Source organism: Phyllostomus discolor, chromosome 1 (assembly GCF_004126475.2).
Source record: "Phyllostomus discolor isolate MPI-MPIP mPhyDis1 chromosome 1, mPhyDis1.pri.v3, whole genome shotgun sequence".
Classification (NCBI taxonomy): Eukaryota; Metazoa; Chordata; class Mammalia; order Chiroptera; family Phyllostomidae; genus Phyllostomus; species Phyllostomus discolor.
Window position 1 is genome coordinate 143,436,115 of NC_040903.2, and position 60,542 is coordinate 143,496,656.

Consider the following 60,542-nt stretch of genomic DNA (forward strand, 5'->3'; position numbering starts at 1 on the left):
TTCCAAATGTATAAAAGAAAACTGCAAAACTGTCACTCCCATGAGCATTTGAGATCTTGCTTCCCCACGTTGTCTTCAGTGTGGCTCAAATAAACATCTAAAAATTCTCCACAGGCCTGGATGTTTCTTACATCAACAATTTGAAGTGTTAATTTTTAAAACATAAATATTAAAAATAGACAACTTTTCAATCCCGTTTGGCATATCACTTTTTAAATGTGAGATACCTCAAAAACAGAAGACAGAAGGCTTCCCTCTAGCCTCTGCAAGGCCTTGATGTGCGTGGTGTCCCAAAAGGAAAAAAAGGGAGGAGGAATGGGGGAGGGTAGCTAGAAAGAGACAGTGCACACACATCAAAGAGTAGTAAGACGGCACGAGAGGCGTGGAGGCCCAAGCGCCCTGTCCTTTCAGCTGAAACTCCTGGAAGGCCAGATCACAGCTCCTCTGAAACAGTTCTGCCCTTTTGTGCCCGTGGTCCCCTGTCTTGCTCTTCATGGCCGCAGAAGTGTGCCAGGGAGAGGGCCGCGGACAGGCTCAGACTGGCAGAGGAGCGTAAGAAGCAGCTCAACTCGCCGGGCTGACGCTCTGGGACGAGACACTCAAGCTTTACGTTCTGTCGCCAGGGCCAGGATGCCTGTCCAGACCCAGACCCTCACTTGTCCCTCGCAGGAGAGGCCGTTAACCCTGTCACCCCTGCAAAGGCAACGCCAAGGGAGAAGAGAGGCTCTACGGAGGACACCAGAAGGGCGGAAGGAGTGCGCTCCCTCCCACGGGAAAGACAGATGTAGGGCTAATGAAAGGGAGGCAGAGAGAGGCGCGGGACTGGCGGGGGGGAGATCGGGGGGGCGGGGCAGGGAGAGGCGAGCCCCCGGGAGTGAGAGGACTGGACCACCGGAGGGCCCCCGCGACGTCTGGAAGAAAGAAAAACGCCGGGGAGAGGGCCGGGAGGGGGCGTGCCGTTTGGCCCGAAGGTCCCGAGCTTGAAACTCTACACCCGCCTTTGGGAGCGTCCTCCTCACTCCTCCTCCCCTCCCCTTCCCTTCCCCTCCCTTTTTCCCCTCCCTCCTTTCTCTCAATCCCCGGACCGAGCCCCGCGCCGCCGGAGCGGAGGGGCCCGAGGGGAGGAGAAAGGAACTGCGCTGAGAGGGAGCCTGGAGCCCGGGAAGGGGAGGGAAGGGGAGCGGAGAGCCGGGGTGAGCCTAAAGGCCACGCGCGCGATCCCCAGAGCCTTTCCAGCCCTCTTAGTGTCACCCCACCTCTAAACCCCTGGCCCCTGCCCCTCCTTCGCCTTCTCTGCTCCTTTGCTTTGTGGCCTTTCACTGCGCTCCCAGAGACACCAGGGAGCTCCTCCGAGCTCTGGGGAGCCGAGAGACCTGTCCAGGTTGCGCGTGAGCGGACGGCGAGGCGGCGCCGAGGGCAGGGAGCCGCGGGTGGGAGCTGGCGCAGGTGGCCCTGCACTCTGCTGCCGAGTGGCAGAGGAGGGCGAGTGGGCCCGGGTGAGCCCCTCTTTGGTGGCTTTGGAAAGGCCCTCCCGTCCATTCGAGCCGTGCCGCGTGCCATCGAGGCTCCCCGAGACCCCGGGCGTGCTGAGAGCGAGTGTGCGTGAGTGCGAACCGCCTTGCCGCCGGGGGTGAGCGTGCCTGGGCCAAAAACAGCCACTCAGGCAACGCATCCTCCCGGCCACGCTCCTGCAGGCCTTTGCCGTCAGCCTGGCCTCCTTTCGCCAAGTTGGGCGAGTTTGAAGAGGACGTAGGGCTCGGTTCTAGCTTCCCCGCTCTCACCCGCAGCGTGGCCGCCGCATTGCCCCTGGAGCCTGACCGCAGCCCTGGGAGCCCTGCTCTCAGACCTCGGGTGGGGTTGAGTTGGTTCCTAAACTTGCTCGTCCAGCCCAACCACCCCGGCGGCTTCTCCCGCCCTCGGGGCTGTCGTGAGTGGCCTGGACAGGCGTCGAGCGCCTCAGCTCCCTCCTCGCCTGCCTCGGCCGTGGAAGGGAGCCGGACCTTGCGGACCTGGGGTGCCTCCACGACGTAGGGCAGGCAGCTCCGGGGCCTGGCCAACACGGTGGCCCCCGGGAGGCCGCGGGGACAGTATAGAGAGCGCACCTTGGATGAGGTCCCGCAGCGACGCCCCAGCCCGCCCCGCTGCTCCTCCTCCTGCCAGGCCAAGTTGCCTCCCATTTGGGGATTTTTTTGTGGGTTTTCTTTCTCCTCCTCCAACCTCTGCGGAGGCCACGACTCAGGCGCCAAAGCCGGGAGCCGCCTCCAGGTGGGGCAGCCGCTTGCTGAAGTCAGCGAAACCGAGCCTGTCCTGGAGCAGGCTGCGCGGGAGGCCAAGGCCATGGCCATAGCCACGTCGGTGAGTCCACCCAGGAGAAGAGGTGCTGGGCAGAAACCTCCACAGCTGCCCTGCACTCCTGTCACTTTTATTTCTGCCTTTTCTTTGTCTCTCTCCTGGACCCCTTTCCAGCTGGCTGTGTCCCGCTCCTCTCACTTTTGTTTTCCAATTTCTCTCCTCTTCCCTAGCTCCTTTGGGCCTGGGCTCCCCCTTTTCCCTTCCCGGGTCCCCCTTTCTCCAATTTCTTCCTAAAGGCTGTCCTAGATAGAGGGAGGGGGCAAGTGTAGCCCTATCTGCTCATTTATTGGCGGGGACAGATGGCCAACTGGTGGCTGCAGGGGCTTGTGATTGGGAGGCAAGTAAAAGGTTGGGGGGGGCTGAAAGAATGGAGGTGGCTGCAGGAAAAACAGGAGAGGCGGGAGGGCCCAAGAAGGCCCTTCTCTAGAGGAGGGATGAAGGAGAGGAGATCAGGCAGGGAGAAAGAGAAAATTGGAGGGGGAGGTGATGTCAGCTAGCCTCTGGCCACTTTGGGGACAAAGGGAGGAGACCGCTTGCATGATGGGACAGTGGGGGAGGAGTCCCAGAGAGCATGTGGCCCACTGCCATCCCCCGTTAAGGCAGCCCCTCCTCCACAAGTCAGTCTGGTCCCTGAGGAGGCAGTAGAGCAGGGGTGACCACACCCATCATCAATCAGTCTATCAGCAACTCTGGCCTGGGTTCCTGCCATTGCAAGGCCCGGAAGTTTGGCCCCATTGGACAGAATTCAAACCTAACACTGGGAGGAGCTCCTCCAGAGCCCCACTCTGCTTTCTGTCTTGCACTCCTTGTTTGAATTCCAAACACTCGGCTCCCTTTCCACCCTTCCCTAGGCCCTAGGATTTCCCAGTGAAAGCAAGGCTGCACCTGTTTTCTTGCCCCCTTGATGGTTACTCTGAAAGGAGGCTGGAAAGACAAGTATAGCCCCTGACATCCTCCCATATCCCTGTAGGAAGAGTTCGATTTTCACTCCTCAGACCACACCACTCTTAGTTCCTCCATCTGCATGATGGTGAGAAACACATCACAATGCTCAGAGTTGGGAGGGAGGTCCTGAAAATAGGAGATGTCCTCTGACACAAAGATGCTGGCTCCAGCGGCTGGCTGGTCAGCGATGTAGTCCCAGGAGGTAGATTTTTCTTTTTACCCAGAAGTGGGGTATTTATGCTAATCAAACTCACAGGATTCTAAAAACAGCTAATATGTATTGAGCATTTACTAGCCCTAAGCTGGTATCCTGGCTGCCTCAACGCATTATCTCGTCCAGTCTTCACAACGTATCTGTGAGGACAGTATCACTATCCAAAAATGGATAGTTGGACATGGGCTTCTACAGAGGAAACCGAGGCTCAAAAGGATTGTTGTATGTATTGTATTTATTTATTTATTTCATTCCAGAGAGGAGAGAAACTGATTGGTGCCTCTTGCACCCCCAGCCAGGGACCGGCCCCGAAACCCAGGCACGTGCCCGACCAGGAATCCAAACCAGCAGGTCGTTTGCTTTGTGAATGATGCCCGACCAGCTGAGCCACACCAGTCAGGGTGAAGCTAAAAGAAGTTTAACAGCCTGCCCAAAGTCACTTGTTTAGAAAAGGAGAGAGCCAGGACTCAAACTCAGTCTGTCTGCCCCCAAACTGTACTCTTAAAGCCTGGTTAGATCTAAAAATACCGGTTTATAATTTATAATTAGAAAAGTGCCATGTTAACCAGAATTTGTCATCCGGTTAGTGTGTTTTCTCTCTGTGGGACATAACAGTTAGAAGGCAATATAATCATAAAACAGTTTGATGAGTTTGGAATTGGGCAAGAGAAGTCAGCTAAAATTGTTGAAATCACCCTGCCATGAGGGGATGGACAGCCTCTCCAGCTGAGGGAACCGCCAGCCAAGAGAAACATGCACTCGTGTCGGCTAAGCAGGGCATGCTTTTCCCCATGGCTGGTGACCAGATACCGCCTGCCGGAGATCTTTAGTTTGAGACTTTTTACTGAATTGGCCCAAATGGATTACTTGCTCAGTAATGCCTTACTACTGCTCTCCACCATCACTGTGTAAGCCACCACTGCCTGGCTATAGTCACCTAGCAAACAACTGAAGCGGAATATACTTCAGTATTATGAGTGGTTAGAGCTAGATTCTACCAAGGAATCAGAGCCCTGTGGAGGGTGACTAGCAAAGGGAAACTGTATATAATGAAGATTGCATATGTGTTTGAGTCACGGACTTTCTTGACTTAACCACTGTTACTAATGTTAGAAGAAAAGTCGGTCCTTAAGGTTTGTGATTGTGGAGAGGCAGTAGAAGAGTGTCCGAGAGTATGGGCTCTGGAATCAAAGAGCCTAAGGTTTAAATCATGCTCCCCAGCTGTCCCAGCTGTATGCCACAGGAAATAGTACTAACCTCTCCGTTCCGGTTCCTTTCCAAGTGGGGATAAGGATGGCTCTTCCCTCCTAAGGTTGCTGGGAAGATTAAATGAGAAGATGAGTGCAAAGACTTGCACAGTGTCTGGGTACATAATTTGCCCTTGGTATCTGTGACTTACTCCCTAAGCCTGTTGTTCTCCAAGGAAAAGCTTAGATATCCTTACGAGACAGGACTGCAAACAGGCTGATGCACACACAAGTCTGTAACTTTTCTCCATGGTAACCTCCGTCTCTTCTAAGAACCTTGTGTTGCTCAGACTGAGAACAAAACAATTTCTTGGGTTTCTGTTTTCTTATTATGCTGAGGTACTGCCTGGGCTGGGTCTCTCCCAGTCCCCCTCAGAGGAGGTCTCTGCAGCTGCTTTGTCTAACCTTTTGCATGTGGGGGATGCTGACCCCAGCAACAAGGAAGGTAAAGGAGATTCTGTGGGAGAACTTAGCAGGACTTCCTTGTATACACGCGGCTTTGGAAGAAATTCATTTAACATATGTTTATTGAGGACTGATTCCAGGTTGGGCTTTGTTTCAGAGGCTAGGAACATAGTATAGCAGTCCTTGTTCTCACAGAAAAAGGGCCAGTCGGGGGGAGAGCCCTCTGGGTAAAGGAGACAGCAAGTGCAAAGGTCCTGAGGTGGGAAAGAGCTTGTCTAGTTCAAGGAGTAGAAAGGAAGAGGGAGAATGCAGGGCATGAAGTGGGAGACAAGGCCCGATCAGGAAGAGCTGAGACAGGAGGTCAGGTTTTTAGCTCGAGGGAAATGGGGGCTCTAAAGTGTTTTGAGCAGGAGGTGCCATGACCAAAATAGTGTGTGAAGACCCCTCTTCCCACTCCTGCCTCACCCACCAGGCCCTGCTGGCCCGGGCACTCTACGACAACGCTGCTGAGTCCCCCAGGAGCTGTCCTTCCGCCGAGGGGACGTCCTACGGGTACTGCAGAGGGAGGGTGCTGGTGGGCTGGACGGCTGGTGCCTCTGCTCCCTGCATGGCCAGCAGGGCATTGTGCCCGCCAACAGAGTGAAGCTCCTTCCTGATGGCCCGGCACCCAAGCCCAGCCTCTCCCAGGTGCCTGGCTCACCATATCCAGCCCAGAGCAAGCAATGACCAGGAGGTGAGAGCTGGAGCCCTCCCAACCCCCAACCAGGAGAGCCCCTTCCCTTTCTGCTGGTGCCTGCAGTGAGGCTGAGCAGGGAGAGCCCTGAGACAGAAGCTCTTCAGGGCTCTGCTGTAGAAAACCTGTCTGCCAACCCTTTCTGGCTTCTACTTCCCCTTGGGACAGGGGGGGTTGGAAGGTGTCTGTTTGCCAGAGGTAACATTGTCTGATTCCCTGGTCCCCTCTCCTGACCCCCACATCTTGATCCCTCAGGTTTATGTGGTGCCACCCCCAGCCCGGCCCTGTCTGACCTCAGGATCTCCAGCTGGACCCTGCCTGCCCTCCCCTGACCCCATCTACAAGATCCCCAGAGGCAGTGGGACCCAACTGGCTGCCCCTGGAGATGGCTTGGAGGTGAGGGCTAGAGGTCTCGGCATATGTTGCACAGGGAACAGACAGCCCTGGATGGAACCAGTGCTGAACCTGATGGTAACTAGCCACTCCCTCTCCAGGTCTACGATGTGCCCCCCTCTGCCCTCCGAGTTCCCTCCAGTGGCCCGTATGACTCCCCTGCCTCCTTTTCCCACCCTCTGGCCCGAGTCACTTCGAAACCCCTGGAGAGGATGAAGCTCCCTATGATGTGCCTCTGGCCCCGAAGCCACCGTCAGAGCTGGAGCCAGATCTGGAGTGGGAGGAGGGCCGAGAGCCAGGGCCCCTCTCTATGCTGCCCCCTCCAACCTGAAACGGGCATCAGCCTGCTCAACCTGTACGAAGCACCAGAGGAACTGCTAACAAATGGGAAGGTGGGGGCACTGACGAGGGCATCTACGACGTGCCTCTCTGGGGCCAGAGACACCTCTTTCCAGAGCCCCTGAGAGCCTCAGCTCCCAGTGACACAGACACTTGGCACTGCTTCTGGCCAGAAGCCCTGCACCCTCTCACAGGCCCAGGTTGCCCTCTGCTGAAAGCCTGTCTCGCCGCCCTCTGCCTGCCCTGCCTGTCCTTGAGGCCCCAGTCCTTCCGCAGCTCCCTCTCCTGCTCCAGGCAGAAAGGGCAGCATCCAGGACAGGCCTCTGCCTCACCCCCACCTCGCCTGTCTGGCTATGGGGCTCTAAGGTTGAGGGGGATCAGGGCCAGGAGGTGGAGGATGACTCGGCAGAACACCACAATGAGTATGAGGGCATCCGGATGGCTGAGGAGTACGACTACGTCACCTGAAGGTGAGCTCACCTCCAGCCAGTCCCACCCAAGTGGGGACCTCCCGGAGAACCCAGGGAGGAACAAGGAGGCCTGGGGCCCAGGTGCAGAGCTCCCTTCCTCCCTTCCCTCCTTCCCCACCACTGGCCCTGCACCCTCTGGCCTGGGACCCCAGTACCTGGCCATATCACTTGTACCAGTGCCACGTTCCTCCCTTTAAACCCAGGCTGGGGTCCCTGAGCCCTCTGACTTGCCACCAGAGCTCTTCCAGATCTAGAGTCCAGGGACTGCAATCTCTAATGACAGGAGGGACCTCCAGAAGGAATGGGAAGTGGAGAGGGCCAGGGAGACTAAGGAAGCCACCTGGCCCTGTTCCCCCACCCCTGCACTGAGACCCTGACCCCTTTCTACAGGGTATAGATAAAGCTCAAGGATCTAGGCCCCTGGATAAGACCTTCCCTGGGGAGCCTGAATTGTTGGAGAAGGGCCCACCAGAGCAGCAGGTAATCCTGTGGGGATGATGCTACAAAAGGGGGACTGGGGAAGGAGGAGCAGGAACACAGAAGGAATATTCTTAGCTGAACTATCAAGGGAACTAGATTAGGACTGGGTAAAAGTTCGGTGAAACAGCAGTTGGAGTAGACAGGAGTTAAAATTCAATAGGAAAGAGCTGGAACTTAGAAAATGATATCAGCCTGGGCTCGTGTGGGTCAGTGGACTGAGTGCCAGCCTGTTAACCAAAGGGTCACCAGTTCAATTCCCAGTCAGGGCACATGCCTGGCTTACAAGCCAAGCCCCCAAGTAGGGGCCATGCAAGAGGCAACCACACATTGATGTTTCTCTCCCTCTCTCCCTCCCTTCTCTCTCTTGAAATAAATAAATAAAATCTTTATAAAAAATGAAAAGGATATCAGGAATTCAGAAAGAGGGGGAAGAATGTGTTGGAGAGGAATCAGAAAACCAAGCAGTCAGGAGCAGAAAGTTTCTGGGCTGTGGGTCAGAGCTGGGCCAGGTGACTTCTGAGGTTCCTTCCAACTAAATTCCTGGGCTCCTACAAGACCTCGCTCCTAATCCTAACTCTACCATTAAGAAGCCAGGGGCTCTGAAGTGGCCAGTAAGTCTCTCTGGGCCTCAGGAAAGTGAAATGGTCTCCTTGATTCTGTCTAAAATGGTCTTAATCACAATAGCTCCCATTTATCAGGTATTTACCAAGTGCCAGACCCTGTACTAAGCATCTCGCACGTCAACGCTAATATAGCCATAGTAAGTATTCATACAGGACATACAGTGTGCAATGCTCTGTTTTGAGCCTTTTCTGTATATTGTATCAATTCGTCTTCTTTGCAGCCTTAGGAGGCAGATACTCAGGCTGGTGCTATCGAATATGGTAGCCACTAGCCACATATGGCTACCAATTACTTGAAATGTGGCTAGTCTAAATTGAAATGTGCTGTGATATAAAACGTACACCAGATTTTGCAGACTAGCATTTTTCATATTTGGAGTTTAACAACATACCAGTTTCTTTTCCTAATGCGATAGTTACTATAAAATTTAAAATCACATTTATTTTGGAAAGTGCAGCACTAGACTCCCCAGTTTAGAGATAAGGGGGGGAAAAAGTTCAGAGACTTGTTGGAGGTTGTGTGAACCCAGATTTACCTGGCATCAGCTGAAAGCACTTTCCTCCTGCTCACTATGAGCACCTAAATGTTCTGATGGCAGAGGTCAGAGCTAAAGGGATTGCAATAGAAAGGAAGGACTGAGGAACAAAGGGAGGGGAGGAGAAAGGACAAGAGAGCAGAAGTGACACTCAGGAGAGCCCTCCCACTAACCACTCCTCTTACCCTTAGGAGGTCCTGTCGGCAGGGGAGCCGCTGGTTCTGCCGGCCGGAGATCTACAGCTTCTACACTTCTACGCAGGCCAGTGCCAGAGCCACTACTCTGCGCTGCAGGCGGCTGTGGCGGCCCTGATGTCCAGCACCAGGGCCAATCAGCCCCCACGCCTCTTTGTGCCCCATGGCAAGCGGTTGGTGGTGGCTGCTCACCGCCTGGTGTTTGTTGGGGACACCCTGGGCCGGCTGGCAGCCTCTGCCGCTCTCCGAGCACAGGTTGGGGCTGCAGGTACAGCGCTGGGCCAGGAATTGCGGGCTACTGTGCTCGCTGTCAAGGGGGCCGCTCTGGGCTACCCATCTGGTTCCGCAGCACAAAAGATGGCGCAGTGTGTGACACAGCTGGCTGGAAAGGCCCTGCAGTTCACCACCCTGCTCACCAGCCTGGCCCCCTGAGGCTCCCCTGGCCCTGCTCCGACTCTGCCCTGTCTGCCAGAGCCCCGCCCCAGCCTTTGAGCTGCTGGAGGGCTCTGTTCAGGCACTTGGAGGGGTGGGGATATACTTCCCGGTTCCTGCCCCTTCCGGTTATGTCAGTCTCTCACAGAGGCATCTCTTCCCCCACCCCACAGCTTTTTGTATGAGCCATTTTGTATAAATTATTTTTATTTAATATTATTCCCTGCTTTGTCAGGAGCAGGTGCTAGGCCCTCTGGGGCAAAGAGGAGCTGGACTTTTCCTCCTCTCAGCCTGGGGCAGAGGCACTCAGTCACTGTGCTGCCGCCCACCTCTGGGAGCCTGGCCCTGCAGAGGGCCAGGTGGATGAAAGCTGGGCCACGCTTTCTGGGCTGTAGAACATCAGTGCCTCTCTGTTCGGTGAGAGTGAGGGCAGGATGTGGATTGCCCAGAATGTGAACCTTGGGAGAAGGCAGAGGGCTCTTTCCCACAGGAAACTGGTGAGCGCTGGGCCTCAGGTGCTGGGCAGGCACCTCAATAAACCGTACTGTCTGGTTACCTGACTGCTTCTTGGGAGGTGGGGGAGGGCAGGTCTGTGTCCCTGAGCCAACCCTAGGGAGCACACACTATGCACAGGAAGCCTTTAGGGGTTTATGGGACACTAACAACATTCCGCAGGTTCTCAGCTCCTATGATGTGCCATGGTTCTGACGGTACATGGTGGGTGTGGAGTGGACATAAGCTAATCAGTTAAAATGAGTAAATTGAGCTTGACCTCAGATCAGCTGCAGTGATCCACTGAATTTAAGCATATTAGTCAGTGGAGGAAAAGAAACTAACCAGATTCCCTCAGTAACAGGAAAGAGCCCAAAGCGGACTCCCTGCCCTGTGGTGAGGCGCAGAAAATGTGGTGAACAAAAGGCCCACCTGCCGGTGTCCCTTGTGGGAGGCCAAAGTCCTGATCGAGCTTTCCTGCCAAAAATAAGTAAATTTAGAAAGAGAAATCCCCCACAGATTTGACAGTTGCTGGTAATGGAAATAACGGGGGGATGTGAAGGACTGGCAAGATGAGGGAGAGGCCACTGAGGGAGACTTTAGACGGGTTGGTTGGGAGGTGGCATCTGAGCTGAGACCCCCAAGGACAAGAGAATCCAGAGGAGTGACAACTAGCATTCCAGAAAGACACTGATGGCTGATCAGGGGCTTCTCCAGACCTCGTCACATGGTGCTGTTAGAGAGCTGCACCCATGGAGCGGCTGACCACACGAGCCTTTTAAAGGGCTGTGCTGACTTGGTCACCCTAACTATCAGCTTTGTGCCACTGGATAGCTCTGGTCAGCTGGAGAGTACTGCTGACCAGCCTGGGTGTCCTCTCCCTTAGGTTAACCCAAGAGGGTCTAGCCCCTTGACCTCACCTCCCCAGGCCTTCTGCTGACCACCATTCTGGACAAACCATCTTTTAGAGAAGCTGAGGGGCTGATGAATGCAGTATGTTGGAAGTCCATAGGGCTTGAGGCTTTGGTGAAACAGGTGAGCCATAGCACAGATGAGGGGTCTCTCCAGCCATTTGCCACAAGTGAAGTCCAAGCCACAGCTTCACTGCTTCAGTCTTGCTTGCCTGGGATGATGCCCTGGCACAGCGACTGGATTGGAAGCACCCCAGACAAACCAGTCACATCCTGGTGTCTTGGTGTCCCCTCTGCATTTGCCTCCTTCATTATGGGTTCCTCTCTCATTTCACTCTTAAAACTCATTTCCAGATTCTGGGGTCATCAAAATTTACACCTATGGGTTGAAGACATAATAGAGGCCATCCCCCATCATGCAGACAGAATTTTAGGAGATCAGCCTAGAACGAGAAGTTTCGGTGCAAGTCCCAGAAACACCAGGTACCTATGTGTCTGCTGTAAATCCCGTCAGTCCATCTGAGTCGCGGTTTCAGCTTTGATAGGAGATTTATGATAATGGTCTCACGGGGTTTTTGTGGGGCCCTAAGAAGATAACTCGTATGAACAGCCCAACACCACATAAAGTTAAGGGGTAATTCCAGGGCAGACAAAAAACCCAGACAAATAAATCCTCAAGGAATGTGGTGGTGACAGCACTGAAGTAACCCTGAAAAGGTACTGATATGAGTTGGGGGAGGGGAAATGGTGGGAGGCTGCTAAGTGCACTAGAAGAGTTTCCATACATGGAAAATCTGTGAACAGAGGAGATGAATAGGAAGTGCGGTTCAGTGGAAAGAAGAAGGGAATGGGTTTCCAGACAGACTAACGGGACACACCTTTGCAGCCCTTGCATGAGGTTAGAGAATAAAGTACCTATTAGGTATCAAATCTAGGCAAGGCATCTCTAATGGGGATCTGGCTAAAAGGCTTGTGATTCTGTATTCTAATGAGCTCCCAGGTGATGTGGGGTGTTGCTGGCCTGTAAAGCACACTGAGAAGCAATTCTAGGAGTTAGGGAAGGCTTCTCTGAGGCAAATATGCTTGAGCGGACAGCTGAAGGATGAGAACTTGACTCGGGAAGAGGAAGCCTTCTAGCATAAAGACGCTTGTGCAAGGGCCCTGTGACATTGATAAAAAACAAAAGAAGTCCAGTGTGACTGCAATAAATGTTTGCGAAGCGAGATGGAGCTGCAGAGAGCATGGGGCCAAGCATGCAGGGCCATGCATGAGCTGTCTAAAATATTATCTGTCTCAATGCTGAGGAGAAGCCACTGAAGGCTGTGAAGCAGGAAAGGGACATGAACAGATCTGCATTTTGAAGATCACTCCATCTGCACTATATATAACAGGTGGGAAAGTAGATTGAAGCAAGTGGACACAGAGCAGCAGCTAGGAATTAGGAGGCTAATGCAGTCTGTGTGACAGGCTTAATTAATGTTTGTAAGAGATGGGGAGAAGGAGAATACCAGAGAATTATATAGGAAGTAAAGTGGACAGGGCATTGTAAAGGACTTGATGTGGGGGTACGGAAGAGGGCACCGTAAGGGCTATCACCTAAATAACTGGCCACGATTGGATGATGAGGTGCCACATACTGAGGATGCACTTGAAGTACATACCATGTTCCTGGGGGAAGAGCATGAGTTTGGTCTGGGCATGCTGTGTTTGAGGACTGTATGAGTCATCTAAGGTAAGAGGTCGAATAAGTAGCTTTAAAAGCTCTGGGGCTCAGAAAACAGGTGGAAGTTAAACTAACACTCAACAGTGACTGAATAAACAGATCTCTCCTCAGATCCCTGAAACGCACCATCCTCTACTCCTTAGCTGCATAGAAACTCCCTACTTTTGGTTTTTGAGGAAGATGAATTTGAAGGATCTTGCTCTTCATATTCTCTTGACTTGGCCAAATCAAATAAAACCTCTGTCCCCAAGCACCCAGGTCTCAGTGTTTGGCTTCCTAGCGCATAGGCACACACACCTGACTTTTGGGAGGTGGTTCAATAACAGGAGCTGGAAATGCAAATCTGGGGACCAGGTTTGTGTTGGTTTGTATAGTTTATATTGAAGGTGAAGCCCTGGGGCATGGGTGAAATCCCCAGGTGCAGAGAGCAGTGTGAGATAAGAGAAGACGAAGCCTTAGGACTAAGCCTCTGAGGATCAGACACTGGGTCCTGATGAGGGAAGAGGAGAGTCAGCCTGCAGTGGAGACAAAAGCAGTAAGAGAAAAAAAGAAACAAAACAGGGGGGTATGAGACAGTAGCCGAAGAAGAAAGTATTTAGAGGGAGGGGTGGTCAACAGTGCCAAATACTGTTGAGAAATGGTGACTCGAGCAGAGTGAAACCCGGAGAAGTGTTCTTGTACAAGGAGTGCAGCCAGGCTGATTAGCGTGCCCATCCCCTTGCTCCATGTACTGTCACTGCCAGTACACTCATCTGTCCCCCAGTAAGCTTACTAAGCTACTCCAAGTTGTCTTGTCCATTGTTATCCCCCAAGCCTAGCACAAGGCCAACCACAGAGTAGAAGCTTCATAAATTTTACTGATTGAAAGAATGAGTGGATGGATGGATGGGCGGGTGGATGATGAGGAAGAATTGGAAGCAAGAAGGAATCTCTGGCATCTGCCTGGCTTAGCTACTATCCTTCAGCCTTTTTCCTTTGTACCGCAATGGCCCGCAGACCCAGGGAACAACAGAGACAGAGCCCTATCCCTTCCCTCTTCTGAGCCCTGCCCCCCCTCCCCCCCTTCCTCTCTCTGATGAAGAGTCTGGACCTATGGTTCTGCTGACGTGAGAAGGGGAGGAGAGTCTGGAGGAAGGGGAGGGCAAATCGGCGCAAGATCGCAGAGACGAAGGAGGCGTCCGCGCTCCAGAGATGCAGAACGGGGTCTCTCCCGCGTCTGTGTCCAGTGCACCACCAGGCCAGAGGAAGACAGCGCATCCTTTCCGTGAGGCCCGGCAGGGCCCCTGCGGTCGGCAAGCTGGCTCCCCGGGTGGCCACCGGGACACCCGAGCCCAATGGCGGGGGCGGCAGCAAAATCGACAGCACTGTGGAGATCACCCCCAGCCCCAACGGAGTAAGTGTCCGCGCCCTGAGGACTACGCCATCACCTCCCTGCACCCGCGCCTGGCGTTTCCTCCGCTCATCCCAACCCCTAACTGCCTTGCTCGCGCGCTTCGCGCGCTTGCCCACCTTCCTCCCATGCTTTGCGCTTTTCTACGATTCACTCTTCTCTGCCTCTCCCTGCCCCTCCCCCACCAGCAGGTCGGGACCCTCGGAGTGTGGTGCCCACAGAGCAGCTGCAGGGTGAGCGGGAGCGCGAGCGAGATGGGGAGGGCGACGCGGGCGGTGACAGGCTGGGCAGCAGCCTGTCGCTGGCCGTGCCCCCCGGCCCTCTCAGCTTCGAGGCACTGCTCGCCAGGTAGGGGGCGCTGGGCGGGGGCAGCAGCTACAGCTCGGCCTCCTGCTGCCTGCCCGTGCTCTTCGTGGCTCTGGGCCTGGCTTCGGACCCCATCTTCACGCTGGCGCCCCCACTGCATTGCCACTACGGAGACTTTGCCCCCAACACCTCTGGCTGGGAGCAGCCCCCAATGCCAGTGGTGTTGGAGTCGCCGGTGCAGCGCTTGCCGCCAGCGCCGCCAGCCGCGTCGCCACCAAGTACTGACCCTTGTGCAGCGGCTTTGCCCCTCCGGACTTCAACCACTGTCTCAAGGAATGGGACTATAACGGCTTGCGGTGCTCACCACCAACGCCATTGGCCAGGTGAGACTCCTCGATAGGCCGTGGGTCTGGGGGCAGGCGGGCTGAGGGCCACCAGTGCAGAGCCTCACACCCACTCCATCCCTCTCACATTCCCAGTGGGATCTGGTGTGTGACCTGGGCTGGCAGGTGATCCTGGAGCAGATCCTCTTCATCTTGGGCTTTGCCTCTGGCTACTTGTTCCTGGGCTACCCTGCGGACAGGTGAGGGCTAACAGGGACAGGGCAAGCAGAGATAAGGCGGTGCTAGGGAGGCTAGGCCAGGCAGCTGGTGTTGGCAAGAGGCTGCAGAGGAGGCACTGGACTCAGCAGCCTTCTCTGGATTTCTTGTGTTCAATGATATGCAGCCCCACCCCTGTCTCAACTGCACTCCCATCAAGAAATACTCCTTCCACACCTCTGTTGCACAAGGGAATGCTTCACCCCCACCCCCCACCCCATATCTCGTGATTAACCACGTCATCTCAAAGACAATAGCCCCATCCCCAATGACCAAAAACCCTATATCTACACATCAGAAGTCCTAGTTCCTCCTCTGTTACTCCTACCACCACTAACCACCTCCCTCCCTATCTTCACAGATTAATAGGCTCATCCCCATTAACAGCCCCATCCATGTGGACTGTCAGCTCCATCTCAATGGCCTCCCTTCTAGAGATCATTATGTTAGTTCCTAACTATCAACAGCCCTATTCCCATTTAACCAATAGTTCATCTCTATAAACAAATGATTCCACCCTCATGGGCCAATAGTCCAACCCCCATGGGTCAATGACCACAATAGCACCACTGCCCCAGAAATTGAAGGTCCCATCCTCATGAGTCTTCAGTGCTCCTCAGATCCTGTCAGACTAAAAGCCTCATTTCCAGGAATCAGTGGCCTCATCTCAAGATCAGCTCATCCCCACCAACCAATAAATAGCTCTCCCCAGGGATCAAACTTCCACCTCCTCTGATTCTGGACACATCACCACTGACCAGGTGCTCCACCTCCATTGACCGTCCCTATGGATTCTTAGACTCATCTCACTGATGTACAGCCCTATTCAAATGGAGTAATAGCCCAACTCCCATGGATCAAAGGCAACCCAACACTCAATAGTCTGGTTCCTTAAAAGGAGTACCTAATCTCACTGCCCAGTAGTCACACATCCTTGTAGGCAAATTATCCTAAACCCATAGGTCAATAGCCCATCCTCATGCATTAGTGGTCTCATTCTCATAGACCAGTAGCATCATTCCAATGGAACCACAGCCTCATCCCCTAAGACCAATAATTCAGTCTCCTAAATTCAGTAGCCTTAGCTCCATTAACCAATAAGCTTATCCCCATGGAAATAAGACCCAATCTACTGTGTCAGTAGCTTTTCTCCCAGGGATCAGGCCCCTTTCCTAATGACAGTGACCCCAAGCTTCATCCCCAAAGATCACAGTCTGGCGGCCAAGGATCAGGAGCCCTGTTCATCATCACTGACCAATAGTCTAATTTCCCTGGCCTGTGACCACCCCCCACTTACTTATTATCCCCATGGATTAATAGATTCATCCCTACTGACCAATTGGCCCACCCACATGAACTAAGATCCTCAACCTATGAGTCAATGGCTCTATCCCTGAAGATAAAATGTCCAATCTTCAAGATTAGGGATTATCCTCACTGATCCATAGTCCTCCTACCCCATGGATTAATTCCCATGGATCATGGCTCCATCTTCTAGCCAGTGGCCCCATCCCCACTGACCATCCTTGTGGACTAGTAGACCCATGCCCCAACCCCATGGGACAATGGCCTCATCCCCCAAATCAATTACTCAGTCCCATAAGACCAAGAGCTCCATCTCTGATGACCAATACTATTTCTGTGCACAAGTGGCCAATAATCAGTCGCTATAACCCCATATGTCAATGACCCCATCTTCTCTGACCAGTCTGAGTGAGATAAGCTCCATCCCAACTGACCTGTGTCACCAAGGATCAATGGTTCCAAGTGCCCTAAGTAATATCCCATCCCCTCTGATAGTTGGTCTCATTTCCATGGGGAAATGCCATCAGCGCTGTCCAATAACCCCATCCACAAGAGTCTGGCCCCATCCTCAAAGAACCATAGCCATACCCTAAGTGCCTAGTTGCCAGACATCACTTAACCCATAGTCCCAATCCCTTCCATCTTCTCTAGCCTCAGACCAACTCTTGTCCCCAAGGCCTCATCCTCATACCTCCTCGCTGTGAATTGGGGAGCTAGGCCCCACCCAGCAATGCCTCTCCCAGAGAGTCTGGGTGACCAGAGGCCCTCCATACTTTCCAGGTTTGGCCGTCGTGGGATTGTGTTGCTGACCTTGGGGCTGGTGGGCCCCTGTGGAGTGGGAGGGGCTGCTGCAGGCTCCTCCACAGGTGTCATGGCTCTTCGATTCCTCCTGGGCTTTCTGCTTGCTGGTGTTGACCTTGGTGTCTACCTGATGCGTAAGTGGCACTCTCCAAGAAATCCTTCCCTTGGGGCTCACCCCTGTCTGTCTGCATCCTAGGCCATTCCCATTGTCCCCTAGGCTCCTCTCAGTCTCTTCTTCAGCTCCAAATTTCAGCTGTCTTTCTGCCCGGGCCTTTGAAGGATTCAGGGGCCTTGCTTCTTTCCACAGTCCCTCCGTCCACTATCTCTAAGGACTTCCTTGCCCTAGACTTACTGCTGTCAAGGAAAAATGCTTTCATTTTTCATTTAAAAAATGAAAACTGACTAGCTGTGTGACCTTGAACAAGGGTTGATATAAAGGTCAAATAAGGTCTGATGTGAAAGGGCCTGTAAGTGGAAATGTTGAACACCCACCAGGGACTCTGACCCTTGAGCCCTCCTCCCAGGTTTGAGCAGGAGAGGAGAGAGGACTGAACAATCTCTCCACTCTCTGCCATTCAGAGGTTAGTCTGTGGGAGGTGACAGCTGCAGCCTCCACTCAGGGTCTGACCTCGTTCTCTCTCCTCCTCCCTCCCTCTCTCCTCTTCCCTCCCATACCTCCTTCTTCCCTGACCTCTCCTCCCCATTCCTGCTGCATCTCTAGGCCTGGAGCTGTGCGACCCAACCCAGAGGCTTCGGGTGGCCCTGGCAGGGGAGTTGGTGGGGGTCGGGGGGCACTTCTTGTTCCTGGGCCTGGCCCTTGTCTCTAAAGACTGGCGATTTCTGCAGCGAATGATCACCGCTCCCTGCATCCTCTTCCTGTTTTATGGGTCAGTATCACCCTTCACCTGTTATCTGGCCGTACTCATCTCTCCCTCTAGTCCTTAGCTGTAGCCCAGAGAGCTCCCTCTTCCACTGCCCCTCGCCCAGTCCTGCCCCAGCCCTAGCCACTCAGAGGGGGCAGTTTCCCATCCCTGTGTCAGGAGATGGGAGGCTTCACCATGTACCCTGCAACCCTGCTCCTAGCTGGCCTGGTCTGTTTCTGGAGTCTGCACGGTGGCTGATAGTGAAGCGACAGATTGAGGAGGCCCAGTCAGTGCTGAGAATCCTGGCTGAGAGGAACCGTCCCCATGGGCAGATGCTGGGAGAGGAGGCCCAGGAGGCCCTGCAGGGTAAGAGATAGGGGTCTTTACAGATGATCTCTCACGTGCACATGTAATGTGCCCTCTTCATGGCTGTAGCTGAGCCACCTTCTCCAGGGTCCCCACCACTCCTGTGGAAGGACCCTGGGTTCTCTGCTGCTCCTTCTAACGGATAGTTCCTCCCTCTCTCTCTTTCTCCCAAAGACCTGGAGAACACCTGCCCTCTCCCTGCAACATCCTCCTTTTCCCTCGCATCCCTCCTCAACTACCGCCAACATCTGGAAAAATCTGCTTATCTTGGGCTTCACCAAGTGAGCCTGGGTGTCTGAGCCCATGGCCAGGCCAGTAGCTGGGATGGGGACTGGCTGGGTGGGGAAGGCCTGAGGACCCACACAGAGGGCGGCTAGAGCTGTGGAAGGCTGCGGGTGAGGATGCAGGCACCCTTCTTTGCTTTTCCACCCCTTCTCACAGCTTTATTGCCCACGCCATTCGCCACTGTTACCAGCCTGTGGGAGGAGGAGGGAGCCCATCGGAATTCTACCTGTGTTCCCTGCTGGCCAGCGGCACAGCGGCCCTGGCCTGTGTCTTCCTGGGGGTCACCGTGGACCGGTTTGGCCGCCGGGGCATCCTGCTTCTCTCGATGACCCTCACTGGCATCGCGTCCCTGGTCCTGCTGGGCCTGTGGGATTGTGAGCATCCTCCCTTCCCCACAGTGTGGGCTCAGCAAAGGAACCCTGGCAGAGGTGCCTCAGACAGGTTCAGGCACTGCTTCTGGCACAAGCCATCTAAGACAAGACCAAACCCTGCCCGGATCTCCACAGTCCTTCCCCTGGCCACACACCCTGCCTGTTCTACCAATCAACTAGTGAATGCCCAGAGCCCACCTAGCTAGAGCCCTGGGATCAGAGAGCAAGGGGGCTCTGAAGCCAGGGGCTAAGCCAAACACGATCTCCAGCCTCTATTCACACCTCCCTCTTGGTCCTCCAGATCTGAATGAGGCTGCCATCACCACCTTCTCTGTCCTTGGTCTCTTCTCTTCCCAAGCTGCTGGCCTCCTCAGTACCCTCCTTGCTGCTGAAGTCATCCCTACCACTGTCCGGTGAGAGCAGGGGCGTTGCCAGGGGCAGGGCCAGGCCTCCCAGTCTCCCACCAAGGACAGGGCCTGAGGGGTGAAGGTGGGAATGCTGCTGGAGAAGGGTTGGGGTGAGGCCCACAGCTGGAGGCTGAGTGCCAACTCCATCTCTCCCAGGGGCCGAGGACTGGGCCTGATCATGGCACTGGGGGCACTTGGAGGACTGAGTGGCCCAGCCCAGCGCCTCCACATGGGCCATGGAGCCTTCCTGCAGCATGTAGTGCTGGCGGCCTGTGCTCTCCTCTGCATCCTCAGTATCATGCTTCTGCCAGAAAACCAAGCGCAAGCTCCTGCCTGAGGTTCTCCGGGATGGGGAGCTGTGCCGCCGACCTTCTCTGCTGAGGCAGCCACCCCCTAACCGCTGTGACCATGTCCCTCTGCTTGCCACCCCCAACCCTGCCCTCTGAGTGGCCTCTGAGCACCCTGGCAGGAGGCTGGCCCATACAGAAAGGTGACATAAGGCCCTGGCAAGGAGACTGGGAGGACTGAGTGAGGAAGGCAGGCTGCCCAGAAGGCTCAGAGGCGCCTCACGCCAGCCAACAAGGAGAACCCAGAGGGCTGTCCTTACCCTGTCTCTTCCCCTGCTGCTTTGTGTTCACTTCGTTAGCAAGAGTCAGGGGACAGGGAGAGACCTCCACGCTGTAAGCACTAGGTCAGGGCTTCATCCTGTGCCCAAAGACATCCTCCAGACCGCATTCTTTCTTGCTCTATCATTCTGTTTCAATAAAGACATTTTGAATAAATGAGCATACCTTAGCCTGGACTTCCCTCCCTTCTGTTGTCCTTCTAACTACCTCTTGAGGGGAAGGTTTCTCAGTGGAACTGAAACTAATAAAGGATCTCCCTCCCCTCCCTGAGCCCTGCCCCTTGCCCCACCCCTCACCCCCCCCCACCCCGAATTAACTTCCAGAGGACTACCCACCTCACTGATTGCTTGCTCTGCTTCTAGGACTGGGCTAAGCATTTTACAAACTTCATTTAATCACTTAATCCTTACAACACTGCAAGGTAAGTGTTTGGATCAATTAAAGTTTTTTTGTATTGTTGTTGCAAGCAGTAAAAACTGACTGACTCTAATAAACTTAAGCAAAAAAGAAAACAGGGATGTGGTGGGGAGCTGAGAGGAGGTTAGGAGAAGCAGAACTAGTCAAAAAGAGTTCACAAACCAGAGGGAATAGGAACCAGTAATATTTTTTAGGGCTTCACTTGGTGAATGAACCCCGTGAGATTCAGTTCTGGGATCACCCCACTGAAGATTCATTTCCAGAGAGCAAGTGACTAGCTAGCTTGAGTAATACACCACGCCCCTCTGCCATATTACTGACAGCTGGGGAGTGGGAAAGCAACACCTGAGTGCTATGAGCAGAAATAGGACTGGATGTTGTACGGGTAAAAACAATGGATGCCCACTGCAGTATTCTTCCTTCACAGATGAGAAAACCGATGCTCTGAGAGACTCAGTAACTTGCCCAAGGCCACAAAGCTAACGAGCTGGGATACGATTAGATCTAGGACTGGAGCTCTTCACTGATGCACCCTGTGGCCACCTTCCCAGCTCCTTCCCAGCTTTGGGCATTACCCTTGGAAGTGAGGGGTGAGTCTCTAGGCACTCGGTGGTGGAAGTAGAAGACTAGGATTTCTGCCTCTAGGTCAGACCAGTCCTGGCCTGACTTTACCACTTTGGGCAAAAATCTCTTAACCTCCAGTTTCCTTCAAGGGTTGCTATGAGGATTAAATGAGACAATTCAAGTGCCTCTAGTGGAGGCTACTCCACTAGATGGCAACCTCCTTGAGGGCAGGAACTTTGTCTTACTCAACATTTTTTTTTTTAAGAGAGAGATGGGAAAGGAGAGAGGAGAGGGAGAGAAACATCCATGTGCAAGAGAAACATCCATTGGCTGCTTTCCATATGTGGCCCCCAACTGGAGGACCGAACCTGCAACTCAGCCATGTGCCCTGGCCAGGAATCAAACCAACAACTTTTAGGTTTGTGAGACGATGCCCAACCAACTGAGCCACACTGGCCAGGGCTGTCTTACTCAGCTTTGAAACTCCAAAGTCTGACTCATGAAAGATGTTCAAAAAGTTAATATTTGTTCATTCTTTTAGCAAACAGTGCCTGTTTTATAGATCAGTACCATTCTGGGTATTTAGGGCATACGCCATCCTCCAAAGAGCCTCAAGTCCATCTAGTACTAAGAATATTAAAGAGGGGAAAGAGGCCAGTGGTTTGGAGCACCAAGAGGCTGCATCCCAAAGGAGGTGAGACTTCACTTAGACACAGGAAGCCCTCAACCAAGAGCCAAGGAGATGGGTACAGGACTCTCAGCTCAAAGGATGAAGGGATTTCTGCCTGATGTGGCTCAGTGGATTGAGCACTGGCCTGTGATCCCAAGGGTTGCCGGTTCAACTCCCTGTCAGGGCACATGGCTGGGTTGTTGGCCAGGTCCCTGGTTGCAAGTGTGCAAGAGGCAACTAACTGATGTTTCTCTCACACATCAATGTCTCCCTTTCTTTCTCTTTCCCTCCCCCTAAGTAAATAAAAAAGGATAAAGGGAGAACATAGGGTGATCCCTGAAGAGAGAGGTTCTTAGAAAAGTCAAAAATGTGAGGCCAGCCTCTCCCAGAGAAGGGGAGGACCGTTACCCCCAGATTCCTACAGCACCAGTGTTCCTGTCTCCTTCCACTTCTGCTGATCCATGTCTGAGCCCTTGCTACTGGGCTCAGTAATAATCATGTTACCGGAGAACTCTAATACTTTCTTATTTAGTCTCCAGTCCCTTGTTTAACTACGGAGAAAATGGAAACGAGTGAAATTCAGTGGCAGAGCCAGGACTCAAACCCCTTTTGGATGCTCTTTCAATGCTGCAGCTCCTTTGCTGTTACGGACTATGCACAACACGTTCTGTAGAACAATGTCTGTGGGGTTTTAACTGATTCCGATACTGACTTTTTAACTTTGGGTGGCTGATGATAAAACAGGAGATCATACTCTCTGCTGTCTCCAGTGTTCTGTGAGAACCAACAGGATGGGACATAAGAAAACACTTGTACTTTTTGGAAGAGCCCATTTAAGGCCAAGGAGTTATATGCTAATGATACTGTCCAATACACACTGTGAGTAATGCTATCAAAGGGGCATTTCAATGAACCCACTCTTTCCATACCATCTGGGAAGAAGAACAGGGAAGGAAAATAACACTCAGAATACTAGAGGAGCTCCTGTAGGAGGGTAGGAGAAGAGAACAAGATTCTCGCGTTGACAGAAGAGGTGAAGACAAAGAAAATGGGAACATTTGTGGAGAATTAATGAAGAACAAGAAGGACACAGACCCTTGTCCCCAGGCAATTCACAGTCTAGGTGGAAAGGGTAAGATGTGTATAACTTATACAACTAAGATCTTGTCAGTTGCTCTAAAATTCACCAACTACACAGTCTCTTTGGATCTTCATCATTAACCCAAAGAAAAAAAAAACAATTATTATTTTGGAGACTTTTACTGAGGTTTGGAGAAGTAACTTATTCAAGTTTACATGACTGGTAAGCAATTAGAGTACCCAAATCTCGAGAACTGAGAGCCTGCAATCTTCTTACTGCAAACCAGACAGAAACTATGTCTAAATACTGTGAAAGAATGTATTACTTACCCTGTAATATTAAGTTTAGAAGGTAGCCCAGGAACTTGGAGTTTTCAGGCCAACAAGGAAATGACTACTCTCCTTGAAGAGGTTGAACTGATTGAAACATGAACAGATTTTACAAATGTTTTCAGTTGGATTCACAGCTAAAAGCCATAATGGATTGAGGGGAACATTAAAAGGATATATAGGATACATTTATTTTTTAATTGACTGATTATAAAGAGAGAGGGGGGAGAGAGAGTAGCATCAATTTGTTGTTCCACTTATTTATGCATTCATTGTTGATTCTTATATATGCCCTGACCAGGGATTGAACCCGTAACTTTGTCATATCAGGATAACACTCTAACCAACTGAGCTGCCTGGCCAGGGCCTATAGGATACATTTCTAACCTTAGAAGATTACATGAAGACATTGAAGGCCACTCCCATTCCTCTCATTCAGTCAACCTGGCCTGGCCAACAGACAACCAATTCTTTCTGATTATCCACTAGTGTCTGACGCTGCCTCAGATTTGAGGGAGGGCTTCTATGGTCTTTGCCCGTGAGAGCTCGGAAAACTGAGTCAAATCATTACAGTCCTATATAAAAAACAAGGGGAAATGTAAAAAGTGCTGTAGCATCTCTGAGAATAGAAGGATATACTCTATTGGATACAGTCAAGGAAAGTGTCTCAGATATTTGGGTTGAACTTTGACTTTGCCAGAGATAGAAGCCAAGGAAGGAAGAAATAGTGTAAAGCCTAGAGGCATAACAGAACATGGTGTGCATGGAAAACAACAAGTGTTTATTTTTAACGTCCATGGAATAAAGGACATCTATGAAACACCCACAGCTAACCTCGTCTTTATCAGTGGAAGGCTTAAAGCCTTCCCCCTAACATCAGGAACAAGGTAAGCATGTCTGCCATCACCATTTCTATTCAACCTTGTACTGGAGGTTCTAGCCAGGAAATGAGGCAAGAAAATGAAATAAAATGTACCTAGACTGGAAAGGACAATATAAAGCTCTACATTTGCCAATGATATGACCTTGTAAACAGAAAATCCTAAAGAATCACACACACGTAAAACTATTAGAACTAAAGTTTGCCCTGACTGGTGTGGCTCAGGTGGTCATGGGCATCCTCCCACAAAGCAAAAGGTCGCAGGTTCTATTCCTGGTCAGTGCACACGCCTGCATTGCAGGTTTGGTCCCAGGTCGGGGCTTGGATGAGAGGCAACCAATTGATGTTTCTCTCCCTCTCTTCTCCTATCTCTAAAAATAATAAATAAAAGTTAAAAAAAAAAGAACTAAATTAAGTTCAGCAAGGTTACTAAACTTAAACTTGCAGGATACAAGATTAACATACAAAAATAAATTCTATTTCTATTCAATAGCAATGAATAATCTGAAAACAAAATGAAGAAAATAATTTCATTTAAAATAGCAAAAACCAGGAGCATCTGAGATCTTGCTTTCAGGCATGTCTGTTTGGCTCAGACAGACTCAAGTCAATGCTTATAAAAATTTTCCACGAGTTTGAAAGTTCTTACATCAACATTTTCAACATTATAATACCTCAAAAAAACCCAAATTTAGGTTTTTTTCCTGGTAGTGTACCTTTATGTGAGAGAAAATCAAAAAAGACTTGTGTATGAAAAGACAATTGCAACCTACTTTTTTGTCAGTAAAATAAAGAATTCCTTCAGTAATCAAAAGTGGTAAAATAAAATAAAATAGCAAAAAACAAAATACTTAGGAATAAATTTAATGAAAGACACATAAGACTCATACACTGGAAGCTACAAAAAACATTGTTGAAAGAAACCAATGAGACCCTGGTCATGTAGCTCAGTTGGTTAGAGTATCGTTCTGATAAGCCAAGGTTGTGGGTTCACTCCCCAGTCGGGCGCATACAAGAATCAACCAATGACTGCATAAATAAGTGGAACAACAAATTGATGTTTCTGTCTCTCTCTCAAATCTATAAATTCATATATATACATATATATACACACACACACCACACACATATTAAAAGAAATTAATGTGAAGACATACTATGTTCATGGATTGGAAGACAATATTGTTAAGATGACATTCCTCCCCAAATTGATCTACAGATTCAATGTAATCCCTATTAAAATCTCAGCTATCTATTTTTTTGCAAAAATTGACAAGATAATTCTAAAATTCCATGTGAAAAGTCTTAGAATAGCTGAACAATCTTGAAAAGGAGGAAAATTAGAAAACTCACACTACTCATTTTCAAAACTTAGTAAAAGCCTGCAGCAGTGAAGACAGTGTGGTACTGGCATAAGGACAGACATACAGATCAATGGAATAAAACTGAGACTCCAGAGAGAAACCCCTACATTTACGGTCAGTTGATTTTCAACAAAGGTGCCAAGACCATTGGGTGGGGAAAGAAAGAACAGCCTTTTTAAGAAATGGTGCTGGTACAAACAAACACATATCTGCATGCAGAAGAGTAAAGGTGAACCTCCACCTTACACAAAAAACAATTTAAAATGGATCAAAGATCTAAATATGAGAGTTGAAACTATAAAACTCTTAAGAGAAAATAGGTGTTAATCTTTGTAATTTTTATGCTCCAAAGGACACTATCAAGAAAGTGAAAAAAACTCCACAAAATGGGAGAAAATATTTGTAAATTGTATATAACTGATAAGGATCTAGTATACAAAGAACTCTTACAACTCAACAATAAAAAGATAAATAACTCCATTTTAATGGGCAAGGATCTGAATAGACATGTCTTCAAAGAAGATGTACAGCCCCAGCTAGTGTGGCTCAGTGGATTGAGTGCTAGCCTGTGAACCCAAAGGCTGCTGGTTCGATTTCCAGTCAGTGCCCATGCCTGTGTTGCAGGCCAGACCCCTACTTGGGGGTGTGCCAGGCAACTGATCAATGTATCTCTCACACATTGATGTTTCTCTCCTTCTTTCTCCCTTCCCTTCTCTCTAAAATGCTGAATATCATTAGTCGTTAGGGAAATGCAAATCAAGAACCTGAGATACTACTTCACACCATTAGGAAAGATAGCCCTGACTGGTATGGTATGGCTCAGTGGATTGAATGCCATCTTGCGAACTGAAACATCACTGGGTTGAATCCTGATCAGAGCACATGCCCAGCCTGTTGGGGGCCTCTGAGAGGTAACTGATCGATGTTTCTTTTTCTCCTTTTTCCTCTCTTTAATAAAAGTAAATAAGTAAAAATCTTTAAAAAATATGAACTCTATTTTTAAAAATGGACAAGTTTTGTGAGGATGTGGAAAAAATGGAATCTTCATACACTGCTGGTTGAAATATAAAATGATGCAGCAGCTTTAGAAAAACAGTCTGGCAGTTATTCAAAAAGCTAAACATAGTTACCTATGACCTAACAACTCCCTCCTAAATATATACCCAAGAGAAATGAAAAGGTACATTCACACAAAAACTTGTACACAAAAAATAGATGTTTGTAGCAACACTACTCATTCCTTAGTCAAAAAATGGAAACCCAGAGGCCATCAACTGATGAATGGATAAACAAAATGTGGTATGTAGTGTATCTACATAATGAATATTATTCAGCCGTAGAAAGAAGTGAAGTACTGATGTATGCTACCACATGGATGCATCTTTTTTTAAAGATTTATTTATTTAGAGAGGGGAAAGGAGGGAGAAAGAGAGAGAAACATCAATATGTGAGAGATGCATCAATTGGCCCCACAACCCAGGCATGTGCCCTGACTGGGAATTGAACCAGCGACCCTTTGGTTTGCAGGCCAGCACTCAATCCACTGAGCTACACCAGCCAGGGCATACGGATGGATCTTGAAAACATTATGCTAAGTGAAAGCCAGACAAAAAAGCCACATGATTCCATTTATATAAAATATTCAGAATAAGGAAATCCATAGAGAAAAAAGTAAATTAGTGGTTGCTAAGAGCTGGAGGGAGGGAAAAATGTATACACACACACACACATACCCATCACTGAATTGTATACTTAAAAGGTAGGTTTTATGGTATGTGAATTATATCTAATTAAAAAAAACTCAAGCTTTTTGGTGAGACACAAGTCAGAGATATGGCAAACAAATGCCGCAGCAAATAAAATCAGTTTAAGTGACTTTTTCTGGAACAAATTCTAGCACCTAAAACAGTGCCCAGCACTAAGTAATAAATGATTACCATAGACATAAAAAAGGGGGAAAGAGGCATGGGAAATTAATAGGGTTGAAAGACATTTTAAATTTGGGTCATGATTTGAGAAAGCCTACTTATTTAAGTCATATGAAAGCCAGGAAAGTTGTACATTTTTTGGAGATTTTATTTTAGAAGGAGAGGGAGAGAGAAAGAGGGAGAGAAACATCGGTATGTGAGGAAGTATCCATCAGCTGTCTCTTGCACATGCCCCAACATGGGACCCAGCCTGCAACCCAGGCATGTACCCTGACAAGGAAACAAGATGCCGCCCAACCCACTGAACCACACCAGTCAGGGGGAAAGTTATTATTGAAAAAAACTAGCAACTGCTTTTCTCTATTGCTGTCAGGTTGGGTAAATCATGCCTAAAAAAGCACTGGGCAGTCTTCACTCATTTTGTGTCAGCCAAAGTCCCTCAAAGGATCTCTGACTCAGACCCTCACTCCAGAGAAGACATACACAGGCTCCCCCAATCTTCCTTGAAGACACTTCCCTCCTACAGAATCCCAGAGACTGGGCTCATTCCTATTCCTTAAGAGGGAGTTTATCAGGAGTAACTGACAGAAAACCAACCAGTCTTTCCCAAAGAAAGCTATTTTTTTTTTTTCTCTCTGCTACTTCTTTTTAAAATCATTGAGAATACTACAGGGGAAAATAAGAGGCCAGGTAAAGTGGAAAATCTGATTCCTATAAGGATAGAAACCAGAAGGTTCAGGATGAAGAGACCCATTGCTTAACACCTTCTGAGCACCTAAGTGACAGGCACTGTAAGCTCACACAAAGGCACCACCCTAGTCCTCAGGGAGCTGGTGGTCTAGTGGGGACACTGGGATGTAATTATTCTAAGACCACGGTAGAGACAGGAACGACTTGTACTGAGTGTGGAAAAGACTCAGTGATTCACTCTAAGAAATCAAGGTTCATCGACTGTAGCACTTGGTTTATGTTTCCGATAGATGGGTTGGGCAATGCAGGCCTGAGAAACAGCACGGGCAATACAGGAAAATAAAGTAAAATTCATGGATATGGCAAGGATACTTAATCAGGATCAAACTGTAAAAGGCCTCAATGCTGCACTTGAGTTTCTACTTATTGGGGGCAGCATAGGGGCATTTCTGGCATCAAGTTTGGGGCCATTGACATCTGCCAGGAGCTAACTGCAGTGAAGATGAAGGGTTGCTCAAGCAGTTGAAAAAGAATGGAGAATGGACAGGATATTGAGGACTGAACATACAAAACTAAAAACAAAGAAGTGTCCAAAGAATGACATTCATCCTCCAAGATCCAACAAATTTATAGGGATGCCAGCCACTTAGGGCCCCCTGGTGGGTAGACGAGACCTTCCCAGCATTAACAACAGTACCAAGCCACTTGGGATGTTTATTTTAGCAAAACATAACCCCTTTAACCAGCCTCTTGCTAAAACCAGCTTTTGCAGAAATCTCCAGATTACAAGGTAATATTTTAGTTGAATCTAGTGAAAGACAATACACCCCCCCCCCAAAGGGACTAACAAGTCACATAATAGGAGGAAAGTACAATAAATGATTAAATGTTAGGTGGTCAACTAATGACCTTAGAACTCAGAACACAAAGCCATTTAAGAGGTGGGTAAAGGATTCAAGGATATAGAAGAGCCATTTTAAAAAGATTATTGGAGAATCTAGGTCAGAGGCAAGTGAACAAAATATCCTGGGGACACGAGTGAATGGCATATGTTTAAAGATTTGAAACTGTTAAGTAGTGTAGAATCTATGAAGGCTTGAGTACAGTGATTATTGAACCCATGGATTTTAAGACCAATGTGATGTTAGAATATAAACTGGAGAAACTAGTTTATTAATATGACCAAGTAACTAAACTACTAAATTTAAGTATATTAAAACAATGAAACCCAGTTTTAAAGTCGTGAAAAGAATGATCCAAAATGTTAGCTGTTATGTGGTCACCGCATGGCTACAAATAGCTTTGCAACTGTCTGTTGGCTTTAAATGCTATCTTTTTTCCCCTGAGCCTACTTTGAGGTAAAAACAAGAAAGGCTACCCAGACCCCAATCTAAGAATCTAGCACTGCTGGTATGGATAATTCATCTGCATGTAAGTTTTATCAGGAACACACAGAGGTGTTATTACATCACTGTAATCTGGCCATTCTTTCACTTTCCCAGGCTCATTTAATTTACCTCCCAAAAGTTAATCACAGCAGGGCTACATGCTATCCGGAAAGCCCATCCTTCTCAACTAAACACATACTGTTGCTGCTAGTTGCAATTTAACTACTACTCCTTAATTCATAAGTGAGAACTTCCCTTCCACAACACCAGCACTTCCACAAAGGAGAATTAACCACCATCTGGGATCTAAGAAAGAACAGGTAGATAATAATCCTTACACTCAAAAGGCCAAACAATTTTTATTTTCAAAAAACAACTTTATTCATGACACATATTTTTAAAAAAACTCCCACCCACTGGAAATGAGCTAAAAAAATAAACAAAATCCACCTCCCACCTCCCTGTGCCCACTTCCTCCCATTCCCTCCAAATAAAAGGGGGGTAAAAGGCAAAGAAAAAAAAACTGAAAAACAAAAAACACCCCCAAACCCCCCAAAACAAGGTAGTGCATTCCCCCAGGGGATAGGGGAATTTACACTGGAGCCGCTGGGAGCGGAACGGAGATCTTCCGGCTACAGAAACCTGCAAAGAAAGACACTCAAAACAGAAAAAGAAACACAAAAGGAAACAAAATAGATCACCAGGCAATCTGGAGAACAGGGAGCCAGAAAAGAGGGGTGGGGCGGGTGGTTGACCTGGCAGGACAGGAGCAGGCAGGAGGGTACTGTGAAAGTGAGGGAGAAGATGGAGGGAAGGTAACAAGCAGAACAGTTTGGTGTCCTTCCAGAGCCCTGGGTAAAAAAAACAAAAACAAAAACCCTCCTACCATCCATGCCCACCTACCCTTGAGTAGCCCCCAAAGGGGTGAAGTGGGACAGGGAACAGGGGGAGCAGCTTGCGCAGTTGAGTCGAGTCCATGGCGAATCCCCAGAGTGAATGAGCAGCCCCCTGCCCCACTCCCTGGGCCTTCCCCTACTCCCCAAAGCAGGTCCCTCCTCAGCAGTTAGTTATGGGATTCTCCCCCCTTCCACAGTATATCTTTTTTTTTTTTAAATATTTTTTCCATCAAGGTCATCTTCTGTTTTTCTTTTTTTTTTTTAATTCTTTTTTTTTCCTTCTTTCCTCTTTTTTTCCTCTCTCTCCTCCTAATACACATTTTTTTTTAGTAAGGGGCAATACCATGAAGTCCGCTCTAAGCCCGGCCCCTGGAAGAAAGAAGGAGAGTATGTGTTAACATGATCACTAGATAGTATACAGTACAAGCCACTCCCCATGGGCCCTCGCCCCAGTTACTGTGAAGAGGAAGGGGGCAAGAAGTTTGCCAAGTGTCCTAAAAAGCTGACCCCATGATCCCAGAAAAGTGACAACAGCCCACAAACGGGAAGGGTGGGGGGGGGGGCGGTTAACAAAACACTTCCCCAAACAGTGCAATAGAGAAGTGCATCTGAGACAAAGGGGCAAGAAAAAGGACTCATTGTGTATAGAGTGTTTCAATTCTTCACATCTCTTAAACCCTAGGCTCTCATCAACAGACCCTAACTCCTGGGAGCAAACAGGTAAATATTATAAAATCCCAGGTCTATACTCCTAACTTACCTATTTAAAAAAAAAGAGACAGAAATAAGGCAAAACAACAACATGGACACCACACTAGGCTTAGTGAGGAAAAGAAACCCTGCAAAAGACTGGCTCAGTGAAAGAATAAGTATCTCAATATCCTCCCACAAGGCTCATAAAGATGATCACTAGTCTCTAATATTCTTCCAAGGGACATTCAAATGTCAACCCCCTCCTAACTCTAGGAAAAGTAAAAATGTCCAAGCAGCACTTCCACTGCTGAGGCCCTCTTCCTCCAGACCTGTATAAACACATTCACTGCCAGCAACTCTCAAGGAAAATAAGGCTGAAAAAGAAGCATCTCTCAGAACAGAGTGAGAGATCCAGCCCTTATCACCAATTCCTGCTCCAGAAAAAGATGTCGAGATTCGCCTCCTGGCCTGCAACTACCTTCCTCACCCTGCACAGGCAGAAGACCAAGTCCCTGGAGACCAAGGGGAGGGTTAGGGAGGGAGATTCCTCAGATCAGGAGAGAAGGAAGCATATAGGGCTCATGGGAGGCGGGGGAGAGGAGCAGCCCATCTATCCTGACCTGTAGACGCGACCCCGGGGCCTGCTGTTAAAACCACTGTAGAATCGAGATCGGGAACTGTTGTAGTTAGTGGTCCGGGCACGGTATCGGGCTCGTGGGAAACCTCGGTCTGTTGTGCTGATGCCTGGTCTGTTGGTTCGTTTTGGTATCACCTGTGAGTGCGGGATATACAATACAGCTTTAGTCAACCTGGAGAATTTACATAGAACCAAAACAGCAACGAGCATGAAGCTTACCTTGATTTGTCTTCCTCTAAATAGGGACTCATCTAGGCCAGGGAAGTCCTCACTGACTCTTTGTCTGAGAACTCTATATATGCAAACCTGGAAAAAGTGTCATTTTAGCTATTTGAGATTACGAACAGTAGCTCATAGGTCAAACCCAACTTGCAGACATGCTTTGTTTGGGTACAATGTGTTCAACATTTTAAATTCTTGGTACAAAAGAAATTAATGAAAAAAAATTTAAAAGATTTCCACTACTCTTGGAAAACCAGGATATACAGGACCTACAATTTCCACGTGGTGGAACCAAGCCCGGCCAAGTAGAAGCTGCCCCTATCCCTGAAACCTATACCTAGACTTCATCTGTTTGTCTGGCCTCCAAAAGCATTTTTGTGCAAAACCCTGATATGCAGGGTTGGGCAAAAATAGGTTTACAGTTGTAAGTACATGAAATACAGTTTATGCTTGTATTATATATATGTTTTTTCATTTGATACACTATAAACTGACTTTTGCCTAGCCTTGTGTATCATCAATGTCAATGCCTTATCTTAAAAGACAAAGACCACTTGTTTTAAATAGCCAGTGAACTAGGTACTCAATATGGAAAATTTATTTTTAAACTGTGATTAAAATGACTTCAACTTACTTCCATACTTACCCTTTGGGAATGGCCACTAAATTTGTCACAGAGTATGGTAACACGGTTAACTGAACACAGCCATGAAAGTGTGCTTCAGCTCTTCTGCTGTTGCACCATAGTCCACCTGTGGGGGCATGTTACATGTATGTGTGTGGGGGGGGAGGGATGGATTTTAAAGGTACTGGACAAACTCCCATCTCAACAGATACCCTGCTTAGCCTTTGGGCTAGGCCACCCATATAGACTAAGGCACATCAAATCTGGTTCTCTAAAGAACTAATCTCTTTTTTCTTTCCAAACCCAGAGCCCCTGCTGATTGCCATTAACTTGACCTCCTCCCACACCATCCCTCCATGCCCCAAATGCACCACCTATTCTGGAGATACCATTCAAGACTCCTATTAAATAATTCTTGAAATAAGAGCTCCCACCAACCCCAATCTGTGCCCTAGTACATACATTGCCAACATAAATGGAACGGGCATCAGCCTCCATCTTCTCCTCAATAGACATGATCACTGGACCAGCTTGGGTAAAAAAATAAGAAACAATCACCATTACCTAGAAGAGTGTTTTAGCATACATACAGTAGGTACTCACTAATTAAGACAAAGTAAGAAACAAATTAATACATTTAAAAAAGAAATAAAGAAACAGTACAGGAATCCCTTCCCAATCAAGTCCCTACTGAATAGCTTCGGTTGAAATTATTTGAAAAGTAAACAAAATTAAGTAGGCTGCAACTTGACATTCCTACATTAAAGGGGAACGCTCTGACGCCGGGCAGTTTCTCTCAGGACTCCTAACTAAAGGGTCTTCAACTTAGGAACTATTAGACTTGAAGGTCAATGCCAGCTGGCAACCTCCTAAAGGATATAGACTAAGAACAAAGGGAAATATTTTTGTAACACGGACAAAGGGAGGCACAAGACTACCTCACCAAACCACTGCTGTCTCCCAAGGTCAGAGGACTGACTACACAATGGACTATGACCGCGGCACCTGACCAGTAATTGCTCAAACAGCTCCAAGGTCCAAGCACCTAATCCCATATAACCCGTGCTCCCACGACCCCTGCAATCCCGCGACCCTGGCTCCGCGTGCAACCGCCAGTTACTCACCATTGCCTGGAGGTGGACTCATATTCATCTGCTTCTCTACCCCTCGTTCTGTAGCTCCTTTAGCTTTTCCCGCTTCTTCCTCCATTTCCCTGACTCGAGCTTTGATCGCTTCCAGCTCCTACAATGAGCGGGGGAGGTATGGAGAAGAGCTTAAGAGGAACTACCGCAGGGCTCTGCCCCTGCAACTCGAACCGCGTGCGGCCCCAGCCATGCTCGGCCATTTCCGTCACACCACGAGAGGATCATTGTGAGAAAAAAATGCAAGCTACCTTCTGTAAAACAACATTAGATACCCATGATGCCCGAATCGACCCGGCTGGGCCTCTCCAGGCGGTCGAGGACCCGAGAATCCAGGCCCGGCCCCAGCCACGTTACTCCCCGCCCACCCGCACCCCCCGCCTGCCTCCCGCTAGCCTGAGCTCTGGGCCTCCCGTGACCCGGCCGGTTGGCGCCCAGCTCGTTCGCCCTCCTTCCCTCACCGGGTCTTCAATGGCGCCGTCCCCCGGGTCACCCTCGACCAGTCCCGACTCCTCCTCCTCCTCCTGACTGCCGGGGACTCCCGAGCCAGGCCCAGGGCCCGAAGCTCCCGGTGGGGCGCGGGGCCGGGGCGGCTCCTCTTCAGGCTCGGGCTCCGGCTCGGGCTCCAGCAGCAGCTCCTCAGGCTCCAGTTCCTCAGACTCCAGGCCGTTCCCGTAGTCCCCTGCGCCCCCCGGGGCCCCCTCCCCGGCCTCCCCACCGGCCCCGGGCACAAGATGGCGCCGCCGCCCCGGCCCGGAGCCCCGACCGCCCGCAGCCCCCGCTGCCGCTGCCGCCGCCGCCGCCGCCGCCATCGCCGCTCAGACTGGGGCCCGCCGACCAGCGATTGGAGAGCTGCGCGGGCTACGGCCGACGACTCATTAGTCAAGCAGCCTGCCCAGTCACCATGAGCTAGGATTTCATTGGAGAATATTACTTGGCAATCAAATAAGACCCCTCCCCTAAGGCGGGGGTATTGCGCCAAATTCTTAAATCCCGGTAGGTGAAGCCGACCTGTCCATCAACACACGTCCCACCTCCTCTCAAGTCCTTAGGTAACAATACCAGCACGCTGTGACGACGTTCCCACTTCTCCCCTCTGTGGGCGGGCCCGCGAAGTGTATGGCACTCTGTGATTGGTCGCTGACTAGACCATCTTCCGATTGCCTTGCTGCTGTGGCCCAGTCTCAGAGGTCGATTGGCTCGTGAAGGACTGAGACCAGTTTTTGTGACAGTTGAACCTTGCCCCCGGACAGCCTGCCGGCTTATAGCAAGAGAAAATCGAGATCACATGACTAATGTCAAGGTGGCCGCCATCTTGGTACTACTGGTTGCCAACTGGTGAGTTGTTGGAAGGCAGAAGCCGGAACGTAGCGGCGGTTTCTGGTAACTGGTCTCTTGACCAGAAAAGAACCAGTAGATGGTATGTTGCTGGAAACGGAGGACCCCGAATGGAGCTCCCCGGGAAGGAGCTTACTTTTCCTATTCAAGTTATTGGTATTACCATCCACCAGGTCTTCCAAACCAGAAAGCAGGAAGGAATTCCTGAGCTGCCAGGCACGAATCCTGTCAGTTCTTCCTTTAGAGGCATATTTTTTTCCAAGCCCTCTGCGCATGCCCCAGTTGCAGCTTGTTCCTTGCCTTGCTTGGATTGTTTGCTAGAGCCCCTTAATGGGCCTCTCAGCATACAACGTTGCCCCTTCAGTCCACACCACTCCCAGACTGAATTTGCTGTCCAGGTAGTCTCAAAACTCCTTACCGTGGCTGAGAGACCTCAGTACTAGGCTACTTTGCAAATGTTATTTCCGCACTCCTCGTTCTACCGAGTGTACCTGTACCCATCATTGCCTCTTTACATGCAGTCCCTCTTCAACAAGACGTCGCAAACTTCAGCATCACCTCTCTTGAAAAGCGTTCTACTAGCCTCCCTTCCCCTTCCCCTTGGGCCTACTTCACTGTGCGCTTAATCTTTTTGTGCTGCATCTCCTAACTAGGTTGTGAGAGCTTGGAGGTAAGAGGCTGGGTCCTATTTATACTTGCATCTCCACTGTTGGGCTATGTGCCTAGACATAGTTAAGTGTCCAATAATGTTTGCTGAGCGAAGGAGGCATTGATTGGGGACCTGGGTACCACCCTTCAGTGCTTTCCCAGCCCCCAGGCCCTCCTTCAGACCCCAGAGGAGTTTCTATGGTCAGGTTCCCACTACACCGCTGGACTCAAAGATACCAATGACACCTACTCCTGGAAGGCAGGCTTGCCTTGTTTTAATAGTGATTCTATGTATTTATTAAAAAGGAACGAACGGCGGTGCTATGTCTGCAAGAGAGTGTTTGTAGCCAGACCATGCTATGCTTTGAGCCAGATTAACACGAGTCCTACCAAATGGTTAAACAACACCAACAGGATGTTCATGGGTGGAGCAGAGGGATTTGGAATATAGGAGATCCCTATTTGCTAATCCAAAAGCTTCTCAGTAAACCATTCTTCCCCTCTCATCCTCACTTTTTCTCACAGATTCTTACTTCAGGAAGAGGAGAACTTGGTGCAGAGTCACAGCTGCTTAAAATTTCACTGAAAATTGCTTCATCAGACATCCTCAGCTTCAGTGGTCTGGGAGAGCTAAGTTGAGCACGGAAGACAAGCTCTAAAAGGTTGTGGGTTCGTTGAAAGAAAATTTTTTAAAGCTTCTATTTATATTTTTAGATAGGAGGAGAGAGGGAGAGAAACATCATTTGCTTGCTTCTCCTACCCGCCCCGACGTGGGACAGAACTGCAACCCATGCATGTGCCCTGACTGGAATGAAATCAGCGACCTTGAACTTTGAGGAAAGCTGCCCAATGAACTGAGCCACACTAGTCAGGGCAGTAAAATCTTTTTACTGTATTTAACATAATCAAGATTTGGATACTTTATTGGGATGTAGTTTAATCTAAGCAAACCAATTAAGGAAAATGTGATTTTTAAAAAAATGCCTTGAATCCTAATTTTGTTGAGCACTTGGTTTTCTAACATGTACTCTTTAAGCCTCCTTACTATATTATCTCCATGCATTCTCACAACAACCCTATGAAGTATTTCTAAAACTATAACCTTTTTTAGGGTTGAGGAAGGAGTGAAGTTAGTTGCCTAACATGGGACTAATTAGAAGTGAACAGGAAATTCAAAGGCAAATTTCTTTTTTTTTTAAGATTCTTTTCTTTAAATATTTACTTATTTTTAGACAGAGGGGTAAGGAGGGAGAAAGAGAAGGAGAGAAACATCAATGTGTGGTTGCCTCTCCCCCACTGGGGACCTGGCCCACAACCCAGGCATGTGCCCTGACTGGGAATCAAACTGGTGACCCTTTGGTTCACAGGCCTGCGCTCAATCCACTGAGCTACACCAGCCAGGGCCAAAGCCAACTTTCAAAGTTCAGATTGATCAAAATTACTGTAAGGTCTGTTTTAAAACACAAAGATTACATTATGTATGATGCTGAAATGGGGGGGGGGGAGCTCCAACAATAGACAGATGTTTAGGCAAACTATAATTACATCCAAAGATTATGCATCTGTTAAAAGGTTTATACATAGTGTGTGATAACATGCAAAAAGTTGTTAGTCCAAAAACTAGAATGTAAAATTGTATAGAAAGAATGATTAAAACAATTATATCTTATTTAGGAAAAAAAAATAACAACCTGGACATGGGAGAGGGAAGGAACAAGAACCACTAGAGTCTTTTCTTTGGCAGTATGTACTTAAAGCTTTTAAAATGTTGAAATTCTTAACCCAGTAATTGTATTTCTTATAATCTGTTTGAAAGAAATAATCTAAAAACTGGAAAAATTTACTACTGGAATATTTGAGGATAAAAATATTCATCAAAGTGAGAAAATGTAACAACTTGAATGTCCAAATGGGCACTTTCAGGAAAATTATTTGTACAAACATAGATGTAATTTTATATAGTGATTATGCCTTCAAAATTTTTAATGAAAAAGAAAAAGCTTGCAATATAATGGTAATCACAATTGGAGTATGACATTATGTATACAGTATGATCATAAAATATAAGCATGGATAAAAATAGGAAAGAAATATGCTAAAATGTAGTGGTTCTCTCTGGGTAGTGTGATTATTATTGATCTTCTTTATAATTTTCTATGTTCTAACGTGTTCTTTCCACGTTTTTATGTAAATTTTTAAAAATACTTCCAAACTTACTCTAATAAGCATGATTCTTTTTACAAACACATTTAAAAAGATGTTTGAATGGTGACTTGTAAAGATACTACCCTATTAGAAGGCATGGACACCATCTTACTGATATTTGCCCATTGCCTACCACTGTGTGCTCAATAAGTGCTAACTGAATGAATCATCCTCTGTAATAATCTGATTTAATATCTTGCCTGTTATTGATGTATAGAGAACATGAACGAGATGTTTTCCTCTGAGAATGAATTTTTTAAAAATTAGTATGTAGTGGCCCTAGCTGGCATAGCTCAGTGGATTGAGCGCGGACTGTGAACCAGCCATCGCAGGTTCGATTCCCAGTCAGGGCACATGCCTAGGTTGCAGGCCATGGCCCCCAGCAACCACACATTGATTATCTCCCCACCCCCCCAAAAATAAATAAATAAATAAATAAATAAATAATAAAGAAGTCAAACTTTAAAAAAAATTAGTATGTAGTGATATGAATTCACCCATCTAAGTGTAATTTTCCTTCAGTTACAACCTATCAACAGAGAGCTGTGGAAATTTGGGAAAACTGAAACTCAGTGATGTGCACTAGAATAAAAAATGTGCTAATAGAAGTGAATGGTCAGTGCAGTTGAGAAAAGAATTAAATCAGGCCCTGGCTGGTGTAGCTCAGTGGATTGAGCGTGGGCTGTGAACCAAACTGTCACAGGTTTGATTCCCAGTCACAGTACATGCCTGGGTTGCAGGCCATGACCCCCAGCAACCGCACATTGATGTTTCTCTTTCTCTCTCTCTCTCCTGCCCCTCCCTTCCCTCTCTAAAAATAAATAAATAAAATCTTAAATGGATGAGGGCATCTCCAGTTTTGTCCAGAAAAGAAAAGTTTTCCCACTAAACATAAATATTTGCCTTCTTGGTAGTTTCATGCCATTTTTGACTCCTGCTTTAAAATTTTTACTGACTACAATACTCTATAATCTAGAACTGCACTGTTTAATATGGTAGTCACGTATGGCTACTGAGCACTTGAAACAAGTAATCCAAATTATGTGCTGGAAGTGTCAAATATACACCAGATTTCAATGACTTAGTATGAAAAAAAAGACTGTAAAATAACTTGTTTAATATTAATTATAGGTTAAAATTATAATAGTTTTTATATACTGAGTTAAATAAAATGTTATTAAAATTAGTTTTGCTGTGGCTAGTGTGACCCTGCACGGGTCAGTGGATTGAGCACCGGCCTGTGAACCAAGGAGTCACCAGTTCGATTGCCAGTCAGGGCACATGCCTGAGTTGCACGGGCCAGGTCCCCAGTTGGGCCATGTGAGGGGCAACCACACATTGATGTTTCTCTCCCTCTCTTTCTCCTTCCCTTCCCCTCTCTATAAGTAAATAAATAAAATCTTTAAAAAATAAAAATAAAATGTTTTTATCTGTTTGGGTTTTTTTGCTTTTTTATGAGGTTACTGTAAAATGTAAAACCACACATGTGGCTTGCATTATATTCATATTGGACAGTGTGGATAGATATAGAACCTTGAAGCCCATTTATTCATTCTATTTTGGAGCAGACTCCAATTCTTTCTAATCAAATTCTGGCCCTACCTACTTTAACTCCCTAGGGTCTGCCATTGTAGGGATGTGGGGTAGCCATTTAAATGAGAAGGAACCTCTGTTGCACTGCTTAATTTTCATTCTGCTTGGTTAATGTTTTAAAAGCTTTGTACCTGAAAAACATGTTTTAATGTACTATACCAGAAATATGTGTTCCTTATCAAAAAATCAGAAAATAGTTAACAGCAAAAAGAATAAAGCAAAATCACCTATAAAATCATCACCCAGAGATAATCACTACCAATATTTTGATGTATACTTAGTACCCTTCCTGAAATTTTCAACACAAAAATACATAGAACCACATGTACACATTTATTTATTTACTTTGGGGATTATACTGTATATATTATTTTCTAATCTATTTTTTATCTAATAAGATATCAAAACATCTTTCCATATCAATAAAAATATTTTTCCAACTTCATTTTCCAAGATTTTACTTAAAAGTTACTTTAGAAATGAGGGTTGCCCTGGCTGGTATGGCTTAGTGGACTGAGTGCCAGCCTTTGAACTGAAAGGTCGTGAGTTCCATTCCCAGTCAGGACACATGCCTGGGTTGCAGCTCAGGTACCCAGTTGGGGGCATACAAGACACAGCCTATCAATGTATCTCCAACACATTAATGTTTCTCTCCCTCTCTTTCTCCCTCCCTTCCCCTCTCTCTAAAAATAAATAATTTTTTTTAAAGAAATGAGGCCTTCCCTGACCACTCTACTAAACATTGAAATCGCCCTGGCTGGCGTAGCTCAGTGGATTGAGCGTGGGCTGGGAACCAAAGTGTCCCAGGTTCGATTCCCAGCCAGGGTACATTCCTGGGTTGCAGACCATAACCCCCAGCAACCGCACATTGATGTCTCTCTCTCTCTCTCTCTCTCCCCCCGTCCCCTCCCTCCCTAAAAATAAATAAATAAAATCTTTAAAAAAAAAAAACAAAAAACATTGAAATCTATACATATGTACATCTTCCAATCCTGTGCAAATGCATTACTTTTCTTCATAGCATTTGTCACCTAACATGAAATGTTATGTTAGTGAATACTATGAAATTTACTTATTGTTTATTTCTTTTACTAGAATGTAAGTAACATGAAGGTAGAAATCTGTGCCTGTTTGTTCGCTTCTCTAACTCAGTGCCTACAACTGTGCTTAGCACACAGAAGATGCTTAAATGTTTGCTGCATAAATGATTGAATGAAGAATTGCATCACATTAGGCTTTTGGTTAATTTTTAAAATAACTCAATCATTTATATGTTATTATAATACTTCAATCATATAAACGTTATTTATATTTTGCCTGTATCCACATTTAAGGCAGCTTTGAAAGTTTTCAAAGGATGTGGTCTTAAGTAAAAACCCAAAATATCTACAATCCATCAATTTGCTAAAAATGTAACTTTTACTTAACTTTTATCAAAAGTGTCATTTGGAGAAATAACATTTACAGAAAACTGTTTGAAGGATAAACAATCCATTTGTCCATTTAGATAGTCTAAAATTTAGCCCTATGTTAAACTGTAGCAACATACAGCATATTTGAGCTAAACTGTGATAAGACTGATAGAACAAGCTTAGGACCTACTGAATCCCCACTTGGTGTTTCTATAAGAAACAATGGTGCAAAACTCAACGTATTTCCTCTCAGGTATTATAGATGGTGGTGTCCTCTATATCACTCAGTGTCTTCTCAGAAGAGCCACAAAACTTTGCTCATCTTGGGAACTGATATGCTTTTATAAATCCTAAGAGGTATGTGAATTTCATTATGTTTTCTCATTTGCTTTAGCTGCCAAGAAGTCAGAACTGAATTCATAGCCAAACTTTAGTATTTGGGAAAACTGCTTATAGAATTCCTTTCTGTGCATTAATTTTTATTTTGCTTTCATTTTATTGTAATATTTCAATTTTCTCTACTTTAAAAATCTGTATTCTCCTGCCCTGGCTGGCGTAGCTCAGGGGATTGAGCACAGGCTGCGAGCCAAAGCATCACAGGTTCGATTCCCAGTCAGGGCACATGCCTGGGTTGCAGGCCACGTCCCCAGTGGGAGCCACGTGAGAGGCAACCACACATTGATGTTTCTCTCTCTCTCTCTCCCTCCCTTCCCCTCTCTAAAAATAAATAAAATCTTTTTTAAAAAGTGACAAATTAGATTTTTTTAAAAATCTGCATTTTCCTAATGTTTTGTCTTTTGAGTATTCTAGTAAGATGCTGCAAATGCTTTTTGGCAAATATCAGTCAATCGATCATTAAACCAATAAAAGTACAATGGAGATAAATGCATTAGCTCTTACAGCCTGATATTAACTATTAAGAGCATCTAAATCCCCTTTCCCCTAGTGCCATGTTCATCAAGCCACTCTTGGATTTTAAGATGGCCTGCCCTATATATTTTTTTAGAGAATGGAAACACAACCCTGGATTCCTCTAAGCAATATATTTCTCACTACAATTTAACATATAAACCCAAACACCATTTTATTGCACTAGATTATAGAAAGAGTAGAAAATTCCTGATTGTAATTTAAAATTAGGATCACTATTTCTGTCAGACATCATTTTGATGTGGTCCTAGACAGAACTACAGAAGGATAGGCTGAATAATTCCTGTAATTTACATCCAACTTAGCAGTTTGCATTAAAATATCTGAAACCAAATGTCTCAGGGGACCAAGAAAGGAAGCAGGGACTCCATTTTTGCCAGACTTATTTTAAGTCTGAAGTAGGCAGCAGACTGTAGTGGGGAGATACACTGATGATCAACACACTTCTGATTAGAGGTTACACCACAACTGGGGACTTGATTATCATCACACAAAGATTTTTGGTAGGTTTTCTTTTGGTGGTTCTTTGTGGCCATCCCAAAGTACCATATACATACACCCTCTTAAGGCTTGGGCTGACCCAGATGGAGTTCTTGGCTTTGGGCATTTGGCTGAGTTTGGGGGTGGGGGGTAGGAGAACAATTCTGATTTTCTTTTTTTATCTCAACACTTTCCAAACCTCTATTACTCTTAATTCTTGCCTTTAACAAGGGCATGAAGAGATGATTGGATCAAGAAATGTCCTGACCCCAGGCTATACAGTGTAGAAGTCACAAACCCTGCTCAGTGCTTTTCATTAAACTTTTGGGCTTTGTTTATTTATTTATTTATTTATTTATTTATTTTTTAATACGACCATTACATATTACACAAAAATAAAAGTCAAATGAACTTGGTATTTATAAATTATTAAATAAAAATACAGGAATATATATTTATATTTATAGAGCTTTTTCTTTTCTTCTAAACTAACCCAATCTGTTCTCCCGCCGTTTTATGATTTAAAAAAGTAAAATAGTGTATGCCCTAGAGTAAGTGGGGAGTGGGCTTAATAATCGCAGGACCCAGTTGCCCTACTTCTGCTCCTTCCTTGGCCTAAGCAAGTCCCTATTTGTCCCTTTGGGCTCTGGAGAGAAGGAAACACCCTCTCTACCTATTAAATCTCTGAAAACTAGCAATTAGATTTATTTACCTTACTTACTTTTTTGAAATGAAATGGATTTAAAAACTGGGAGCCATACTCAGCCTTCCTGGCCAAGAGCTAATCCCAAGGAACTATATGGCTCTAGAAGAGAGTCTCTACTTTTCCCTGACAGAAGAGTCTCGGGGGTTTCCATTGCCCCTCAAGCTAACAAGGGCAGGATAGTTCAGAACAGCCCACTGTGGTCCCATCTAAGCTATGCTTCCGGGAATCCAGACCAAGCCCCTTACACTTTCAGAAAACAGCCCCTTCTTCCACCCAGGTGTGAAGGCCTCAGAGCAGGGCATTTCAGTAACTATGGTCCCTGCTGCCCTGTTTGCTAAAGGCCCCCCCAAAGAGCTAACAGAGATAGGCGTCCTGTGGTAGAGGGTAAGGTGATGAGTCTGCCCCAAACCTGGGAGAGCACAAGCTCCAATTTGGAGCTGATGGTCTAGTCAGTGGTTTTCCAACTTTTTTCAGCAGCAGTCCCCTTAATGCAAATAAAATCTTACCCTGAACCCCGATACATAAGACAGCTACAACAAGAGCTGTTCTGTTTGAGGGCAAGTAGCCCAGCCTGCTCAGCATACCTCCTTTACCTTCATCTCCCCCTAGGACTCCTGAGGCAACCCCTAGGAAACTTTGGGGATCTGCCAAGCAGATTGAAAACCACTGGCCTAGTTTGTCCTGAGCAAGTCAGAGACCCCCCCACCCCCACCCCAACTGCCTGCCACAGAGCAGCTCTGAGTTTCTAGTATCAGCATACTCATGACAGACCAAGTGGCACATGCAGCCTACCACCTCCCCCGTAAATACCATTAAAAAGTGCAGCCCTCTCTCAAGCACAAAAGTCTGGGCTAAACACCTGAGGCCAATTTAGGTCCCACATTCTAGTGAGTACAACTATGTTGCCACCTTCTGGGACCAAGTGAAAAATCTCCAAGAAGAGTCAACCATGGTCTAACTAAGCTGATCAGTGCTCAGGATCAAGGGCAGGGTTCTAGAGCACTGTGTGAAGAAGTCAGCATTGGAGAGCAGCAATTTTAGCACCTTAGAAAGTGCAGCAGTGAGGTCTGGCTCAGGGCATGCATTTGGAGTGAAATCATTTCTTTCTCAAAAGAAAAAGCTATAATCTGAATCTGTTCTAGAGGACTGTGAGCTCTAAGGTTAACATTCGCAGACTCTGAGGTACAGACAAGTAACACCCATGCAAATAGCGTGGCTTCAACGAAAACATAAACGCTTCCAGATCATGGCAGGTATTCTAGAACCCATACATCTGGCTCTTGATAAAGCAGCACCAAAGCCCACCACATGGAACAGGCCAGTCATGGAATACATGTCACCCTCACACCCATGGGGTTCAGAGCTGGAATGTTCCTCTCAAGGCATCAACAGTCTCACTGAGACATAGTGCAGGACCCAGACTGTATTCTAGATCAGCATTTATGTCCCCACTCAAAAGAAAAATTAATTAGAGCTCCAATTTAGAGTAAGTTTGGGTACAGAAGGTCCCAGAGATAGGGAACACTTTAGGCACCAGTGTGCTCCAGTGGGAGAAGGCAGAAGGCAAGTCCAGCTACCGAAGCCTCTACCCACTGCAGGCTCCACAGCCCTGCCTTTCTGCCAGAGCCCAGGAGGCAGCAACAAGTGCGTGATGCACAAGGAAGGGGGACCATGAAGGAACAAGGCCAGCTACAGAACTGCTCTTCTCTCCAAAACCCTGCTAATGACTTTCTGCAGAGAAGTGCCCAAAGCCCTCATCTGGATACAGTGTTTCTCCCTCAGCCTTGAGGCACCAGGACAAGAGGAGGGGGGGGGGGAGGGGGGGGAGGAAGGCAGAGAACTGCCCCTTGTTCTTGTCACTGCAAGAGGGAATGTTTTCTTTTTAAAGAATCCCACTGCCACCAGATTAGACAAGCAGCCCAGCATGCACATGAGCATGCGTGCACATGCACACGCACATCCAAGCAGCCCATTGTCACAGCCACCTCTCCCTATCACCTGAGAACCCAAGCTTCCATTCAAAAGCATGTGCCTTCTGTGTTTCCCCCCAAATCCACTCATCCAATGGAGACACCAACCCCTTATGCCAGTCCACCTTCTTCAGGGCTGCACATGGAGCTCCAGGTAGTTTCCTGTGCCTACACCTAGAAGCATGATCCCTCCCACCTCCTCCCGGGAATGACTCCATCTCCTGGCCCCTTGACTTTCCTAATACATTCCCCAAGGTCTCCAGTTCACTCTTCCAACTGCCTGCCTGGCACATTCAGCTCCCTCACACACTATTCCTGACCCTTCCCATCCCTGCTCCATACCCATTCATTCACCCCACTTCTTTCAAGGGCATTTCTCTGTTCTGTTCCTGCTCGCCTGTCCTCCAGCCACACCTATCCCCACTTGGCCTTGGACTTTCTCACTTGCTAGCAAAAAAGGCCCCTACAGTTACCAGGGCCCCCAGTGCCACGGCCCCTGTCAGCACTGTCCTCACTGAGGCCCAGTTCCCCTCCCGCAGGCGCCGAGCCTCCTCCAGGGCCCCGTCCCCGTATAGAGCTGTGAACTCCGCCTGTGGGAGAGAAGGGAAGTAGGAGAGAAAGAAGGAGAAAGGGATATCAGGAGAGGAAAGAGCAGAGAAAAGAGGAAAGGAAGTGTTCCAGTACCATCCATTGCAAGCACTAACCCACACCTAGCCCCTCTCTGGCCACTACTAGCTGCAATCCCCCCTCACCCACCATGAGCACCTGGCTCATCTGCCTTCCCTGCCTTGAGTGAATCCCATCCTTTCCTTGGCCAAAACTGCTGCTCAGAACTGACATCCTTTGCTAAGGCTTGCCTGACCACCACCCATCCCTGATTCCTGCCCCCATGCCACATACTCAAGTGTAAAATGTTCCTGACGACTGGATGCCACTTCCCTGCTGGCACTCCCATGGGTACTGTGGATTATGACCTCTGCTTTAGACCATGAGCCCATCCAGTGATGACTGCAAGGGCAGCCCTGGAGTGCAGAGTCCAGCGTGATGCCCATAGTGCAGGCATCTGATTCCACCCACATAGGTAGTCTCAGCCCCCATGCCTCATTCATTCTCAGCCAAAGCCCCCCTTTCCCTGGAGACCAGCTTTGCAGAGGGATGTGCAGAGCAGCAATTGAGAAGCTTCTTACCCAGCCCCCACTGCTGTGGATCCAGTCTGCCAGCCGTGTCTCCAGGTAGGCCACCATCCACTCCTGCACTTGTCCCACAAGTGGCTCCATCTCCTTGTTGACACTCTCAGCACACAGAGCAGCTCCAAAGACAAAGAAGGCCACAAGGCGGCCCCAGTTGGGGCCCCCTTGGAAGAGTTCATCAGAGACCTGGGTGAAGCGTTGCTGGGCTGAGCCCGGGGTCACATGCAGCTGAGCCGCCAGATCAGAGAAGGTGCGACGGAAGCGGGTCTCAAACTCATCTCCAGCTGCCCGCATGGCTTGGTGCAGCGGGTCAGCTGCTGGGCCCTCCCCAGGGCCGGCTCCACAAACATAACCCTTCTGCCTCAGCTTATAGCCTACAAAGTCTGCCACTAGAGCCCGGGTGTCTGGGGCTGAGGCTGGGGTCGCCATCCGGGCGGCTGTAACAGTCAAGGATGAAAGACTGGCATGAATATAATATGGTCAGAGACCCAGAATGGGGCATTTCAGGTTTGGCCAACCCAATGAGACAGGGAAGTGGGAGGGAATGCTCAGAGACCACTAGACAGGGAGAGGCAAGAACAAGGAAATTAAGTTGGTGAGGGTATGAGGGGGCTGGCCATTAAATTTGTAATATACTGAATTAAATGTAAACAAGTAAATTTAAAACTACTTTAGGTTTTTCCCATAATAAGACAACAACAGTTCTATGACACCCCTACAAAACCCCTCTGCACAGTGCACACCTTTTAGCAAGAGAAGGGGCTTAGGACCTCCCCAGAGATAAGATGCGAAGACACTAGCAGAGGTACAAGATGGGGGAAGAGACAGGGGCTGAAGGGAAAGGTGGGGGAAGCAAAGGGTTACCAGGGACAGAGAAGGAAGGGCACACTCACCCAGCCTGGATGGCAGCTCTTAGGACCCAGCGCTGGTGGCGAGGAGCCCCCAGTTGGAGCCTTTCATCCTCTTGGCCAGCGTGGAGCCCTGGGAAGGGGAGGAGGAGATCTGAGCTAGGCCAGCAGGGAAGGCCAGGGATCAGGGTCCGGGCTGAGAAAGGCTGGGGTTGCAGCTCCCAGGACCGGGCCCCTGCCCCCAACGCTCTACCAGCTGTGTGGTCGAATCCATGTTTAATGACTGTCCTCCCGGGAAACCAAGGGCCAAGGGCTTCCTACCGACACCATCTCTACTCCCGGTTACCCCCTAGTGCAGCCCAAAGGCCCAGCTCCTCCCTCACCCCCACCCTCAGCCAGTCTTCAATCCCTCCCGCCTGCCAGGTTAGGGATCTCACGGGTCAGGCGCGCTGCCGGGATCCAGGCCGTTTCCTGGTGCAGGAGCTGGGAGGGAGGGAGAGAGAGAGGAAGGGAGGGAGTGAAGGAAGGAGGGAGGGAGGAGAAGGGGGGGCAGGAGGGAGGGCCCGGCGCCTGGTGATGATGGGGCCCAGAGATGCGTCCAGAGAGGGGCGGGGCTGGGACGCAGGCTTGGGAAGGGCCACAACTCGGGAAGAGAAGACTGCTGGCGGCCGAGAGGAGCAAGGCGGAGAGGGCACCAAGGGCTGGCCTGGGTCCTGACCCTGGATGCTGCCCAGAGAAGCCTCCTGGGCCTCAGCAGACCTCAGGGCAAATTCAGCATTTGCAGAAGTCTCTGATGTTCCACACACTTGTTGAACTTTTCTGGCCTTGGAGTGGGTGCTTGGAAAGGAGAAGCAGTTCCCATACCAGTGAGAACAACGTACCTGCCAGGTGCCTCTCCCTGTGGGACTGACAGACAGAACATGGACACCACACATTTCACTTCCTCTTTTTTCCAGGACCTTTTACCTAGTGGTCTCGTAGGCTGGAGCTTTAGCTAGGCATCAGGGAGACAGAGCTTGGATTGCAAAGAATTTCTGCAGGTAACTTTTCATTTTCTCCTTTTTGTAATCAGATTGGTTTTCTTTTTAATTCTTTTTACCCAACACATGAAGTTATTTTCATTATGAAAAAGTCAGTGTAGAGGTATAGAGAAAAAGAAATACAAGTCCTCAGCCTCCCTCCCTGTGCCCCTCCCACAATTCCTCCTTCCTTCCTGGAGGTTGCCAATCAAGATTGATGTTTATCCTTTCAGATTACATTTATGTGCATATTTATGTATGTCTATTATTTATACATGGCAGTACATTTATACCAGGCAGATTACTGGATGTAAAGCCATCTGACCACGCTCTCTGGCATCCTGATGGGCCCACCCACTCTTGCAGCTCACACTTCCTTCAGCTCCATTTGGAGATATCTCCAACCAAAGGCCAGAATGAGGCCAACTCCTTTCCTGGTTCCATTTCCCTCTACCTTTAGACCAAGCCTTGGTATTCCCATATGCCCCTATGGCCACCCACTGGACAAGCAAGGTCTTTCTGTAACAATAATAGTAACAACTAACATATTTTGAAGACTTACTAGATGCTAAGTGCTTTCTTTACTTGCGTGATTATTTTATCCTCACACCAATCCTTACTTTGTTTTATCTTCATTTGATGAATGAGGAAAGTGAGGCTTGGAGAGGTTAAATAATTTGTCTAAAGCCATATACTGAATAACCGGGACTCAATCTAATTCTGACTTGAAAGCTTGAATACGGTCTCAACACTGTATTGCTTTGAGGTCCCTCTTCATTGCAGGTCATCAATGCTGTTATCATGCCTTTACAAGTCCAAACTGAGTCCATGCCACTTGTAAGCCCAAACTCAGTTCTCCCAGTATTCTGAATGCACGGCTTATTCCACTCCTTTATAACTGTGTCCTTTCAACCACCCTCATTGCTTCTTTGCTCTTGGGCTGATCATTTGGCTGCTACCAGCAAGGTTGCTTCCTTCTTCTGAGAATAACATAGTCTAGTCCTTCATTTGCAATCCTGACTTCTTCTAAAACATTTGCTTAATGTGAAAACATTTTTTTAAGTTTCAGGATCCAAATATATTTCTGTCTGCTGCCCATTTATTTATAAGCTCTTTGAGAGCAGGAACTGAATTTTATTTACTTTTGTGTCCTCAAAAACTAACAGACCCTCAGTAAATGTTGATCAAATGAATCACTCCATGCCTCTGACCAATTACTGAGCAGGCCCAGTCAGATGTTTGAAAATAACTGCAGTGGCTGGTTAAGAAACAAAGGCTTATTTGGAGTAAAGGTTCAGTGTCAGTCTGAGCAGCCAGGAGAACAGAGTAGAATATTATTTTACAGCAAAATATGAAAAAAGTGTCCATGGATTTATATACATATATATTAAATAAGAAAGTAATACTCAGTGTCACTTTAAAAATTAGTCTGGCTAAATAGCATTGCTGTGGTTAATACAATAGCATTGCTGGAGTTAAAATGCAAACAGGAATGAATTGTACAATATTAAGATAGTATATCCACTATTTATTTCCAGTTTGGTCACTTGGGATCTTACAGTTACACTCTCCTGCTGCTTTAAATTTAGAGATTCCATTTCTACTCTAAGAGTCCCCATTTCAATACTCTAAAGATGTTAACTACATTACAATTAAGCGTTTTAATCTTATACAAGAGAGTGCACTCTAGAGCCAGACTGCTGAGGTTCTAACCCAAACTCCCTGGTTATTACCTATGTGATACTGGGCAAGAGTCCTAGCCCTTCTCTCCATCTATTTTTCTCATTTGTAAAATAGCCATCCATAATAATACTCTGCTCCTATGATAGCTATGAGTTAATGTTTTTAAACTCTTACAACCATAGCACATTGTAAGTGCTATGTAAGATAAGTAGATAAGTTAGGGAAAAACTAAATAAAACTTGACATGCTTTTCTCACTAACAGAAAAAAAATGAAGAAAATGCCAGTTCTGTGCCCTTCTTGGAAGCTTCCATTGAAACTAGAACCCTACAGTCCCAGCTCCAAGAAAGGTGTGTGCTTACTTGTCCAGTAATTTGAGAGCCTAGTATGTGAAGAAACTATGAATCTTACACAGCCTTGGTCATCAAAGGGCTTACAGTCCTGTTAGAAATCAGAACTCTAATCCACTTTTTTTTACAGATAATAAAACTGAGGTACAGAGAAGTGCCTTGCTCAAGGACATGCAGCTAAATAGCACCAGAGGTCAGACCAGAAGATAGCTTCCACAACTCTCAGTTCAGAGCTCTTTCCAATGGTCACGAATTCTTGTGAGCACATTTCAGCTTCTATTTGGGACTCTACCTAGTTTTCATTACCTTCCCTTCTTTGCACCCACCCGCCAACCTGCTCCCAAATCTGGAGGCTAGGGTTCAGACAAGAAAAAGGTAAGCACTTAAAAAGTCACACTGAGCCCTGGCTGGCGTAGCTCAGTGGATTGAGCGCGGGCTGCGAACCAAAGTGCCGCAGGTTCGATTCCCAGTCAGGGTACATTCCTGGGTTGCAGGCCATGGCCCCCAGCAACCGCACATTGATGTTTCTCTCTCTCTCTCTCGCTCTCTTTCCCTCCCTTCCCTCTCTAAAAATAAAATAAATAAAATTTTAAAAAAAAGTCACACTGAGTGTTTTGGACCTTCCGCTGCAATAAAAAGAAACGTTACTCTTTACCTCCAGGGTTAACTCTTTCAGCAATGTTGAGACCGTTTAAAAAAAAAATGGCAGAGTGGTCTCACTTAGGACGGAAAGGGTGGAGTCCCCGCCCCCTGATGCAGCAGCAGCAGCAGCAGCAGCAGCAGCAGCAGCAGCGTAGAGAGATAGGGAGCCACCTGTCAGAGGGCTGTGGGCGGGGGCCAGGGCCACTAAGGCCTAGAGACCTGAGGCTGTGTGAGGCTGAGCGCACACTTAGAGCAGACAGCTTGCAAGAGAGGTGATTGACTAAGACCCTGGGAGATGACAGCCAGAGGGAGGGAAAGGTAGTCTCGGAGCCGGAGCCGAGGCAGAGCTACAGAAAGTGGAGGGTCCTGGAGGTGACTGCAAGGAGAGGACGCAACCGCAAGGGTCGGCAAAAGAGGAGCTGACGGCCTCTGTGTGGACGACGCCCGGCGGATTGGCCTTTGGGAGCCAAGGCAACACAGCGGCGGCGCTGCGGGGCGGGGGTGCCATGTCCGGGGAGCGCCCCCCGCGCACCGACATCCCCCGCAACTTGAGCTTCATTGCCGCACTGACTGAGCGTGCCTACTACCGCAGCCAGCGGCCCAGCCTCGAGGAGGAGCCAGAGGAGGGGCCAGGAGAGGCTGGGACGCGCCTCGGGGCCCGATCCCGCGCTCTCGCTTCCAGTAGAGGACGCCGGGCTCGCTCTGCACCTGCAGGAGGCGGCGGGGCCCGAGCGCCCCGAAGCTGCAGCCCCGACACCCGCAAAAGAGTGCGTTTCGCCGACGCGTTGGGGCTAGAGCTGGCCGCCGTGCGCCGCTTCCGCCCCGGAGAGCTGCCCCGGGTGCCCCGCCACGTGCAGATCCAGCTGCAGAGGGACGCCCTCCGTCACTTTGCGCCTTGCCAGCCGCGTGCCCGCGGCCTCCAGGTAGGAAGCACAGGCATTCCCCTTCCCCGGGACCTCCCCGTCCCTGTCGCTGCGGGCGTGGGGGTGTGAATTTATCATGCAATACCCATCTTCACCCTCAACCCCGGGCTTGCTCTTGCACTTTCCTTTTGTTGAGGGGCTCTAGGTTCCTTTCACAGTTGGGCTGCAGTCGGCCCGGACCCCGAGATCGGGCTCGGATTGGCCCAGTTCCTTGCCTTGACCCCGCCCCCTGCCTGTGCGTTCAGATGTACCGAACTCTGCTCCCTCTCCCTCTTTCGTCCCCAGGAGGCGCGCGCTGCCTTGGATCCTGCCAGCGAACCCGGCTTCGCTGCCCGTTTGCAGGCGCAGCGAATCTGCCTGGAACGCGCGGAGGCGGGCCCGCTGGGCGTGGCCGGAAGCGCGCGCGTGCTGGACCTGGCCTACGAGAAGCGCGTGAGCGTGCGCTGGAGCGCCGACGGCTGGCGGAGCCAACGCGAAGCGCCCGCCGCCTACGCCGGCCCGGCCCCGCCCCCGCCGCGCGCCGACCGCTTTGCCTTCCGTCTGCCCGCACCGCCTATTGGCGGAGCCCTGCTTTTCGCTTTGCGCTACCGCGTGACCGGCCAGGAGTTCTGGGACAACAACGGAGGCCGTGACTATGCCCTGCGTGGGCCCGAGCACCCGGGCCGTGGCGGAACCCCAGAGCCACAGGGCTGGATCCACTTTATCTGAGACGCCTGCGGCTGACTGTGAAGTTACCAAAGGCACCTGGGGACTGGCGGAACCCGAAGATTTGGAGAGGAGGAACGGGTGGAGGAACGGGAGAAACCGAGTGGGAGTGGGTGGGATCAATTAAGGTCGGGGAGATAGGGTGGAAAACACCAGTTGGGTGTGAGTAAAAGAAACCAAGGCTTAAGGGAAGGAGGCCGGAAAGGGCTTTGGAAGGATTAGAAACAAGCAAAGGAATGGGAATGATGGTGATATATTCTCTTTACGTGAGTGAGCCCTGGGAGAAGGTCCGTTGGGCGTAGACGAAGGGTTAAGGTACTTCTTTGCGATTGAGGAGGTATTTTGTTTGAATTAGCAGTCCACCCCAGTTGAAGTCATTTCGATTGCTGGCGCATCCCTTTTTGTTACCCAGCTTTGCCACCTCAGGTATCCCAGCCCTACCCATTCTAGTTTTAACTCCGCCATAATTGCCTTGCTAAAGTTGTAGGAACTTGGCCGTTGCTCCCTAGTCCCTGGTGTCATTCTCTGAGAACTGGCTGGGAAGTGATGGCAGGTAGCAATCAGAGCTCCTTCCTCCGGCCTCCTGGCAGCCTTTGGGAGTTAAAATGAAGGCAAAATCACTCCAGGCTTGTCCTCGCAGCCAAATAATGCAGCGCCCAAAGGGTTTGTACACTCAGGGGCTTCCAGGGAAATGCCAGCTTTACCTTTTCGGGGTGCCTTCTAATGACCTTTAAGCACTTTATTGGGCGTACTTGTTACGGGACAGTAAGTGACAAGAATCACTATTCTGAATCTGCTTCAGGAGACAAGGAAGGCCCTGACTAGCTGTATAACTTGGGGCAAGTTCCTTCACCTCCCTGGGACCCAGGTTTCTTTTTGGGAAATTGCATTTGCATTGGATGATCTCTTATGGCCCTTCTTACTTTGACATTTTACCATCTGCGAGTGGTGCAGTGTAGATTAGAAGCCACATTCTCCAACCTATGGTTGGAGTGCTACAGTTCAGAATGCAGCAGTCCTTGCTTTTTGCTCTGACCCCAGCCTGGGTTCTCGGAGACAGCTTTGAAGAGGTGCATCTCTCCTGGGAAAATGATGCTTGGGAGTCCCAAAGATGAAACAGTGTTGGGGGGCTGTCTTGAAAATAAAGGATTATGGCTATAAGAAAGGGAAAATGTTTCAAATCAAGAATCAAAGCAAAATTAGAATCTTGAAAATTAGACCTGGCCAAGTGACTCAGTTGTTTTTAATAAGAGTATCATCTTGTACACCAAAAGGTTGTGAATTCAATTCCTGGTCAGAGCACAAACCTACCATGCAGGTTTGATTCCCCGTTGGGTTAAGTTTGAGAGGTAACCAATTGCTGTTTCTCATATCAATGTTTCTCTCTCCCTTTCTAAAATCAATAAACATATCCCTGGGTGAGGATTTTTTAAAAACAACTTGAAAATTGAATAACACCAGAAGATGGCAATCTGCTCCACATCCTGAGCAAGTGAAATGGGGAAGCTGGACTCACCCATTCACGGTCATGTGATTCTCCTGCAGATGAACCACTGTCGGTTGTTTTTCTTTTCCTCTTACCCTGTCCCATAGCTCTTTGCTTTTCTTGTTTGTTGCCCTTATCACATGTTTTTATTTTAGAATATGTAGTATTTACCTTCATTTTCTCTTATTTCTATTGTCCTCATCCTTGTTTGCTCTTCCTTCTACCTCCAGAAGAGGTAGAGAACCTACTTCCTTTTTTCCAAGACCTTTTTTCCAAGTGATTGATCCACTTTCCTCCCTCAGGCTCCTTCCTGAGAGTCTTCTAGAAGGGAGAAGAGGGAAAAGAAACGTTTCTGGTGGAGACAAACAAGGAGCTCCCAGGTAACCAGCTCGCCACCCCCTCCGTTAATGATTTCTCAAAGAAAAATTTCCAGAATCTCCTCTTCCTTAGTAAGTGAGAGAGTGCATGCACATGTATCCATATATGCCATTTGGAATACAGGATGGCGCTTTTTACCATGTCCCTCCTGTCCAAAGCTTAATCTTTTGAAGAAGGGTGTCTGAAAGAGAGGAACTCTGAGTCATTCCTCAAACAACAAATGCCCATGTGAACGTCTTCCTTATCTGGTGAAGAAAACAATTTTGTGCATCTTATGGATCACCTTCAGGTCAAAGTTCCAGTGGAGGGAAGAGAGAAACTACTGGAAGTCACCAAGCAATGCACTTAATAGTTACCAGTGAAGAGCCCAAGGGAGGATAATGGAGAGGGGGATTGGGTCAAGGGTAAATTCTTGCTTAAAGTGTTTATGTTACTCTTACGTTGAATTAACAGTTGTAATAGCTGACATTTGTTTACTTATCCACTAAAATCAGGTGTTTTGAATGCATTATAATCCTCAAAACAACCATATGACTTGAGTAATAATATCCCTGTTGTAGAGATGGGGAAACAGCTCAGAAAAACTCAGTAATTGGTTTGAGATCACATAGCTACTAAATGGCAGAGCTTGGATTTTGAACCCAGGAAGTCTCTAGGTAGGGGTGTCCAGCCCACGGGCAGCATGTGGCCCAGGATGGCTATAAATGCAGCCCAACACAAAATCGTAAATTTACTTAAACCCTTTCTTTTTTTCTCATCAGTTTGCTTTAGTGTTTGTGTGTTTAGTGTGTGGCCCAATAGAACTCTTCTTCCAGTGTGACCCAAAGATGGCAAAAGGTTGAACACTCCTGCTAGAGCCTCTGCATAACCATGATATTGTATTTTTTTCCTTTAAAACAAAATTAGCCCTGGCTTATATGGTTCACTTGTTTGGAGCATCATTTCCATGCACTGAAAGGTCGCAGATTAAATTCTCAGGGCATATACCTGTGTTGCAGGTTCAGTCCCTTGTCAGGGTGGGTATGGGAGGCAATCGATGGATATTTCTCTCCCATTGATGTTTCCTTCTCTCTTCTTCCCACCCCCCTATACGCACACACACATGCACATATCCCTTCCTCTCTCTAAAATTAATGAGTGTATCCATCCTCAGGTGAGGATTAAAAAAATAAAACAAAAACCTTGCCATATATCCTCTCTAATTAAGCGGGATTGGGTGGGGGACAGTTTCTAATTGTGTTCTACCTTCCCATCCTCCCAGTCTCCTGAACTAGCTTGGAGAAAGGAAAGCACTGGGGGGTCCCAAGCTTCAGCTCCTCCTAGGAGCTGCTGCTACCTCCTGTACCAATGTCCCACTTCTTCAGGATCAGCAAGGGACTAACCCACCTGCCTGCTAGAGAACTTGCAACCCATTGGAACCCATACAGTCAGATTTCCCTGGTCCTTAGCCAGCCCTTTATGCCTGATGGTGTGCCACTTGCCTTAACACTGTCCCCACTAGCCTTGTTGCCTAAAATTTCCTGCTACAAGGATCCCTGACGAAGACAATTGCTGGATGCTCTGTGCTTGGGCCCTCTGAAAGCCCTGGTATTAGTGGATAAATATAAGCTGGTTGGGGGCAGGGAACCAGGGATAATCCATTCTCTGGAAGAAGTACTATGGCTCAATTATGCCCCCTCTCACAGCTTTATAGTCTCAACACATGAGTCTCCTGGTTCTTTCCCTATAGAGATGCCCCAGGACCTGGAGGTAAACTGATAGCCTAAGCTGACTTGGGGAAACAGTAGGAGTGTTAGGTATTGTGGAGAGGACTGTTCTCTACAGGCTGATAATTATGAATGGGAGCTGTGAACTGGAAAGTGCCATAAGGTAACTATTAGCATGATCAGGGGCTTGGATCCTTGAAGCAACACAGTAGGTACACTGTTGCCCCTTCCTGTCATCCACATGTCAGATGTCAGATAGCCTTCCTTGTTCTTTGTTTTTCTTTGAGTCTACCTGATCATTTCTCTTCATAATAAGCCCTAATTTCTCAATTTTCCAATCTTAACTTCCACATGCCTTGCTTCTAACTCCTGTCTCGGGAGCTCTTCCGGGTCCTTCCAATGCACAGGTCACAGAATCAGACCTAGAAAAAGACTTACCTTTAGAGGTCCAGGCTCCTGTACAGATGGGGATGTAGATCCAGAGATGAGAAGGGTCAGAGAATTTTCTTTAGTACAGCTCAAGACAGGGCTTAAACCCAGGCCTCCTAACCACATCTCATCTCCAGGCTATGAAACAGGCCTCTGCAAGACCCACTTTTTATGGCAAGGGATATAACATCAAAAATGTTTGATTTTCTGCTACTACTTTCTATCCCTTTCCTTATCTAGGCATAAGAAGAAATGAAAGAGACTTATTTTTTTCTCTGTTCCCAGCCTTGGCACTTCTTTTGGTAATATTGCTAAAGAAAAGTAAAGTTGCTAAAATGATTGAATAGTCCACCCATTGAATAGCTAACCTGGCTAGGAAAGTTTGCTATGTGAAACCCCTGCAAACCACTGTTATCAGGCCATCCCAGAGCCTCCCCAGGCTCTTCATAATGCAGCCCTATTCACTGGGCCCCAAACACACCAGTATTGTGCCTCACTGCTGGCCGCTGCTTGCACCAGCCTTCCCTTCTGGATAAAAGACCTCATGTTTTAAATAAAGTGGAAATGTAAAAAGAATATTTCATCAGATATTGAGAAATACTGTGTTTTTGGTGGTGGTTTTTTTGTTTGTTTTGGCTGAGGATGGCAAGAAACTCAGAGGCAAGATCCTCCCCCCATCCACAATTTCTAATCATCTCATTTTTTAAAAAGTCCTCTTCCCTGCCTTCTAAAGTCCTCTGGCTATGCAAAAGTTGGGTGGGAAGGAGTTGGGCCACATGTGGGGAATTCCATCTTGTGGAGTCCTCCCAGTTGAGGATGAAATGGGTCATCTCAGATGCAATCTATTGTTCCAGTGGGGAAGGGGGTGACGATCCCCTCTAGTGGAGAATGCCCCAAGCCCTTCTCTGAAACAGCTTTTATTGAGATTGGTATGTAGGGCATTGGCATGCATGAATAGCTAGTCAATGCCCTAAGGCTATAGTTATAGAAAACAGACATTATCTGTAGATGACAACTGAAGAAACACAGAGATTGCCTCAGGTCAGGGTCTGTTAGACATGCGGACACCAGATGATTGTTAAGGCATGATTCATGAGATTAGGGGTTCACTCCTGCTTTGGATTTAGATATCTGATTCATGGCAATAGGGATATACAGAGCAAGGTAGGTCTCAAAAAGTGATGCATTGTTTAGGCCTGATCTCCCACTTGGAACCCTTGGTTTTAGTATTGGGTCATGCCTGCCTCCAGCATTCCCAGCATTCCAATCGAGACTTACAGGCCTTGCCCATGCAGGGTTACAGTTTCTGATGCCCACAAAGTGGTCCCCATCAGTCACCCAGGTGTATGATACCCCAATACGCTCCCACCACGATTTAGGGTAGGGAGCGTGGTGATAGGGAAAGTTACCAGGGCCCAGTACTTTAGTTTCCTGGCACCTAACGGCAGCTGCTGTTGCAATTAAAGAGAACAGCTTGGGTATAAGTCCTGTGTTTCCCCTTGGATGAGGGCTATTCTTAAGGGGGCCATCTAAATTACATTATGCTCCCTAAGCATTGGGGAGAAGAGCAAAACCGTTTTCCCTATCAAGGATAATCCTAAAGCCAAAGATGAGAAATATGACAGGGACGAGAAGCAAGGACCTTTGTCTAATCCAGAATGGAGCAATAGAAATAGATATTACAGAGAAACATCCTTGAAAAAGGTCAACTTTTACTAGTATTGATTCCCACATCATCTGAATGATGAAAGAATCCAACTCTGCACAAATTAATGAGACAATATTAATGGTAAGGGAGCTCTAGCCTGAGAAGACTCAGATGCCTCTTCATTACATCATAATGGCCAAGTTGTGATGTCACTGCAGAGTATCCACTGTTTGGTGCTTGTCAGTGACATTACAGATGCTGGAGTCAGCATGAGGAGCAGACATCCAAGGAGAGGTAAGCAGGTGCTTTCCAGGGCTTATTGCCTATGGTTCCTCTGTGGCCCAAATGTCTTTCCAGACTTCTTACATCTTAGTTTGGCAGTAAATCAGTCTGAATCCTTTCTTCCACAAACTCGTTCATTGCAGCTTTTGCTATCCGAAACCCTCAGGGGTCAGCCCTTAGCTGTGGTATTTCTTGGGAGATGGGGCCCAGAACATGGCAGGGTTCCCCTAAATAGGGCAGAAACTCATTTAGTTAATCCCAGGATAGATCCAACTTTTGGGGTTCCTTAAGCATACAACTTTTGGGCCTTTTTATTTATCTTCTATTATTTTTTAATCCTCACCTGAGGTATGCTTTTTTATTTTAGAGACAAAGGAAGGGAGAGAGAGAGAAACATTGATATGAGAGAGAGAAACATGGATCAGTTGCCTCCCATACATGCCCCAACGGGGTCAAACCCTCAACCTAGGTGTGTGCCCTCTCGGGATCAGACCGAACACTTTTGGTGTGTGGGAGGACACTCTAACCCAGCCACCTGGCCAGGGCCTTTTGGACTTTTTTTTTAAGATTTTATTTATTTATTTTTAGAGAGGGAAGGGAGGGAGATAGGGAGATAGAGAGATAGAGAGAGAAACATCAATGTGTGGTTGCTGGGGGTTCTGGCCTGCAACCCAGGAATGTACCCTGGCTGGGAATCGAACCTGGGACACTTTGGTTCCCAGCCCACGCTCAATCCACTGAGCTACGTCAGCCAGGGCTCCTTTTGGACTTTTTAAAGGGAAAATAATTATGTTAGGCACAAAATAATATATTCTAGAATGAGAAAAGATGAACAAATTACAATTTTTCAAAAAGCTAAGAAACACCACAATAATCAAAGTTTAAAAATAAATTTTAAAGTGTATCTGCCTGGCAAACCTATTTTTTCCCTACAGTTTTATGTTTGGACACTCTGATCGCACTTTCATATGATTATATTTAATGTTTTCTATAAAGAGTGGAGAAAAGGTAATTGTCTTCTACGTGGTCACTTTTTTTTTTAAAGATTTTACTTTTAGACCGAGGGGAATGAAGGGAGAAAGATAGGGATATAAACATCAATGTGTGGTTGCCTCTTGTGAGCCCTGCACCAGGGAACCTGATCCACAACCCAGGCATGTGCCCTGACTGAGAATTGAACCAGTGACCCTTTGGTTTGCAGGCCAGTGCTCAACCCACTGAGCCACACCAACCAGGGCTACTTGATCCCTTTTTAAAACTGATAGCATAGGAATATTTCAGCACACCTTGTAAGTGATAATGGAATAATTTTTAGGATTTTTGTCAAACTTGGAAAAAGCTATCAAATTTCTTTGGTATATGTGGTATATAAGATTTTGGAGCATTTCAAATTTGAAATAACTGATGTCATAAACAGTAAGCCCACTTAATGTGTTGATAGGTGCTGCAACTTTAAAGAAACAAGGTATAATGAAACCAAGTTTACCATAGGCTTACTGATATATGAGTAAACAAGAGTTCAGTTGCAATGTCACCTCATCAATGTTTTAACAACATGATGTTGACCTGTTATTCGAGAACCTGATATGCTCTGAATAGTTGACATTAGGGAGTATTCTGGGAAACTACTGTATACATGTATATTAGTTTTCTAGGGCTGCCTTAACAAAATACTAGACTGGTGTCTTAGACAACAGAAATTCTCTCCCAGCTCTAGAAGTTAGAAGTCAGATCAAGGTGTCAGTGGAGTTGATTTCATTTGGAGGTTCCTCTCTCCTTGGCTTATGGTAGCCAATTTCTTGCTCTGTCTTCACATGGTCTTTCCTGTGTATGTCAGTGTCCAAATTTCCTATTATCATAAGGACACCAGTCATGTTGGATTAGGACTCACCCTAAACACCTCATTTTAACTTAATTACTTCTTTGTAGACCTTATCTCTAAAAACAGTTATATTCTGAGATTCTGGGATTTATGACTTTAATGTAAGAATATTTTTGGAGGACACAGTTCAACCCATAACACTATACCTACTATTTATTCACAGAAGTAATTGCAAATCACAGATGTATACCTACAGAACCCAAACTAAATGTATCCCTAACTCAATTTCCCTAGCTAATCCCCAAATGCCCAAGGCCCTTCTACTTATACCTGACAGAATAAAAAGTATGATGGAAGGAAAGTCAGAAAGGAAAGAGACATCAATCTTAACCAATTGTGATGCCAGGAGGCACCTAGGGAGGCCAAGGGTGGCCTCAACCTGAGAACAGGGTCTAGGTTCTTGTCACAGAACAGGAGAAAACTCAAGAGTGTGTTGATTTAGCAAAGTATAGTGATTTTAGTAAAGAGATAGTATGTACTCAAGAAGTGAGAGTGGGCGGTCTCGGAGAATGAGATGCCCCAGTGGGGTCTTGCTGGGAGGTTTTCATTAAATGTGGGCAAGGATGGTCCTTGGCTTCTTGTCCCTCCTCTCCAGATACCAATTTTTATTTGGTCCTCTCAATTATAGAAAATTGGGGGGGGGGGGACAGGTGGTCAGTGAAGGTTACATCTGCAATTTTCCAGCCAAGATGGAAAAGGGGAGGGAAGCTGGAATTTGGAGGCTTTTGCTCCCTATGCTTGCTAACTTTCCTGCCT

At 47.8% G+C, this 60,542-nt stretch overlaps 5 protein-coding genes and 3 long non-coding RNA genes across 9 annotated transcripts; 5 read left to right on the forward strand and 3 right to left on the reverse strand.

Moving 5' to 3' along the window:
- Positions 1-2,072: 2,072 nt before the first annotated feature.
- On the forward strand, positions 2,073-9,916 carry EFS (embryonal Fyn-associated substrate). Its single transcript, XM_028507622.2, is given in 16 exon segments — positions 2,073-2,355; positions 5,636-5,672; positions 5,675-5,873; positions 5,875-5,896; positions 6,152-6,292; positions 6,391-6,481; positions 6,484-6,588; positions 6,591-6,629; positions 6,632-6,676; positions 6,679-6,714; positions 6,717-6,884; positions 6,887-6,955; positions 6,958-6,987; positions 6,990-7,117; positions 7,489-7,578; positions 8,929-9,916. Coding segments are annotated over 16 exon segments (1,653 nt in total). The 5' UTR covers positions 2,073-2,337; the 3' UTR covers positions 9,364-9,916.
- A 3,683-nt stretch (positions 9,917-13,599) lies between these two features.
- On the forward strand, positions 13,600-19,977 carry SLC22A17 (solute carrier family 22 member 17). The gene is given in 14 exon segments (XM_028506949.2): positions 13,600-13,882; positions 14,068-14,394; positions 14,397-14,537; positions 14,540-14,568; positions 14,665-14,768; positions 16,870-17,024; positions 17,612-17,777; positions 17,974-18,119; positions 18,294-18,361; positions 18,363-18,400; positions 18,561-18,778; positions 19,077-19,188; positions 19,339-19,495; positions 19,497-19,977. Coding segments are annotated over 14 exon segments (1,995 nt in total). The 5' UTR covers positions 13,600-13,680; the 3' UTR covers positions 19,629-19,977.
- A 9,991-nt stretch (positions 19,978-29,968) lies between these two features.
- On the reverse strand, positions 29,969-34,161 carry LOC114492615 (polyadenylate-binding protein 2). Its single transcript, XM_028507026.2, is given in 11 exon segments — positions 29,969-30,384; positions 31,329-31,480; positions 31,565-31,602; positions 31,605-31,651; positions 32,214-32,221; positions 32,223-32,269; positions 32,272-32,292; positions 32,295-32,319; positions 32,655-32,722; positions 33,317-33,434; positions 33,796-34,161. Coding segments are annotated over 11 exon segments (888 nt in total). The 5' UTR covers positions 34,147-34,161; the 3' UTR covers positions 29,969-30,371.
- Positions 34,162-34,588: 427 nt separating this feature from the next.
- LOC118501532 lies at positions 34,589-36,519 on the forward strand. The gene is made up of 2 exons (XR_004904152.1): positions 34,589-35,982; positions 36,035-36,519. It is a non-coding gene; the product is annotated as an uncharacterized LOC118501532 (long non-coding RNA).
- Positions 36,520-40,073: 3,554 nt separating this feature from the next.
- LOC118501530 lies at positions 40,074-41,068 on the reverse strand. The gene is made up of 2 exons (XR_004904151.1): positions 40,420-41,068; positions 40,074-40,376 (listed from the first exon to the last, which is right to left on the reverse strand). It is a non-coding gene; the product is annotated as an uncharacterized LOC118501530 (long non-coding RNA).
- Positions 41,069-42,661: 1,593 nt separating this feature from the next.
- Positions 42,662-47,220, reverse strand: BCL2L2 (BCL2 like 2). 2 transcript variants are annotated; one of them, XM_028507028.2, is made up of 4 exons: positions 47,092-47,220; positions 46,700-46,787; positions 45,804-46,243; positions 42,662-45,206 (listed from the first exon to the last, which is right to left on the reverse strand). In XM_028507028.2, the coding sequence occupies exons 3-4, from the start codon at positions 46,233-46,235 to the stop codon at positions 45,057-45,059; spliced, it is 582 nt and encodes a 193-aa protein (XP_028362829.1). In that variant the 5' UTR covers positions 46,236-46,243; positions 46,700-46,787; positions 47,092-47,220; the 3' UTR covers positions 42,662-45,056. The 2 variants fall into 2 exon arrangements, with proteins under 2 accessions (XP_028362829.1, XP_035886126.1); XM_036030233.1 differs by lacking the exon at positions 47,092-47,220 and adding an exon at positions 46,908-47,052.
- Positions 47,221-50,300: 3,080 nt separating this feature from the next.
- On the forward strand, positions 50,301-53,218 carry PPP1R3E (protein phosphatase 1 regulatory subunit 3E). The gene is made up of 2 exons (XM_028507876.2): positions 50,301-51,270; positions 51,556-53,218. The coding sequence occupies exons 1-2, from the start codon at positions 50,854-50,856 to the stop codon at positions 51,976-51,978; spliced, it is 840 nt and encodes a 279-aa protein (XP_028363677.1). The 5' UTR covers positions 50,301-50,853; the 3' UTR covers positions 51,979-53,218.
- Positions 53,219-53,310: 92 nt separating this feature from the next.
- On the forward strand, positions 53,311-56,550 carry LOC118501525. The gene is made up of 2 exons (XR_004904148.1): positions 53,311-54,501; positions 54,533-56,550. It is a non-coding gene; the product is annotated as an uncharacterized LOC118501525 (long non-coding RNA).
- The last annotated feature ends 3,992 nt before the right edge of the window (positions 56,551-60,542 follow it).

Bases quoted from the DNA above. Each gene is read 5' to 3' on its own strand.
- PPP1R3E (XM_028507876.2), top strand. From the start codon at position 50,854: ATGTCCGGGGAGCGCCCCCCGCGCACCGACATCCCCCGCAACTTGAGC. The intron at 51,271-51,555 runs GTAGGAAGCACA...TTTCGTCCCCAG, and splicing joins CGCGTGCCCGCGGCCTCCAG to GAGGCGCGCGCTGCCTTGGA.
- BCL2L2 (XM_028507028.2), bottom strand. From the start codon at position 46,235: ATGGCGACCCCAGCCTCAGCCCCAGACACCCGGGCTCTAGTGGCAGAC. The intron at 45,207-45,803 runs GTAAGAAGCTTC...TCTCTCCCACAG, and splicing joins TCCACAGCAGTGGGGGCTGG to GCGGAGTTCACAGCTCTATA.